This window comes from Lycium barbarum, chromosome 6 (genome assembly GCF_019175385.1).
Source record: "Lycium barbarum isolate Lr01 chromosome 6, ASM1917538v2, whole genome shotgun sequence".
NCBI lineage: Eukaryota > Viridiplantae > Streptophyta > Magnoliopsida > Solanales > Solanaceae > Lycium > Lycium barbarum.
The window spans coordinates 119,095,408-119,167,496 of record NC_083342.1 but is presented as its reverse complement, the minus strand read 5'-3'; the positions used below and the strand labels follow the sequence as shown (position 1 = coordinate 119,167,496).

Sequence of the window (72,089 nt, the reverse complement as noted above, 5' to 3'; positions counted from 1 at the left end):
TGAACCTCTTGCTCACAAATAGAAGCACGTGGATCAAGATGAGACAATGATGAATTATTCCACAAAATTTCTCCTTTTATTTCATTATTCTCTCCCCCTAATTTTGGGAAAATTGTCTCATCAAATTGACAATCTGCAAATCGAGCAGTGAACAAATCTCCGGTTAATGGTTCAAGGTAGCGAGTAATGGAGAGCGATTCAAACCCAACATATATTCCTAATCTTCTTTGGGGACCCATCTTTGTGCGATGTGGTGGTGCTACAGGCACATATACGGCACATCTAAAAATTCTTAGATGGGATATATTAGGTTCTTGACCCAAAATCAATTGCAACGGAGAAAATTTATGATAGTTTGTCGGTCTGAGACGAACGAGTGTTGCTGCATGCAAAATAGCGTGACCCCAGACAGTCGTGGGCAACCTCGTTTTCATGAGTAATGGTCTTGCAATCAACTGCAAACGTTTAATTAATGACTCTGCAAGGCCATTTTGAGTGTGAACATGAGCTACAAGATGTTCAACTCTTATCCCAATTGATAAACAATAGTCATTAAATGTTTGGGATGAAAACTCTGCAGCATTATCAAGGCGAATAGACTTTATCGGATTATCAGGAAATTGTGCCCGTAATCGAATTATTTGTGCCAATAATTTCGCAAACGCCAAGTTGCGAGATGATAGTAGGCACACATGAGACCATCTAGAAGAAGCATCTATTAGGACCATAAAATATCTAAATGACCCACTCGGGGGGTGAATTGGTCCACAAATATCCCCACGTATACGTTCCAAAAATTCAGGGGATTCAAACTCAACCTTTGTAGGTGATGGCCTAATAATTAACTTGCCTTGATAACAAGAAGGGCAAGAAAATTCATTGTTTAAAAGAATCTTCAGGTTCTTTAATGGATGCCCATTTGAATTTTCTATAATTCGTCTCATCATTATAGATCCAGGGTGTCCCAATCGATCATGCCAAAGTACAAACGTATTGGAGTCCATAAACTTCTGGTTTACGACAGAATGTGCCTCAATTACTCCAATTTTTGTCCAATATAAGCCAGAAGACAAAGCAGGAAACTTTTCTATAACAACTTTCTGGCCAGAGACATCCTTGGTGATACCAATATATTCGAGATTCATCTCATCCATTGTTATAATATGGTATCCATTTTGACGGATATCTTTAAAACTTAATAAGTTCCTTCTGGACTTAGGAGAGAACATGGCATCCTTTATAATGAGTTTTGTTCCCTTAGGCAAAATTATAGCGGCTCTTCTGGAGCCTTTAATCAAATTAGTACTACCAGAAATGGTATTAACATTTGCCTTACCCATAAGTAAATGAGAAAAATATTTCTTGTCCTTGAAGATCGTGTGTGTGGTAGCAAAATCAATCAAACATATGTCTTCATAATTGAATTTTAATCCAAACTTACTTTGAGAGTTATCCATATCTTCGAATGAAATGACACAAACAAAGCAAAATAAATACTAAGTATTAGAAATTCCAGTAAATTAAATACAAACCAAAGTTGTATAAACAAATGAAACTACATACCAATACAACGTTGCAATATAATAATCCAAGCCAATATATCATTTAGGATATTTACTTAACTTATTAGGTCAACAGACTAATTTAATAACACATTTCTGTGGATAACCAAAAATTTTTTATACCGAAAGAAGGACTCGAAATTAAAAATTATGATTAACAGAGTGGCTGTAAACAATCGCTATAAATAGTAATGTACCCATAATTTCCTTTTCTTTAGTTAGGAAAAATAAGCATTTACGAGAAAGCTGTATTATTATATGTATGAAGCTCTTTCATAGAAAGCTGTTTCATACTTTGCTAACCACTGTCCCATCTTGCTACACTATTATTTTTCTATCATGGTTGTTGCAATATTTATGGATTGTAGGGTTGGAAGTTCTCAATAAGTGATTGGATAATGCATGAAATTGGAAGTTGTCCGTAAGTGATGGGATATACATGAAGGTTTTTTTTTTTTTTAAGTGGACCTCACTGCAGTGCTCTTATTTTTGTGTTGCCACACTATTCTGACACAATAACTTACATTAAAATTGTTGCAGTTATAATGTTTAACCAAATTGGTTATAGAATTTGCACCTTCATTAATGATTTACTCGCGACAAATCAGATTAAAATTTTATTAATAACTAACTATAACAAACTGACTAAATTTAAAAAATAGTACTCATGTAAACAGCTACTGTCACATGGTCTTTTATTCATTAACTATTACGACTAGTAAAGATTAAAATAAACAACTCAATCATCTCTAACCACAGAACCATGACCAATCAAGTGATTTATCTTTCCTTCAGGGTGCTCAAAGAAATCTGCTACATCCAAGTGTGTGATGTCAATTTGATTTTCAGAGATAAAATTAGCTTCGAGATTTTTCTCTTTTCTTTTAATTGATGCCTGATAAAGCTCAACCAAGTGCTTTGCCGTACGACAGGTACGTGACCAGTGTCCACTTCCACCACATCGATAGCATTTGTTTTCTGAGCCACGTGCTTCTGACACTTCATGCCTATCATCCTTCTTTTTCCCCTTTTGGTGGTAATTTTTATTTGAAGAGTGATTAACACCAGGAAAATAATTTCTTCTTTGACCATTATAACGACCACGACCACGACTATTATCATGACCACGACCGGGGCCACGACCTTTTCCACGCCTGGAGTAGTGGGCATACACCTCATTCACTTCGGGTAGTGGTGTAGCGCCAGTAGGTCGATTCTCGTGATTTTTCATCAGCAAATCATTATTTTGTTCAGCCACAAGAAGATGAGCAATCAAATCACAATACTTTGTGAAACCTTTCTCTCGATATTGCTGCTGCAGGAGCACATTCGAGGCATGAAAAGTGGAGAACGTCTTTTCCAGATTATCAGAATCACTAATCTTTTCTCCACATAGTGTCAATATAGAAGTAATTCTGAACATCTCAGAGTTATACTTCATAACTGATTTGAAATCTTGTAACCTTAGATTTATCCATTCATGTTGTGCTTTTGGGAGGAAGACCATCTTCAGGTGGTCATACCTTTCTTTCAAGTTTTTCCATAAAACGAGTGAATTCTTAATAGTAAGATATTCAATTTTTAGGTCCTCATCAAGATGATGACGCAAGAATATCATAGCCTTGGCATTTTCTTGGTTGGATGCTTTATTATTTTCTTTAATGGTGTCTCCAAGACCCATAGCATCAAGATGGATTTCAGCATCTAGCACCCATGATAGGTAGTTCTTACCTGAAATATCAAGGGCAACGAACTCGAGTTTTGTAAGGTTAGCCATAAAATAGAGAGAATAAAAATATTACCTTAACCTTCAAGAATTCCTTGAGACGGTAGAGCTTCGTGCTGATAACGTGTTATAAAATAATATAAACACTAAAATAAGTAAGTAGTATGACTCACACACAGAGAGAGAAACGAAGAATACTTTGTTTTACTAATTTATATTCTACCATCCATCAAGCGAATGAATGAATATATATAGCCTCATACAATGATGGTCATGTGGGCTCACATGGCAACATCATCATGACTTTGTCATCAACACTATCTCCACTAATGTCCACTATCTCCACTAATGGACATCCACTATCATTTCATAACAGATTTTAATTACTTTTTCATTTTTCCCTTACTCTAATAAATGTGAAAAGAGATTAATGTCATAAAAAAATAAATAATATTAAATGAAGATCAAATAATTAATAAGGTAAATTAGTGAAATTATAATTCTAATTGACGTCTCTTTAAAAAATCGTGTAAAAAATAACATGACAAGTAAAATGAGTTAAACAAAAAATATTGACTAAAAATTAAAAAATAGAAGTTCTTCATGACCCCATATTAAACACCAACCAGTATTAAAAAAAACAAAAAGAAGAAAAAAAAGTGGAACCCACCACATCCAAACTCACGGGGAAAAAAAAGTGGACCCCATACTAACAAAATCAAGCAATATTAAAAAAAAAAAAGTGAATCCCATATTAAAAAAACAAACAATGTTAAAAAAAAGTGCTTAGAAAATCAAACAATTAAATCAATAATGATGGATTCATTGCCACATGCGTATCAACTCATTAGTGGGAGTAAATGAAATTATTGTACAACAACATACTTAAAATACTTATATATTAAAATAAGATAGAATTTAATTACTTTTTCATTTTTTCCTTACTCTAATAAATGTGAAAAGAGATTAATGTCATAAAACAAAAAATAATATTAAATGGAGATCAAATAATTAATAAGGTAAATTAGTGAAATTCTAATTCTAATTGACATTTCCTTAAAAAACCGTGTAAAAAATAACATGACAAGTAAAATGAGTTAAACAAAAAATATTTACTAAAAATTAAAAAATAGAAGTTCTTCATTTAAATGAAAAATCAAATTTCTACTTTATTTCATTTTAAACATGTAAAATTAATATAATAATTTGAATTAGAATTATCCAAATCAAAATTTGATTAAAAAATTATATGTATTACTTTACTACACAATTACTACTATATAGAAGAGCCGGTTTACAGAGGCAAGATCGTCCTACTTTTTTATTTAAGGGCAAAAAAATCCTTTGTGGTCCCACCCACTTTTTTATTTAAGGGCAAAAAAAATGACGTTTTATACTTTATATTACCAACTCTTCTAAAAAGTAGATAGAAATACTTTATTATATTTCTATTTTTCTACTATATAGAAGCATCGGTTTACCCATGCTTCGTCGTCAGTCACTCTTTAAAAAAAAAAAAAGGGTGGACCCCACCCTCTCCAAACTCATGGAAAAAAAAGTGGACCCCACCCTCTCCGAACTCATGAAAAAAAAAGTGGACCCCATATTAAAAAAAAAAAAAGGGCAACGTCAAAAAAAATAAAAATCATGCACCCCATATATTAAAAAATCAAACAATATTCATGTAATTCCCAAAGTATCCCCATCAAGTCAATAATAGTGGATTCATTGCCACATGCATATTAACCTATTAGTGGAAGCAAATGAAATTATTGCACAACAAGAAACATGGACCCCATATTATTACTTTTCTTCAAAATATTTAATTGTTGTATTTGTTATTCCGTCATGTCATTTATTTATTATGTTTACTAAAATAAATATACTTAATATATATATATATATATATATAAATAAGATACAATTTAATTACTTTTTTTATTTTTATTTTTACTCTAATAAATGTGAAAAGAAATTAATATAAAATGAATAATTCTAATTCACATTTCCTTAAAAAACCATGCAAAAGACAACATGACAAGTAAAATGAGCTAAACCGAGAATATTTACCAAAAATTAAAAAATAGCATTTCTTCGTTTAAATAGAAAATCAATTTCTACTTTGTTTCGTTTTAAACATGTAAAATTAATTTAATAATTTGAATTAGAATTATCCAAATCAAAAGTTGATAAAAAATAATAAGTACTTTACACCTTTAAATTAATCGAATTAAAATTGAAAGTATCAACTGATGCTTAAATATTACTATTATTTTATCTCAAAGAGAGGAAAATAGTTTTCTTTTAAATAAGTCTTCTCTTTTAAAAAATATTAATAATTTTTTGTAGCAAACACGAATATAATAAAATTTTAAATACGAAGCACAAACTATAATGTTATATTAATCATATTTTGAACATAGTGTATATATATATATACTATAATCTGAAGTGTTGAGTCCGTACGCAGCACGGGCATAGGCCATCTAGTTTAAGGAGAAGAAGTTATGAATGAATTTTAAAATGTAGAAAATGATGAATGATCATAACATACTATTTTTGTTCATGTATGATGATGACTTGCATGTCAGGTATATCTATTTTCTGAATTATTACAGTTTTGTCGTGCTGCTCATGATTCTTTCTGTCTAGAGTGATGGGTCCCCTTTGCTCGGTAGTTGAAGGTTTGCATCCCTGCATCAACAGCCAATAATATATCCGGTGTGATTCCACAAGTGGAATATGAAGAAAGTAGGGTGTATGTCAATCTTAATCTTATCTTTCTCAGAGCGAAGAAGAGAGACTGTTTTTGATAGACTTGGCTCAAGCAAAGCGTTTTGAAAAAAAAAAAAAAAAGGGGGGGGGGGGTTAATTTGGTCAATAATACTGCAGAAAGGAAAGTATTGACAATAAAAAAAGCAAAGATAACTAAAGTAAAAAAAAAAACAACCGTAATAATACAAATGAAGAATAAGCTAATATTTCCTTTGTCCCAATTTATATAACACCATTTTCTTTTTAGTTTATCCAAATAGAATGCCATCTTTCTATATTTAGAACAATTTAACTTATGAGATGATTCACAACCACATAAATATTTAAGACTTGAGGTGGACCACAAATAAAAGTCTTCATTTTTTTCTTAAACTCCGTGCCTGGTCAAATAGTGCCACATAAATTAGAACGGAGGGAGTAATAAATTAATACAGTCCTTTTTAATCCATTTAAAAAAGAATGTCTCTTTCCTTTTTTGGAAACTTTTTAATTTCAACTTTCCACTTGATAAGTTAAAGACCACAAGATGAAATAACATTTGGTATATTTTGCACGTATCAAGACCACAAGATTCAAAAGTCTTCTTAGTTTTACTTTCTTAAACTCAGTGCGGAGGAGGGAGCAAATAAGGTGCTCTAAGCTAGAACCATGCCCTTCCACAGAAAAGAAAGAAATTGATCGACTACCTACTAATCCTCTATCCTAGTCATCGACTTCATATTTTCCTATCTAAAATCACGTCCTCAGTGAGCTGAAGATGTATCATGTCATGTTTAATCACCTCTCCCCAATTCTTCCTTGATCTACCTCCACCTTTCCTTAGACCTACCACTATCAACTTCTCGCACCTTCTCACTAATTAAGGCATCTGTGCTCCTCCCATCCTCTTTACATGCCCACATCAGTGTAATCAAAATGATACAGTAGATTCTTCATACGGCATCAACTTTTACCGAATGAATATAGGACTTTGTAGGAGATCTAGTTGAATAAATATTACATGAAACTCAAAAAATCTTGAAATTAATTATTATAGAGAGTAGAGACACCTAAGTGTACTCTAATACAGGAAAGTTAAACAGGCTGACGGGTCGTAGAAAGCATACTCCTGTAGTTGGTACTTGGGTGGGATGTGATAGCTAGCATTGAAGGAAAACAGGTACTACTATTACATTTAATGCGAGGTTATTGCCATTTGCCAACCTCCTCTCAAGCTGTCACCTATATGTCTGAAAGCATAGTCAAAACAACATAGTATATGCTTTGATTACATTAAGAAATACCTAGCTACGCAAGTATTGGAGAATTTTAATTCACACCTTACGTAACTAACACAAGTTATGTGAGGGCATTTTATTTTTGACACATGTACGTACTATGTCAGTCCGATCCCACCTCTCAATTCAATACAACGGCTCCTTCACCCTCTCTTTCTTCTTCAAATTTCTTGTTGTTTTTCAACAAAACCACCCTGCTCCTCTAGACCCTCTAGTACCATTTATTGAAAAAAAAACTCATGAGCGATATCTCAACAGGGCCGGAGTATCCCTCTTGAATGGTGTAGAACCTATGTTGTCACTTTATAAATAACAGTCTCACTAATGAGATAGTAGACAACAAGTCAACAACAAAAGAAATTGGGCTCGCGTATACAACAGAGTTGGACTGCAAGCAAAATTGATTCATTCTTGCCCCCTGTGGCATGATTCAAATCAAACTAGTCAATACCATATTAACTTTGTCAAACTAGACAGTGCAGAACTTGATATTTTCTACATTAAACTAGCCATAATTTTTTTTTGGGAACTAGCTAGCCATTTGATATGGTACTTTGGATGAACAAAATAGAGTTTCTAATTTCTTCTAGTTCATCAAATGGAATATATATATGTTAATTTCTCTTTTAAATTTCTGTTGTTTTAGCTTTCAATTTATAAATGAAAGAGCTTGTTGAATAATGAAGGATACACCAAATTATCTTATTCACTATGTGGGTTAGCGGTGTACATGGACTGGGTTGGTTCGAATTTTTCAGGTACCAAACCAATCAATTGTGTCGAGTTTTTAAATTTACAAACCAAACCAAACCAAACCAAAACAATAAAAGCCGGGTTTTTCAACTTCGAGTTTTTCGGTTTTCTAGGGTTTTTGGGTTTTTCGCGGAAAAGTAGTCCTAGTATGATACAACTATCTAATTTAGGTGTTTCTTAAGAAAATAACACAAAATGTGAGATGAGTGATGACGTTGTACTAAAGTATTCAACAAAATAGATAATGAAATCGCTAAGCTATAATGAAAATGATCAAAATCTAAAGGTACTAAGACATGCTAAAATAAGTATTAATTACATGACTAAATATTATTAAAGAAAAACTAAATTAAATTATGTATTTTCATTGTCTAAACCAATGCAAAACTAAGAATAAATTTCAATATTATTGTTACTCCTAATGTTAGAATTAAATTTCTTTTGTTAGCTTTAATATTGATTTGGGCTTTATTTGAGTCACTAATATCTATGAGCTATAAAACTTAGGACAACTTACAGAAATGACTACACTTCATGAATTTCTGCTAATTACATTTCGTAGCTACAATAACATGTATTCAAATTCGGCTGTATTTCATTGTATTCAATTAGGATGTATTCAATTCTATTGTATTTATTCTTAGCTACTTTTACACTGTATTCAACTTATGGTATTTAAATTCGATTGTATTCAAACAACATAAATGCAAAAAAATACAGGGATATTCAACTGTATTCAAATCACTGTATTCTTTTGTATGCAAAAAAATATCCTTCAGGAAAAAATACATAAAGAAACAATCTAATTTACCCCAAAAAAATAATGAATACACTTAGATCTGAGATACAAGAAATAAAATGCACTCAGATCTGAGATACAAGAAATAAAATACACTCAGATCTGAGATACAACAAATAAATACACTTAGATATGAGAAAATACACTCAGATCTGAGAAAATTTCGATCGATTGGCCATGGATTATTGCCATAGAAGACGACGTCGAGTAAAAGATTTAGAATCAAAACTAGACACACTCGTAAGACCTTAACACACCCGATTGTTAAACGCACCGTAGTTCCAAATTGCAGCTAGAGACGGACAACCTCCACCAAGATCAAAAAGAATAATGTGATTTCTTGGATCCTTGAGTGTGTCGATTAATATTTGTTTTGCGTGATGCTGCAACATAAAGAAATACATAAACACTAAGACTTGATTCCCACCGCCGTCAACGGTGAACTCCGCCGCCGCAATCGACGCGCTGGAGCTAGGTGGAGGAAGGTAGAGACGGAGAGAAAAAGCATCGTATTGTTTTTCATTGAATTGGAACAGTTAGAATGAAAATGAAGGAGAAGGAGGAATTGTAAATACACTCAGATTTGATGCCAATTGTAAATAGCTATTCAAAGTTAGCAATGTATTGTAATTATTTTAAACTATAGCTACTAATAATAAATACTAAACTATAGCTACTAATAATAAATACCTTGTAAATGTTAGTTACACCATGTAAGAATCCGTAAAACTTATTGGACCAATTTAAAATATGAAGTCCAAACTTGAAATAATATGTGAAAAGACAAATACTATGAAAACATTTGAGAAATATTTAAAAATTACATTACAAATAAATATTTTTATGTATAAAATATCTCTAAAATCTGTATACATGTAATGTAAAGTTGGTTTGGTACGATTTGATTTTTTTTTAAGTTAAAACCAAACCAAATCAATTATGGTCAGGTTTTTATCCAATACCAAACCAAGTTAAACCAAACACTACTAAAAAAACTGGTTTTCCCGACCTCAAAAAACCGACCTCATGAGGTCGGTAAAGTCGTAATATTTTTTTTTAATTTTTTTTTAAAATAAACCGACCTCATGAGGTCGGTAATATTGTACCAAAATTTGAACAAATAATATACCGACCTCACTAAGTCGGAAATTTATTTCCTGATAAATATTATAACTTTATTTTTTAATTTAAAATAATACCGACCTTGTGAGGTCGGTATTATTTTAAATAAAAAATAAACTTATTAAATATACCGACCTCATGAGGTCGGTATTATTTTAATCACTGAACTAAAATGCACCCAGACCCAATTCGTTCCCATTTCTCTGCTTCTCTCCTCTCACTGTTCTCTCCCCCTCTCTCTCTAACCCTAGTATAACTCCGGCGACGTCACCATGTCTCACGCCCTTCTCTTCTTCCATTGCTCTCCACCTTCATTTTCCATCTTCTAGGTAAGCCCTAATTTCTCCTTTGATTCACTAATTTCCTTTTTCATTTTAATTCCCAAAGTTACTTCCCCTTTTTTGGTTAACTCTTACTAAAATGTTAAAGCCTTGGCTGGAATTGACCCAGTCTTTCCCTTATTTTAGTTGCCATTTCTGCTGAAGTTGTTTTGAGTTCCATGAATTTGCTATGGACTTGCAGGTGGTTTGTTAAACTCCTGATGTACTTGCAGTAGCTAGGGGTACTTTGGTTGCTTATTCATGTCTTTTAGTAGTTGTAATCTTTTTTCATGTTGTTTGACTAGTCCTGCTTAAAAGGGTGAACTTTGGTTGCATATTCTTGGCTTTTAGTAGCTGTAATCTTCTTTTTTGTGTTTTGTTTTTTTTGCTGTTTAATAAATGTTGTTAGTCTTAATTTTTTCTCTTTCTTGAACTTCTGTCATACTTTTGCATATTCACTGGAGAGAAGAAAAATCAGAAGGTTTTGAGTTTCTTTTGTCAATGTCAGATGTAAAGTTAGTTGAATCTAACCCTTTCCTCAAAAAACTGAAGTATAAATAGCTTCCATTTCTCCTACTAACTAACTACATACAGTTTGCTATTGCTGCATTTCAACTGAATTGCTGCTAGGCAAACAGATGACATGTTCTTGTCCATGATTCCATTGAAATCAAAAACATGGATTCTGCAGTATCTTTCATTCATTTCTTTGAGTTATTGTTTGCATGAGAGCTTTATATATATATGCCTGTGTATTTGTCTCATTCTTATGAACTCCATCACTTCTGGGCTATTTCTGAAAATTTAAGTGTGTCTGCTTTGTTTTCTACTTGTACTGCTTCTACCTGTTCAAATTATAGGTTTCACACTATTGCATTCTGCCTAGAGTTTTGCCATCCCATTGTTCTATTTTGTGTTGTGCCTTCCTATTCAAGTCATAGGCTTTATATTTACCTTTTATTGCTGTTAACATGGCAAACCCCTCCCCATGACTTCCTTTGTTCTTTCTTGGAAGTTTGATTCCCTGTGTGAATGTTATGCTGACTGCTTGTGCTTAAGGACCTGGTACATGTTAAAGTATAGTTAAGTAGCCTTATGTGAAAGAGAAGGAGAGTTTAACTATGTGTATTGCTATGCTGACTGCTAGTGCTTAAGGACCTGGTACATGTTAAAGTATAGTTAAGTAGTCTTATGTGAAAGAGAAGGAGATTTTAACTAAAGGATAAGGCTTGAGTCCTATCATAAAAGCTGAAACATTAAGGGCATCAGAACCATTTCAATCCTTTTTCTCTCAAATTTAACTGAAAAGCATAGTTTTCTGGCTGTCTTTGTTCCCTATCAATCTGAGTTAAAGTATACATAAGCTATCTGCTTGTGAATATATCTTCTCTGTCTGTCAAAAATGTAAGCAGTTAAGCTGTTCATTTGATCATTCATACTAAGCACACTAATATCTCACCTGATGCTCAAAAGTGCAGCAATGATTATGAAGATACAATGTGCAGGGATACTATAGAGTTTATGTTAAACAGATCTAGAGTAGCAGTACTATTTTTAATTCATGAAAGTTCTTATATTTTACATGATGTAATGGTTTGGATTAGTTTGGTTTAACAATAAAAAACTATTGGCCATCTGCTCAGTAGCATTAATACAATAGATTTTACATCAGACAACTGTAATTTTATGGCAACAAGTTCTACAGATGGTAGTGCATGCATTTGGGATTTGAGAAAAGTTAGTGCACATAAACCAAAATCTTTGCAAACCGTCTTCCACAAAAAAGCAGTACACTCGGTATTTACGTTATGCCATTCTTATAGATTATATTGTGGATAGTTGAGAAAATTAAGAGCTTAGTATTCTATGTATCTTAAATTTTTAACCGCGTTACTTGATTACTTTTATTATCAGCTCTGCAGCAGAAGTTGTCATGGCTAATTCTTTTCTTTTTATTTCGGTTAGTGCACTATTGATAATAAAGTTGATTTGTTGAGTGGCGATAATTATGAAGATACATCTATGATCTCCCATTATAATCACAGAAACTCATGGATCTTCTCATTCAGGTAAGGCTTGCCCCTTAATACCAAATTATAACATTTTAGTTTATGTTATAAATTTCATTACCATCTCTGCTAAGCCTTTAATGTAGTGATGTTCTTTTTATTTTTAGAGTACAGAAGCTATTGTTCATAGTTATTCTACTTTCTCTTTTTTATTGATCTGAAGTTAAGATCATTTGTGATAAGCTATATAAGTTCTTTTCCTTTGAGCATCAAGTTTATGGGACAGAATTCACTACAAGCTTATTCCTCCTTTTTGAGATAATACCTTGAGCAGATGCTTACTTATAGCTTGTTCCATTTTGTGTTGGTTAGATACGCAGTTGTGCGCATATTATCAGATGTTAATATGGATATTATTTACATTTGACTTCTCACTTATGCATACTTAGTTAAAACAGACTAACAACATTATTTCCTACATATGTTCACTTGGGGAAGCAGAGGAATATGGGTTGGGATGATTCCTACATCTACAATGGCAATATGCAAAGAGGAGTTGATGTAATCTCAGCAGCTGACAAGAAAATTGATTTTACCTAACGAAGTGAACGCATGACTGCTATTCCATGCCGTTTTGACGCAGATCACAACAGAGTTTGAATGCTTAGCTTGCAGGGGCAACAAGCGGTGGGCAGGTATATATCTGGACATCATCTTAAGTTGGTACCTACAGATCCTAGTAAACTTGTGATCGTGGAACCAGAGCTGCATTTTCCCATCTGGCTAATGTACAACAATGCTTTGGAACAATTATCCTTAACAATTCCACAACATCTCAGCTCTAGTCACAGATCTTCTTCTTTCTTTAAGCAACCTTGATTTTCTTATACTCCTAAACTTTTTCTTTAAAAAACTTTTTTAGGTGCTTGAAAAACTCTATGTAGCATCCACTAGTGGCAGAGTAACAACACAATTTGTCGGGGTAAGCAGTTTGCATTTATATTTCTTTGGAATACATTTTTCTGTTTTTTTCTTATGGAATATAATAATGATGGACCAAGTGGAAGAAAAGTAATTCAGGACCCTCCTCATGTCACAACTTGTACTTCATAGGAACAGTTTGCATACTTAGTGGATCTATAGGCAAATGTGTTTTTTGATATTAATTTTATTCCCTGTTGATGGTTAGAGAGTTTTCCATATCTTCTACTAGATAATAGTGACGCAATATTTTTCTCTGTGTCCAGAAATCTCATATTATGATCTTAGTTCCATACACTTGGTCATATGGCCTTGTATGTTACTGAGTAGTTACTTGTTTTTGCCATTAAAAAACTCCATACACTTGGTCATATGGCCTTATATGTTACTGAGTAGTTACTTGTTTTTGCCATTAAAAGGTAAGAGAGTATATAACATGTGAAAGCAGATAATTTATGCTAGTATTAAGCTGTAGAAAGAAACTGAATTTTTTACTGGCTGCATTTTCGGCATCTGATCATATACGAGACAATCTGGTCTGATTTTAAGATGTGAGTTAAGACCTTAACCGAAACAATGTCACCATCATGTGAGGCACTTTGGTTCTTGGCAGAGTCTGGGCTAACATGATTTATCATTACTTTGTTTATGATGATGTGTGCATTATTAAGAGATTGATTACTTTGTATATGCAATCACTGCTGCAAAATGCCTTCTCACCTCTAGAAAGAACACAGTACAAAATTACAAAAGGGAAAAAATGTGAGTAATGTTTAAGGTTCTAAAATGTAACTCTGTAGGATAAAATATGAAGGTTTAAGTGTTTAACATCAAAGATAACTCGAAGATTTAGTCTCTTAAAATGTTACTGCCATTTTAAAGAATCCTATACAGAATACAGAACCCTCCAGAATTTCTCAAATGCTACTGGAAACTTGGAAAGAGTACTAGAGTAGACTGTGATAAAAAGTGTCAAACAACAATTAAATCATGAAGAACAAAAAAAAAAAGAAGCAAAAAGCTCACTCTCATGACCAGATTAATAAACTTACAAACAGATCATATGTACTATGTAGTTCGTTGATTTTAGTTAAATAGGTGAATTATTTAAATAAATTTTGAAGCTGTCCCTTTTCTATTAATTTATATTTGCGATACTTACATATATTATTGTGTAAATGGCAGGTGAAAAGAGGGGTAAGAAAACAAAGAAGGCTAACGAGACAGCGGTTCCCCGGAGACCACCAGAAAACCTTGCGATTGATGATGGGACTCACGTGTCAAACACACAAAGGCATGTTTGAATGTTAATGTTATGGTGGATTTGTGGATTTGCGAGGGGTAAAGTAGTCTAATGTTGTAGACTAACTTAGTGTAGACTAGTTTAATGTTTTGTGGATGTTTACCAATGTTGAAGTAGTTTAATGTTGTTTTGATGTTTGCGAAGGTTGAAGTAGCTTAATTAATGTCTCTTGTGAATGTTTGATTGACGTTTTTATTCAACTCTGAAGTAGTTTCGAATTGAATTTGATGTTTTGGTGATTGTAATATATGTGTTGTAATAGTAGCTTATTGTTTTATGTATTTATAGTAGTTTGGTGTATTGTTGGCAGCTATTTGGGCTCGTTTTAGTTGAAAGTAAAATTATTTTCATCTTGACAGGGAGGCAGCTGGAATAACAGGTAGGTGCTACAATTTTTTTTGCAGCACACCAGAAAACCTTGCGATTGATGATGGGACTCACGTGTCAAACACACAAAGGCATGTTTGAATGTTAATGTTATGGTGGATTTGTGGATTAGCGAGGGGTAAAGTAGTCTAATGTTGTAGACTAACTTAGTGTATACTAGTTTAATGTTTTGTGGATGTTTACCAATGTTGAAGTAGTTTAATGTTGTTTTGATGTTTGCGAAGGTTGAAGTAGCTTAATTAATGTCTCTTGTGAATGTTTGATTGACGTTTTTATTCAACTCTGAAGTAGTTTCGAATTGAATTTGATGTTTTGGTGGTTGTAATATATGTGTTGTAATAGTAGCTTATTGTTTTATGTATTTATAGTAGTTTGGTGTATTGTTGGCAGCTATTTGGGCTCGTTTTAGTTGAAAGTAAAATTATTTTCATCTTGACAGGGAGGCAGCTGGAATAACAGGTAGGTGCTACAATGTTTTTTGCAGCATACCGACCTCATGAGGTCGGTTTTCTGGAAAATTTTCCCAGAAATTGCAAATTACCGACCTCATGAGGTCGGTATTCTGCAAAATTATTCAACATGTGGCTAATTACCGACCTCATGAGGTCGGTTTTCTGGAAAATTTTCCCAGAAATTGCAAATTACCGACCTCATGAGGTCGGTTTTTTGCAAAATATATCATATATATTCATATAAATTACCGACCTCACGAGGTCGGTAAACTCATATGATTATATAATTAATATAATTTACCGACCTAATGTGGTCGGTATTTTAATTAATTAATACCCGGCTAAAAAATTTTACCGACCTCATGAGGTCGGTATTTTAATTAATTAATGCCCGGCTAAAAAACTTTACCGACCTCATGAGGTCGGTAATAATTCCAACCCACTATTTTCCGACTTGAATTTGAGGTCAGTTTTGAGGTCGGTTTCTGGCCAAAACCGACCTTATGTGGTCGGAAATAGCCATTTTTTGAGGTCGGGAAAACTAGTTTTTTTAGTAGTGAAATCAATAGTTAGGTTTTTTTCTCAATTTGTTTCGGATTGTCGGTTTAATGCGGTTTGTCGGTTTTCTTTGTACACCTCTACTTATGTGGCTGAAAACACCCCTCGAGCTTTATTTTATTCTCCATATTTTCCAAACACCATTCTTCAATGTTCCTCTGGTCCTCTTTATCTTTGAAATGCATTCTGCTCTACAGTACTAATTATTTGTAGATTAGCTTTTAAAATATTTCCTCTCGTCTTGCTTGTTTACAAATGGATAAACAAGGAATTCAGTGAAGAAAGGAGAAAGAAAAAGAGGATAAAAGAAGTTATCGTAATGAATTAATTATAGGTAGGATCCACCGATACACGAGTCTCATTATTTTTTTCAGGGATACAACAACAACAACAAAAACATACCTAGTGAAATCCCACAATGTGAGGTCTGGGGAGGGTAAAGTGTACGCAGACCATACCCCTATCTCGAAAGACAGGGAGGCCATTTCCGAAAGACCCTCGGCTCAAGAGAAATCACAATGAGAAAGGTTAGATAAGCACAAGCGGTTCAAAGCAGAATGCAAATGAAACTAAAGAAAGCGAATATGTCAAAATAAAGCAGTCTGAAAAAAAAAGGGAACAGTAGTTACCATAGATAAATAAGATAATCGAATTACAAGAAACCACATATAGTAGCAAGAAACACAGGGCAATAGACTATAGATCGAAACAACGACTACCTACTAGCCTTCTACCCTAATCTGAGTCCTGCAAAACCTCCTATCTAGGGTCATGTCCTCGGTAAGCTGGACCTGCGCCATGTCCTGTCTCAGCACCTCTCCCCAATACTTTTTCGGCCTACCCCGACCTCTTCTGAAATCATCCATAGCTAACCTCTCACATCTCCGCACTGGAGCATCTGTGCCTCTCCTCCTCACATGCCCAAACCATCTCAGCCTCGCTTCCCTCATCTTGTCCTCCACTGATGCTACTCCAACCTTATCCCGGATATCTTCATTCCTAATCCTATCTCGCCTGTTGTGCCCACACATCCATCGCAACATTCTCATTTTCGCAACTTTCATCTTTTGGACGTGAGAGCTCTTGACTGCCCAACACTCTGCCCCGTACAACAAGGTTGGTCTCACAACCACTTTGTAGAACCTGCCTTTAGGTTTTAGTGGCACCTTCTTATCACACAACACTCCTGAAGCAAACCTCCATTTCATCCACCCTGCGCCAATACGATGTAAGACATCATCATCAATATCCCCATTTTCTTGTATAATAGACCCGAGATATTTGAAACTTCTTTTCTTTGGGATGACCTGGGTACCAAGCCTCACTTCTACGCCAGACTCATGTGTCACGTCACTGAACTTGCACTCCATGTACTCTGTCTTGGTCCTACTCAACTTCAACCCTTTAGACTCCAGAGTTTGTCTCCAAACCTCCAGCTTAGCGTTCACTCCGCTACGTGTCTCGTCGATCAAGACTATGTCATCCGCAAATAACATACACCATGGCACCTCACCTTGAATTCTCCGCGTCAGACAATCCATCACTAGAGCAAATAAAAATGGGCTAAGAGCTGATCCTTGGTGCAACCCCATCTCCACTGGAAAGTACTCCGAGTCTCCTCCCACTGTCCTTACCCTGGTCTTGACTCCCTCATACATGTCCTTGAACACCCTAGTGTATGCTACAGGTACACCTATGGCCTCCAAGAATCTCCATAAAACCTCTCTTGGCACTTTGTCGTAAGCCTTTTCTAGGTCGATGAAAACCATGTGCAGGTCCTTCTTCCTCTCCCTATACTGCTCCACCTGTCTCCTCACAAGATGGATGGCTTTTGTAGTCGAGCGCCCCAGCATGAATCCGAACTGGTTCTCTGAAATGGGCACGCCTCTTCTCACCCTCATCTTCACCACCCTTTCCCACACCTTCATTGTGTGGCTTAGCAGCTTGATCCCTTTATAGTTGTTGCAACTTTGAATATCACCTTTGTTCTTATACAAAGGGACCATCATACTCCACCTCCATTCCTCAGGCATCTTCGCCGTCTTAAAAATAACATTAAATAATCCAGTCAACTACTCTAAACCTGCCCTGCCCGCACTCTTCCAAAACTCCCCAGGGATCTCGTCAGGACCGGTAGCTCTTCCCCTCCGCATCCCGCGAACAGCACCCTTAACCTCCTCCACCTTTATACTCCTACAATACCCAAAGTCGCGACGCCTCTCAGAGTACTCCAAATCTCCCAACACAATGTCTCTCTCACCTTCCTCGTTCAAGAGTTTATGGAAGTATGACTGCCATCTCCGTCTAATGAGAGCTTCCTCTACCAATACTTTGCCATCCTCTTCCTTGACGCACTTTACTCGATCCAAGTCCCGTGCCTTTCTCTCCCTCACCTTGGCTAGCCTGAACAACTTCTTATCCCCGCCTTTGTCCTCTACTTCTGCATATAGACGTTCGAAAGCTGCCGTTTTTGCCGCCGAAACTGCCAACTTCGCTTCCTTTCTCGCAATCTTATACCTTTTCCTATTCGTCCGTTTCTCCTCCTCATCTTTGCTGTCTACCAACCTCGCGTACGCCACTTTCTTTGCTTCCACCTTTCCCTGGACTTCTCCATTCCACCACCAGTCCCCACGTCGCCTACCACGGCGACCTCTCGAGACTCCCAGGATATCTCTAGCTGTTTCCCTAATGCAGCTCGCCATCCTATCCCACATACTGCTCGCGTCCCCTCTACTCTCCCAAGGCCCCATAGCCATCAACTTCTCCCCCATCTCCTGGGCACTCGACAAAGTCAGACTCCCTCACCTAATCCTTGGCAGGTCATCTGCGACCCTCTTCCTCTTCTTCCTCGTAATCCCCAAATTCATCACCAAAAGCTTATGTTGGGTCGTAACGTTCTCACCCGGAATGACCTTGCAGTCTTTACAAAGACCTTTATCCTCTTTTATAAGGAACAAAAAGTCTATCTATGTCGCAGCTGTCGAACTACGAAAGGTTACCAAGTGCTGCTCTCTCTTCGGGAAACGCGAGTTAGCTACTACCAATCCAAAGGCTTTAGCGAAATCCAGAAGTGAGACTCCTCCTCCATTCCTGACTCCGAGGCCGAAACCTCGATGCTCTTCATCATAACCCCCCGAGGTTGAGCCGATGTGTCCATTGAAATCTCCTCCCATGAATAACTTCTTGGTGGGCGGTATACCTCCCACCACTTCATCCAAATCCTCCCAGAAGCTCCTCTTCTCCTCCCCGTCCAAGCCCGCTTGTGGTGCGTAAGCACTAATAATGTTCAAGGTAAACCCTTCCACAACTAACTTAACCGCCATCATCCGGTCATTGACCCTCCTAACCTCTACGGCCTGGTCCCTTAGCTCACTATCTACTAAAATGCTTACCCCATTCCTATACATTGACTTACCCGAGAACCATAACTTATACCCGTCCACATCCTTAGCTTTAGATCCTACCCATTTGGTCTCCTGGATGCAAGCTATATTAATCTTCCTCTCCTTAAGAATATTAACTAGCTCTATGGATTTCCCCGTCAAAGTCCCAATGTTCCAGGACCCTACTCTCAACCTAGACGCTCTCTGACCCCACTTACCCCCTCTAACCCTAGCCTCCGTCCCCGACCGAGAACATGAACCTAGTATACCATCACTCACTATAGCCACTAAGGGAAATAAAAGCAAATCAAAGATTTATCTAAAACAAACAAGAATCAATACTAAAGCACAGTTATCAAGAGACTATATGCAAGTCAAGTTACTATGACAAGAAAGATAGCACTCTAAGCTAAAGGAATAAAGGCAAGAATTTAAAGTCAAGAGTCAAGAATGTGTAGCAGGCAAGATTTAACAAGGTTAAAAGACACATGAATTAATATGAGCCACCAGAGGTACCAACTCCAGGTGAAAACAATTTCAAAACAAAAAAAAAACCTGTTCGCCGCCGGAGCACTGTTCACTGCCGGAGCACTGTTCACCGCCGGAAACCCACTGGCGGAGGTTTCCAAATGCAGAAACGAGAAGACAAGAGGCAAAAAACAAAGAAAAGAAAGGAAAAGAGAAGAGAAGAGAAGAGAGAAGGAGAGAAAAAGAAGAGGGCCTGGCCGGAAAAGTATACCCGCCGACGGTGGTTCGTTGCCAGGAAGGAGGGGGGTGGGGTGGGGTGGGGAGTTGTTGTTACCGTTGAGAGAGGGAAGAGAGAGAGAGAGAGGGGGAAGAGAGAGAGAGTCAAACATGCTATAAATTAGTTTACTTTATAGCCGAGCCCAGTAATATAGTTTACTTTTGGTTGACTTTACAAACTTTAGCTATAAATTATTTAAGCGGCAAGTTAAAACAATCCCTCTAGGACTGTTAGCTAATCACGGACTTTTCATGCATTATCTCCAAGTATCAATTCCTAAAATTTCTCCAACAGCTGCATCATTTCATTGTCTTCAAAACATTTGTTCCAAACGTTGAAAAAACTTCGGTGAAAGAAGCCATTTTTTTTAACCACATCTTCACCAAAAATTTAGAAAATTTATATGCATATAATAAATGTATAAATCAATGTATAATTAATATATAATGTATAAAACAATGTATAATCAATACATAATTTTTTTTTTACCACATCTTCACCAAAAATGCAGAAAATTTATATGCATATAATAAATGTATAAAACAATGTATAATCAGTCCATAACGTACACACACCGATTATACACATATTATATAATGATTATACATGTATTACACAATGTATAAATGACTTCACCAACAATTACATGTATAAAATCAGTGTATAATCAGTATATAATGCATACATACTAAATATATAATATATATATATTTATTATACAATGATTATACACAAATTACACAATGTATAAATGACTTATTTTCTCTGTCTCTTATCTTCTATGAAAATATACATATTATACAATGATTATATAACGAATAATAGTGAAGGAAGAACGACGAATCTAGCTAGACAAAATCACCAATCTTCCATTGTTTCTTCATCTTCGTACGATTAAAATCAGTAAGACAGAAAATATGAAAACACTATTGAAGGTTATGGGCAATGATACAAATTTTCAAAGTGAAAGAGAGATTGTAGGGAATGGGTGAACTGTGAAGTAAGAAGTGCGTTTTAGTGGAAGAGAGAGAAATATGGTATATGCTTAATGAAAAATAAATCCCTAAATTAAAGGAAGAAAAGGCTGTTTGAGAGAGAGAAAACGTAGGTTTAGATTTGGCTAAAAAACGTTAGTCAAGTACTTAGAAAAGTTAAAGTCTGATGGTTTTGAAAAAGTAGGGTTATTTTTAGTTTATTGTCAATATGGGTTGTTAATCTAGTTAATTTCTGTTTTTTTCAGGTGAAAATAATACTAGTATATTGCCATGGTTTATGAGAAAAATAAGACAACTTGCCAACTAAGAATACAAGGAGGATCATAAATTCTTCTAGGAACAACTAAGAGGGGGTAGTGATAACAAAGAACCGAGTTCTATACTTTGTGTGAGAGTATTTCCTATTATGTATTCGTGGAAGCCTTCTCCGAAAATCATGTGTATTTGCTCAAAGTATTGAACAAATAATATTATATCACAATTAGGTAGTGTTAGAATTTATGGTGCATTGAGACGAATATAGAGATTGCAAAGTTGTGGCATGGGACTCAGTTTACTATCTTTGCGATATTTGAAGACTCACACACAAGGAGAAATTATCTTGTGTGATTTGGTGATGGTAAATACTCGGATGATATTTGTGAGATACAGTTAATCTTCAGATAAACCCCTGGATTAATGGGTCATGAAGAACATAGTTAGGGGGGCTTGGTGAAGGGCCATATCTATGCATGCAACTTAATTTGAGTTGAAAATATTTGGGTGTGCGAATAAAGTCCTAGTATACATTAATAGTTAAAATTAAATAAAAGGAAGCAACATATAAATGTGTAAGGATACTTTTAATGGTGTCGGGTCTTAGGAAAAAAAAAAGTTCAATTGATTTTGTCATCCTTATTTAAATTATAAGTGCCATAAGAATCCATTTCCTCGAAAAATCCTATATGCTTAGCTTAGCTTAGAATGGACGTTATCACACCATACTATAGTGTGGGTGGGTGGCTTAGCCCAACATTATTGACTGTGTCTGCTGCATTCTATAGTTAGGCCTGAAACTAGCTTTACAATATCGAACTCACTCAATTACAGATCGAAACTGATGCCAAAGAGGTATTAGCTTTACTTAGGCAAAACAATCCACATTGTGCTAATACATTGATGATACGTAGGTCAATATTCCAGTGGCATGGTGATTCTTTAATCCACCACTTGTATAGGGAGTAAAATTAGGTTGCAGATAGCTTAGCAAAGCATGGTGCTACCATGCCCACTTGCATAAACTTCTCTCTTTGTGACGCACCACCCCTTTTTATCTTGAAGATGCAAGTAGGGCTGCTTAATTATCGATTGGTTCGATTCAGTAAGTTTTTATGTTATCGGTTTGTAACCATGATATAATGATAAACTGAAGCAATAATATTTGTGTTATTGGCTATCAGTTAACCAGTTAACGGTCCTTAACGGTTCAGTTAACGGTCCTTAACGGTTCAGATATCGGTTTAACCGATAAGAAATGTATTATAGGGCTAACGACCAACCGAAAATAACAACAACATACCTAGTGTCCGCAAGTGGTTTGGAGAGGGTAGAGTGTATGCAGATCTTACCCCTACCTTGTGAAGATAGAGAGACTGTTTCTGAGAGACTCTAGGCTCAAGTGAGAGACTTTAGGCTCAAGTGACACATAACAACCAACTTGTTCCTCTAGATATTTTTTCTTTCTCCTCTTGTTTCCATTTGTTAATATGCATTTTCTTCAACAATGGTGATCTTTAAGATGTTTAACTGTCACAATTCTTCCTCATTAGCATGTGTTACCACAACAAACAACTAATGTAAAACTATAACTTTTTAGCATATTCAACCTGGACTTAGCTCCAACATTTTCCTTGATATCATTTTCAATTTGAGATTATATCATGGTACATAACAAGGTTGATTTCATTTGCCTTTTACCGGAGAGATAACAATGCAGCCATTCATTGGATAGGAACACGGACAGATTTATGTGGTATTTTTGGAGCACGTGAACTCATTATTTTGACCGCAAAACTAGATATTTTATGTACATATTTTTTAAAATTGATCTAATATTAACTGCTGACACTCATGATACAAAAAGGCTTAACGGTGCACTTGCTTATAAGCTTAGTATTTCTAGAAAATACTTTCCTATTTCTCTGCTTAAGGAATAGAAATAGGAAATTCGGAATAGGATTTCTAATTCTACGGCTACTTTTATACGTATATTACTATTAAGGATAAAAAAAGGTAAATTTAACGGTACCTTATAATTAGGTTAATGATTAAACTACTAAATAAACTCAAACCGATGGGCCAAAATTTGCACACTCCTAGACGCACATATCAAGGATTTCACTGGAACTGCTAAATCTAGACCAATCAATGACTGTTCTTTAACAAGTGCCCATTACCATCTCTGTATCTTCATTGGCAATAGCAATTACTTCATCTACCGCTAGTCCTGTTGCCACTTTAATTTTGGTTGTAATGAACTCCCTGAGGCTACTGTAGCTTGTTTACCCTTAAAATGGATAACAATTAGATTTATACGCGATGCAAAAGATATGTGATTTAATTTAATACGAATTACGATAAACAATAAATAATAATATAAATGCAAGTAAGAAACAATCAAATCACAGTAAAGCAGCAATTGGCCTTAGGGAACGACCGATCAATTGGCTCGGGTCCAGAGGACCGGGCTCGTACTACAGTGATTGAGTAATAAACAATGACAGAACACTTTAGAAAAATGGATGAACACTTAGAATCAAATTGTATAGCTCTGTATGTTGTGCGTGTGAAGAACCAGTCAAAAATAAAGGGGGGCCTCCTCTTTATATAGTAGAGGAGTCCTAACCCTAGTACAAGTCTAAATAAGGTACATAATCTTTAATAAATGACGAGCGAGATCGGTGCTGAAATATCTAGCTAATGGCGGATATTTCGGACCCTCACTTATCATGATGAACCGCCTTCCCATCCTATCTCGGTATCTGGCTCCAATCGAACTCGACAACTCGGGACCAGATGTGGTCGGTCTGGCTACATTCCAACACTCGACTTTGACCACGATTAGGACTCCTCCGATCCACAATAATCATCATGAACTTAATTAGGGATATCTTGTCCTCGGTTTTACCCGTATACAGATAGCCCCCCCTCCCCCCCAAATTTTTCGGAGGGAAGCAATAACTTCGGGAAATGGGTTCGGATAAAACCTAGTTGGCCGTAGCCGCCTTGGAAAAGACGTTCCCATAAAATCCTTACACTCTCCCCGATGCCAGTTCACAATTACTTTAGCCGCCTAATTATTCTTGTGAACCCGCCCTTTGTCAGAGTCCTTAAATCTTTCAAAAACCTTGTGTACTCCCCATTATATAAGGCCCGTATACTTCCTTCTTGCCCTTAAACCCTAAACCTCATCTTTTCAAAAAACTTTTGCTCGCAAGTTCCACATTCTCTTCTGAGTTTAGAGCTTTTCTTAAACCATCATTCTTCATCACTTGGCACTACGTTTTTAATCTTGAGCATGACTTCTCTACCGTTGCCAACCCAAAGTGCAGACCATTCTTCATCACCATCACATTCACCGCCCTTGTCAGCGATGGAAGCGACCGACTTCGAGAAGGAGTTAGAATTTCTTGGTGCGGACATTCTCCTTGCCAGTTTCAAATATACAAACGATTGCAAGATATCTTCACATCTCGATTCTGTGTAGAAATAGAATCCTTTATCGACGATGCTACCATCCCCGCGGTTGGAAATGATTACAGCCTCGGTATGGATGTCGACGTCCGCCCTGTTGAGACTGGGGTAAGGATCAATCATCATGTTGTTGGTTATTCGATGACCTATACCTGCCCCTTTGCCATCGGGTTTCCTCTTTCCATTCCTTAAATGATTGAGGACTTCAGTCGTCGATACCGCGTTTGTATCGGCCAAATTGCTCCACATATTTGGAGGCTCGTGTACCGTCTAGAAATTTTAGCCAACATAGTTGGGGTTTCTTTTACCCTCGACCATTTGATACATATATATGTCCCCCGGGTAATCCGAGGGGGCATAGTCCATCTGCTTCCTCGTGGAACTCGAGGTCTCATAGATTCGGAAGATGACTATGACCGGGGATGGCTATATCGATACATAATGATTCGTACATTCCAACTCCACCGTCCCCTATCCGTATATTTCCCGAAGATATGGAATTCGAACCCGAATCCGGTCGAGCCTGAGCTCGTAATCACTATTTTTGAATGGGTAGTTGCTCTTTAGGAGCTTCTCCTGATGTGGGCCGTTCTTGGAGGAGTATGGCACCTAAGGGGTGGAAAGGTAGGAACCATGGTAATTTTCAATCTGTTTGTAGGATTCCTTAGTTTTTCCATTTCATATCCTAACCTTGATTCTTTGGTTTTCAAGGCTCCCAATGAAAAGGTCCTCGAAAGGAAAAAACATTGTTGAAGAGGATGCCGAAGATGCCATTGGGGGAAGAAAGACTGCGTCTGCGTCGGTGAGAACGTCTGATCGGCGAGTTTCTAGAAGCACCTCGACTGTTCCTTCAGGGATAGGCTCTCGGGTCAGAACGCACCATATCATGGAGACTCGATGGAAAATACCTCATGATGGGCCACCCCCGATGATCGTTCTTGATGAGGGTGATCTACCTAAACCAAACGACCCTAGTTCGACCGCTCCTAAGGATAATCCCGAGATCATTTAGCTGATGCTTAATATTGTATTAGTACCATATGGTGTAGGCCAAATTTCTCAACCTTCAATTCACTATACCGAGTTTGGATTCCCTTCTGTTCTAGTTTAGGACCATAAGTTAGGTCTTTTTGTTTTGCAGAACTGATGTAACCGAGAAAATCAGAAATTCGTTATATGAAGAAAATTAATAGAACTCATAGATCGGCCTTTTACCAGTTTTTATTGAATGCACTTTGCCTTTGCCCTCCGTTTGAACTTTACCTTTGTTCATGTTTTGTTACGTCGAGCTCGAAGATGCCTTAGTCTGTAAGTTTTAAAATAACGCGGGAAAAGTTGAATGCCACGTCAATGGCCCCCATATTTGCCTACTCTGTTGCTTTTCATTCTATCTCGGTGCTCTTAGTCTATTCGGGCTATGCTCGGTCAAGATCGACACTTGGTAAACTCGATCGCCTCCAGTCTCGGTTTAACCAATATCGATATTTTACCTGTATTATATTGAAGTCTCGACTATGGCACCCTTGGTTGGAACCCGTTCAATCTCGTATACCGACTCTAATCATTACTTAACATAACGGGAAGCTGTGAGCGGATTTGACCTCGCTCTCACCCATGTACAGTCGATAGCTTGAAACGACGGGAAGTGGAAGTAGATCCGGTTCCTTCTCCTGTAAGTTTCATGTGAGCGGATAAGATCAAGCATCCCATCAGTGATGTCGCTCTGACATTAGCCATGTGTCATAACCCGGTTAGGTGAGGCGTCGGTTACGGAATGTCAACCGTCTCGGCCTCTCCCTATAAAAGTCAAGCTTTCCCTTTCATTTTTTACTTTCAGAATTTCATTTTCCAAAGTTACCATCGTGTCTTTGAATACGCATACCTTCATATATTTACACATTTAAACTTCCAACACTTCATACCTTCAACAAATCTACCCAAACCTTCAAACCTTCATACCAAACCTTGAAACCTCGCTATTTTCAGAACAATGACTAAGTCTTCGAAGGCCAAAACTGGTGAGTCTTCCTCGACCCCAAAATCGGAATCAAAATTGTCAGATTATGTCCTATCTGACTACGTTACAACCAAAAATTTTAAGGTCGAGAGCCTTCTTAGCAAGGGGATCGAGGTGCTGAAATATCGGATTATATATGCACAATTCCCTTGAATAAACTCGAACAGGTCAAGAAGGACTGTGGTTGGGAAGACAAAAAGGTCATTATTCTCGAGCATGCTGAAGCCATCACAACCCATGTGTGTGTGAGAGGGGGGGATCTTAGCGTTTACACATACCCCTTCACATTTGGTCCACTCGATTTGGTGATCGTGGACTTTTGCAAGAGGTATGAGATCTGTCTCGGTCAGATCCACCCCTCATTTTGGAGGATTGTTACACTCCTCCGTTATTTTGCGAATAACGTGAATGAATATTTCACGATCAATCACCTCCTCTGGTTGTATAGGCCCCGAGTATTTCGGGGTGGTATGATTAAGCTCACACGATGAGCAAGGAAAGCTCCCTTCTCTAGACTTGATGAGGATAGGGACTGAGGCTGGCAGGGAAGATTCGTTCGGGTAAGGACCGAGGATCTCATCCCTGCCAATAGGATGCCGTTTCCCGAGAAGTGGAACCCCAACCGTACGTGAAACATATTTTTAGACAGCCAAGTGTCACCTCTAATGTTCCATCTGTGATAAATTTATATTTGTTTATATGTTTGCAGCAATTCCCCTAACCCTTAACGCGGTCGCTAACTTGGAGAAATGGATCGAAATTTTTTACAGTCAGCTTATTTACGCCGAACGTAACTAGCGTTTATTATCCAAGGGTAGATGGGAAGCCGAGAATCTTGGTGAGTCTCTGACCAAGGTGCTGTTCTACCTCATTTTATATTATGCCATAATCATTTAATTATTTCGTTCTTTCTATTTTGCAGGCCTTTCAAAATCCACCAAGGTATGAAGGCAGGATGAGGAAGAGGCTTCGGGAGATGAAGCCGATGTTGCGGCCATCGGTGAGGGGAAATTGTCATGCCCCGAGCTATGGCTTGGGTGCAACACGACACTCGGGCCTTGCTTGCATGTGTCCGAGCGAACCTCATGGCTTGCTTGTCAACATGGGCATCAAAATAACATAATCTATATGATGCAATTTAAATGAATCATGAAAATATAATTGCGGAATAAAGTCTTGAAGTAATCTCATGGCATGACATATCATGAAAACGTAATAGTCTGCAAACATAAAAGCACAATTGAATCTGTGTACTAACATCTGTCTATGAAACCTCTAAAACATATCTGAATACTAACTGCCAGGACATGGCCCTGTACTACCATAAACTGAATACTAGTGCAGACTCTATGTTGAACCCCGAGAGAAGTGGGGCTCACCAATAAGCTGATAACTGAGGTGATCCTACTACGCAAGTGTATGCTCCTGAAAATCGGTATCTACACCGTGAAGTGCAGGCCCCCGAGAAAAAAAGGGACGTTAGTACATGGTGAATAGTACTAGTATGTAAAACCTGCTGAAATGAAGAACATGGCACAATATAGGTATAGGACATGAACTGAAACTGAATATAACCTAAACATGAGCATGAGTAAAGTTTGAAAACAGTAAACCAATGAAAATACATGTATATATAACTGCTTGTAACATGGAGAATGCTATAGTATAACCGACAACATGATCTGGTACTTGCGTCCTACCAGCAGAACACTCACACCTTGCCAAGGATATGAGATTTAAATAATAATAAGCATGTAAGGATCCAAACTGCATAATGAAGGTGTTGCCTCCTTACTGACAATCCTTATCCTATGGTGGCTACGTAGTTTCAGGCTTTACTGAGCCTTCTCGGTTAACTAAGCAAATCCCAAAACATATGAATTATCATGATAGCTTGTGAGATCATGATTTCATGAGATACTTGTCATAGTCTTGCAAACATGTTCTTGATTCATAAATAATAATAATAATAATAATAATAATAATAATAATGATAATCATAAATACTTATATAATTAACTTGAAAACATGCTTGTAACTTGCTAGATAAAATCATGAAGCTTCATATAAACATAATGAGAACACATGAGGAAGAATTCATGATTCATGGATTAAACTAGGGTTCCTAATAACCGTAATGGAAGATTAGGAATACAATAACGAATATAGATACAAAATTCATGTTCATAAATATATAAATACGGGCAACCAATTTGTTGGGTTTAATGCCCTAGGATTTGAACTTCATCGATATCAAGAAACGGAGCGTGGGGGAAGAACGTAGAGATTCCCACACATGGATAGAAGTTCTACATACCTTAATCGCTCTAAAACTTGAATTAAAGACTTGAATTTTGAAGAAGAACTCCAAAAGCTAGAATCTTGATCTTTATGTGAGTTTTATTGAAAATCCTAGGTTAGGAATGGTGAATTCTTGATTAGTAATCATGGGTACATGTTAGAATTAACTTGGAATGACTTAGAATGGCTTACCTTAGAGTATCTTGAGTTTGGGAGAGAAGAATTTCGTCCTTAGGATTTGGGAGAATGAAAAATGGGAACAAAATAAGACCATACCCATTCTAAACGAGTTTTCTGCCAAAAACGGGCAATGTACGTCCTAGGATGTATGGTCCGTACTTGAAAGTACGTCCAATACTCCTTGGGTGTACATTGGGTGAAATTTTCAGTTAAGATTCAGCTCTTCCACCTTTCAGTAAAATGGCTATGACTCTTTGTACGGATGTCCGTTTGATCTCCACAATATACCGTTGGAAAGTTATTTCAATTATATACAACTTTCAAGAAGGAAGTCTTCTCAAATTACTAACTTACATTCTCGAAAACTGGCCATGAATGAAGATTCAGCTCTGCCACCTTCAGTAAAATGGCCATAACTCTTTGTACGGATGTCCGTTTGATCTCCACAATATACCGTTGGAAAGGTATTTCAGTCATATACAACTTTAAACAAGGAAGTTTTCTCAAATTATTAACGAACATTCTCGAAAACTGGAAATGAATGAAGATTGTCTCAGATTTAGACAGATTTAGAAGGCCTTAAGGATTTCACTTTTTGGTTTGACTTCAAAACGACTATCTATTGCCCGAAATCATCCCGAAGGGATTCATATAACTAACATGTCATTATAATACCAATATTACCCATTAGGACCTAATTCGAACTTACGGAATGTTACCGATATGGTTTAGTATGAGAGTATGAGGTGTTACAATATCTCCCCCTTGGGATCATTCGTCCTCGAATGATGGGTCGTAGTTAAGATTGGGACTAGACTTGGCTTGAATACATGAACATGAAGGAACATAACATGAAACATGGGACATGAAATGACGTGATTACATAGAGGTATGAATACTGAAACATGAGACATTAGCGTTGGATACATAACATGAGCGTGAAACTTGAGACATGACATGACATGGGGTATGAAAGTTACCTTGAGAGTTCTCTGCTTGCTCTTCAAAAAAAAAATGGGTACTTGGATTTCATATCCTCCTCGGCTTCCCATGTAGCTTCCTCAACTTTCTGACTTCTCCATAACACTTTCACTGAGGCCACTTCCTTAGTTCTCAACTTGCGAACCTGATGATCAAGAATGGCTACGGGGATCTATTTATAGGTCAAACCATCCTTAACTGTTATAGTATCAGCAGGAACAACCAACGACGGGTCTTCTATACACTTTCTCAACATGGACACATGAAACACTGGATGTACATCAACCAAATCTTGTGGAAACTCAAGTTCATAAGCTGCTAGACCGGCCTTTCACAGATCTCTTCATGGGTGAGACTTTAAGGAACACCCAATCATCAACTTGAAATTCTAAGTCTCTTCGCCTCACGTCTGTGTAAGACTTCTGGTGACTCTGAGCCGTTTTCAAACGCTCTTGAATTAACTTGACTTTCTCCATAGCTTGATAAACCAAATATGGCCCTAATAATTCTGCTTCACCAACTTCAAACCAACCAATCGGTGACCTACACCTTCGCCCATACAGAGCTTTAAATGGTGCCATCCCAATGCTAGCATGATAACTGTTATTATAAGAAAACTCAATAAGAGGTAAGTGATCATCCCAATTACCTTTAAAATCTAGGACAAATGCTCTCAACATATCCTCAAGAGTCTGAATAGTACGCTCTGCCTAGCCATCTGTCTGCGGATGAAAAGCCGTACTAAGGTTCACCTTGGTACCCAATCATTTCTGAAAGGATTTCCAGAAGTTCGCTATGAACTGAGCACCACGATCTGAAATAATGGACACTGGGGTCCCATGTAATCTGACAATTTCATTAACATACAACTTGGCGTAATCTTCTGCTGAATCTGTGGTTTTGATTGGCAAGAAGTGCGCCGACTTAGTAAGCCGGTCAACGATCACCCAAATAGAGTCATGTTTCCTAGCTGAACGATGTAGACCTGATACAAAATCCATATTGATCATTTCTCATTTCCAAATAGGAATATTAATATTCTGAGCCAAGCCACCAGGCCTCTGGTGTTCGGCCTTCACTTGCTGACAATTCAGACACTTAGCTACAAAATCTGCCACATTCTTCTTCATATCGTTCCACCAATAATCTCCTCAAGATCATGATACACCTTAGTGGAACCTGGGTGAATGGAATACATAGAGTTGTGAGCTTCTGACATGATTCGCTCTCTAAGCCCATCTACATCTGGAACACACAATCTGCCTCAGTATCTCAAGGTACCATCATCTCCCCTCTGTTTTAAAGTCGTCGTCTTATGCTTATGAATCCCTTCTTTTAGCTGCAACAAATAGGGATCATTAAACTGTTTTTCCTTGACTTCAACGACTAAAGAGGAAAGAGCTCTATTGTGAACAACCACACCACCATCCTCGGAGTCCAAAAGTCAAACTCCAAGACTGGCCAAACTGTGAACTTCCTTTGTCATAACTCTCTTGTTTGCGTCAACGTGGGCTAAACTTCCCATGGAACGCCGACTAAGAGCATCGGCTACAACATTCGCTTTCCCTGAATGATAGAGAATATCCACATCATAATCCTTAAGCAATTCGAGCCATCTTCTTTGCCTAAGATTCAGCTCCCTTTGCTTGAAGATATACTGTAGGCTCTTATGATCTGTGAAAATATCAACATGTACTCCATAAAAATAATGACGCCATTTCTTAAGGGCAAAAACTACAGCTGCCAACTCTAGGTCATGAGTCAGATAATTCTTTTCGTGAACCTTGAGCTGACGAGATGCATAAGCTACAACCTTACCATGCTGCATTAAGACACATCCGAGACCAACTCCCAAAGCATCACAATAAGCCACGAACCCTTTAGTTCCTTCTGGCAGCGTCAAAACTGGATCAGAAGTCAGTCTCGTTTTCAATTCCTCGAAACTGCGCTCACAAGTATCTGACCACTGAAATTTAATTTCCTTTTTCATCAACTCGGTCAATGGTGCTGAAATACAAGAAAACCTCTCTACGAAACGTCGGTAATATCCTGCTAGACCCAAGAAACTGCGGATATCTGAACTGATGTGGGTCTAGGCCAATTCTTAACGGCCTCAATCTTCTGAGAGTCAACCTGAACACCCTCACTAGAAATCACATGGCCTCAATCTTCGTGGAAAAGGGTATTTATTCTTGATCGTGACTTTATTGAGCTGGCGATAGTTAATGCACATATGCAAAGAACCATCTTTCTTGTGAACAAAAAGGACTAGGGCACCCCATGGAGATACACTAGGTCGTATAAAACCCTTGTGTAGAAGATCTTTGAGTTGAGCCTTAAGCTCTCGTAATTCAGCTGGAGCCATCCTATATGGTGGAATAGATATAGGTTTCGTAACTAGAAGTAGATCAATTGAGAAATCAATTTCCCTATCAGGAGGAATTACGGGAAGGTCCTCGATAAAGACTTCTGGAAACTCGTTAACAACAGAGATTGACTGAGGAGTTGGGGTCTGGGAAGCTGAATGCCTAACCCGAATGAGATAATAGATTTAACCCTTAGACACCATTTTTCTTGCCTTGAGGTAAGAAATAAACCCACTCTTAGGACTTACTGAATCACCCTTCTGCTCTAAGACTGGCTCATTAGGCAACTTAAAATTTACAGCTTTGGTTCTACAATCAACTGATGCATAACATGAATATAACCAGTCTATGCCCATGATTATATCAAAATCTACCATTTCTAACTCACATAGGTCAGCTGGAACAACATGGTGATAGACTTTGACTGAACAGCCCCTATAGATACGTCGGGCTATGACTGACTCACCAACTTGAGTAGACACTTCAAAAGGTTCTTTTAGCTTTTCGGGTTCAATACCAAATTTCTTAGCAATATAAGGGGTGACATAGAATAGGGTGGATCCAGGGTCCATGAGAGCATAAACATCGAAACTGAAAACGGTGAGTATACCTGTGACAACATCAGTACAAGCATCGATATCCTGACACCCGGTCAAAGCATATAAACGGTTTGGGCCACCGCTTGTGTTGCCGGATCTAGCTGGTGCACGTCCTGCCTGAGTCTGGTTATTATGAGGAACTGAAGAATTTACTAACTGAGTCCTCTTACCTCCTGTGCCCTGTCTAACTGAAGGGCAATCTCGGTGAACATGGCTCGGCTGGCCGCACCCATAGCAAACATTTGATCCAGAGCGGCACTCCCTAGGGTGCCTCTTCCCACACTTAGCACAAATCGGATTGGTAAAGTTACTTTGAGTCACACTGGCCTGTGACTGGGAGCCTGATGACCCGAAATTCTGCTGACGTTTATCTTTCCTGAACTTGGAAACTGGAGCACTTGCTGTGGACGGAGCAGGTCCGGCTGACCTGTTCTTAAAAAACTTTCTGTTTCCATTACCGCTGAACTGTCCGGTAGACTTGACCCTCTTGTTGAATTCCTTGTCTTTCTCTTTCTGCAAGGCTTCCTCCTCCTTCAGCCTTGTCTCGTTACCTTGTACGAAAGCAACCATCTTGGAGATAGTCATCCCCCCATTCTGTGCAACAATATTGGCCCCATCATACAAATGGGAATCAAGACCCCCAACAAACCTCCTCACTCTTGGCATCATGTCCGGTACCATATTTGGAGCATGCTTGGACAGACTGATAATTCTAAATAGTAGTCCTGAACTGACCTGCTGATACGCTCAAATTACACCTATTAATGGTATAACGCGGACGTTGTCTAATATAGTAACCCAACAAGGTTGGGGTCGAATCCCACAGGGAATATGGTGTGAAAAGGTTACTAAAGTCGAAGGATGCTAAGTTCTAGGTCTAATGTCTTAATCCGATGATTTTGGTAAAAGTTGGTTTTTCTATAACTAATTGCTATCTACTTGCTTTGGTGGAAATTTATGGTAAAAGAAACTAAGGTTGTGTCCCCGCTAGATAGGGTGTATGATCATGTGTATTGATCTTGATATACTTATAATGAATCATTATATGAATGCACTTAATCTCTATGTGAATCTCTACTATTTCCCAATAAATAAAGATTATGTCTTTCTATGATTTTCCCAAATATAAGAAAGTAACCATGAAGAACGATTAATCATGCCAAGTAAATTCTTCTTATTCCTAAGTGAATTTATTAAACAAAGTTTAAAGCTTTGAGTCCTTGTTAGTTATTCTTACCAACTCTAATTATTTTCCCAAATAAATCAAGGTTTATGGCTTTAATCAATGTTTGCAATCATTAATTATGAATGAAGAATGAAGAATAACTAAACCCTAATAATCCATTATGTGTATATCAATCACAAACCCAATCACAAAACACTCATCATTGGGTTCACAACCCTAGTAAGGGAATTTAGCTACTCATGACAAAGAACAAGAAATAAGAAATTGAAGAATTCATAATTGCTTACTTTTGAAGAAAAGAGGAATTGATAATACTTGAATTGATGTTTGAACTTTAAAAAACTAGAGAGTATTTAATGTTCTAAGTCAAGAGACAAAAATATAATAACTAATCACTATTAAAAACCCTACAATGACTATTTATAGGTTTTGAAAACATGAAAGTTACAGATTTGCACTTTGGTCCCGTCAACACGAAATACGGTCCGTAAAGTGAAATACGAACCGTAAATCAGTTTACGACCAAGTCATCCTTCAGCTGTGAGCAACTTCCACCTTTTGAAATACAGACCGTAAAGTGGTTTACGGCCCGTAAACTGCCCGGTCGTCTTTCAACTTCCAAAACTCAGACTTTATGCCAAATGCTCGAATGGTTAAATACGTGTTGAAATACGGACCGTAAACTGAGTTTGTAAATCACCATGTTCTCAGCCTGCCTTTCTGGTTCTGTTATTCTTTAATACGACCATGGAATACGGCCCGTATTGTAGAATACGAACCGTAAACTGAGTTTTACGACCACTGCTGAACTTCCAACTGTTTTCATTCCAAGTCTGCTCCATTTCCTGAAAAACACTAAAAACCACGTAAAATCACATAGAATTGCTTAAAAACAAGTAAAACAACCCCAAGAATGGATTGGATCGAAACGACTTCTTATAGCAGAAAAGCATCGATTTGTGGCGTAAAATCACGCCACATCACCTGCCATTCTGTTTAAGCTTCAGGAATTGCTCAGCCTTAGCTTCTCTGACTTCTATTGGCATAAAGTGGTCCATGAATGCACTTGTGAATTCATATCATGTAGCATCAGGTGCATCCTCACCTCGGGACAATTCCCAAGATTCATACCAGGTGTTAGCAATGCTCTGCAGCTGATGAGCTCTAAAAGTAGCTTCTTTGATTTTCGTAACTGTCATAATCCTAAAGATTTTCTGAATGACATCAATGTAGTCCTGAGGGTCCTCGTCTTTCTTTGTCCCCGTAAAGATTGGGGGATTCATTTTGAGAAAATCCTTAGTATTAGAAGACTCTCCAATTCCCTGAGCTTGACCCAGATTCTTGACGTTGGGCTTGAGCTGCTACCAGTTGCGTGAGTATGTTGATAGCCTTCCTAACATCCCCATCCGAATAACTAGGAGGTGTAACTGTAGGAGCGGTTGGGGCAGCTGTCTGAGTTAGAACGGTCTCTTCGCGAGTTGCTTCTGCAGTAGCCTCCTGGCTGGTGGCTGTGGCCTTCCTGGTGTATTTCATTTTTGCAGGCATTTTCTGAAAATACGTACACGCACGAATTAGAAAGGCATCCTGAAAATACTGCTCTAACTGCACGATCTAGAGTATGAAGGAAGTGAGGCAATCCTAAATGTCTTGGTGATCAACTATTTATATGTATGGGGCCCTCACACATATAAAAGTGACCCCACTGGACACAGTTTCATAGACTCCTTAAAGACACTTGAACCTAGGCTCTAATACTAAGCTTTGTCACGCCCCGAGCCATGGCCTGGGGGCAACACGACACTCGGGCCTTTCTTGTATGTGTCCGAGCGAACCTCATGGCTTGCTTTTCAAAACGGGCATCAAAATAACATAATCTATATAATGCAATTTAAATGAATCATGAAAACATAATTGCGGAATAAAGTCTTGAAGTAATCTCATGGCATGACATGTCATGAAAACGTAATAGTCTGCAAACATAAAAGCACAATTGACTCCGTGTACTAGCATCTGTCTATGAAACCTCTAAAACATATCTGAATACTAACTGCCAGGACATGGCCCTGGACTACCATAAACTGAATACTAGTGCAGACTCCATGTTGAACCCCGAGAGAAGTGTGGCTCACCAATAAGCTGATAACTGAGGTGATCCTACTGCGCAGATGTATGCTCCTGAAAATCGGTATCTGCACCGTGAAGTGCAGGCCCTGGAGCAAAACGGGACGTTAGTACATGGTGAATAGTAGTAGTATGTAAAACCTGTTGAAATGAAGAACATGACACAATATAAGTATAGGACATGAACTGAAACTGAATATAACCTGAACATGAGCATGAGTAAAGTTTGAAAACAGTAAACCAATGGAAATACATGTATATATAACTGCTTATAACGTGGGGAATGCTATAGTACAACCGACAACATGATCTGGTACTTGCGTCCTACCAGCAGAACACTCACACCTTGCCAGGGATATGAGATTTAAATAATAATAAGCATGTAGGGATCCAAATTGCATAATGAAAGTGTTGCCTCCTTGCTGAAAACCCTTATCCTATGGTGGCTACGTAGTTTCAGGATTTACTGGGCCTTCTCGGTTAACTAAGCAAATCCCAAAACATGTGAATTATCATGATAGCTTGTGAGATCATGGTTTCATGAGATACTTATCATAGTCTTGCAAACATATTATTATTATTATTATTATTATTATTATTAATAATAATAATAATAATAATAATAATAATAATACTTATATAATTAACTTGAAAACATGCTTGTAACTTGCTAGATAAAATCATGAAGCTTCATATAAACATAATGAAGAATTCATGATTCATGGATTAAGCTAGGGTTCCTAATAACCGTAATGGAAGATTAGGAATACAATAACAAATATAGATATAAAATTCATGTTCATAAATACATAAATACGGGCTACCAATTTGTTGGGTTTAATGCCCTATGATTTGAACTTCATGGATATCAAGATACGACCGTGGGGCAAGAACGTAGAGATTCCCACACATGGATAGAAGTTCTACATACCTTAATCACTCCAAAACTTGAATTAAAGACTTGAATTTTGAAGAAGAACTCCAAAAGCTAGAATCTTAATCTTTATGTGGGTTTTTTTGAAAACCCTAGGTTAGGAATGATGAATTCTTGATTAGTAATCATGGGTACATGTTAGAATTAACTTGGAATGACTTAGAATGGCTTACCTTAGAGTATCTTGAGTTTGGGAGAGAAGAATTTCGTCCTTAGGGTTTGAGAGAATTAAAAATGGGAACAAAATAAGACCATACCCATTCTAAACGAGTTTTCTGCCAAAAATGGGCAATGTACATCCTAGGATGCACGGCCCGTACTTGAAAGTACCTCCAATACTTCTTGGGCGTACATTGGGTAAAATTTCCAGTGAAGATTCAGCTCTGCCACCCTTCAGTAAAATGGCTATAACTCTTTGTACAGATGTCCTCTTGATCTCTACAATATACCGTTGGAAATGTATTTTAATTATATACAACTTTCAAGAAGGAAGTATTCTCAAATTACTAACTCACATTCTCGAAAACTGGCCATGAATGAAGATTCAGCTCTGCCACCTTCAGTAAACTATCAGTAAAATGGCCATAACTCTTTGTATGGATGTCTGTTTGATTTCTGCAATATACCATTAGAAAGGTATTTCAATTATCTACAACTTTCAACAAGGAAGTTTTCTCAAATTACTAACGTACATTCTCAAAAACTGGCAATGAACGAAGATTGTCTCAGATTTTGACAAATTTAGAAGGCCTTAAGAATTTCACTTTTTGGTTTGACTTCAAAACGACTATCTATCGCCTGAAATCATCCCGAAGGGATTCATATAACTAACATGTCATTATAATACCAATATTACCCATTAGGACTTAACTCGAACTTACAGGATGTTACCGACATGGTTTAGTATGAGAGTACGAGGTGTTACAGAAATCTTCTAAGCCCCCTACCCTTTCACAATCCGGGGTCAAGGCCACAGAGGAAGAGAGGATTGAGAAGAAAAGGCGGCCCTCCGAGTCTTCTGGTGCTCCTTCCGAGGGCAGAAAGAAGCCGAAGTTCATCCTTAATGAGGCTTCAAAAGGAGATACTGGAGCCCGGGTTTAGGACCCCGAGGTCATTGACCAACTCAAGAATCACTCCGATGTTGAGGGCGTCGTGTTAGTCAGGCACCAGCCTTCTGAGGAAAACACCAATCAAGAACTGAAAAGCTCGACAGAAACCTTTCCACCATTGGTGGAAAGTACAAACCAAGAGCTGTCAGGATAAAAAAATAGTGCCCCCAAATTGGTGGGTTTGGAAACCATCAAGTCCGGAGCGAGGGTCCTCGAAGAGGCTGTCACCGAGCCTTCATTCATTCAAGGAATGGAGAAGAAGATAGCCGCAATTGCCAGATCGAGGGCGATGCCTACTGCCTCGGGCTCGAAGGTACCTTGCATTCCACCTTTATATGGTATAGGTTCCGTCCTTCCCATACAAGCTGTGGCTTCAGCTGAGACCATTATTTGCATACAGGACTCGCCGCCTCGATCAATGGCCGCTCAATCCGAGAGCTCAAAAGCCAAAGGCAAAATGACTGAGGGATTTGTGATGTTGAAAGATGCTGCAGGTCATTTTCCTGAGAACGATGCTGCCATGGTCGAGGACGAATCAGGGTTCGGCCATCTACCCATTCTTGTAGCCAATAGATTTAAGGTTAACTCCGGTCCCCGATTGGAGAATTGTTTTTGGCCCCGAGTGTAAAAAGGCGAGTCTCGTTTATGGTACCAACCGATATGAACATGCTGTCCAGGCTGATCGAGATGGCCAGCTATCTGTTCCTTTTCATGACCGTGGAGGATCGAAAGAAGATGAGTGAGGTCAACGCCTCCTGCCTTTTTAACGAGGCCCAATAGACCTTAAACCGGGTACGTCTTGATCTTTCGTTTTTATACTTAACTTTATTTTCCTTTTTAATGAGGCCCAACATGCCTTAAATCGGGTACACGCTCTGTGCTTCATCATGAAAGCTTCCATCGATTGATGATGGAGGTGGATTGTCTTAATGCTCAGCTCGAGAAGCCAACTCGAGAGATGGAATCGCTCGAGAAGCTCTATGAGCAAAATCTGGAGTTTATCTCGAGCTTACCCGACCCCTCCACTCTTCAGTCCGAATTGAAGAAGGCCCGAAATGAGGCCATCGAGGTCAAACGGGAGCATGATCTCCTGGCAGAGAAGGTAAGCATTTTTGAAGTTCATAATAAGCGGTTAATAGCTGATGCTAACACATCCCCTTCTCAGACCCGGGAGTATGTGTCCCAGATCTATCAGCTTTGGTTTGAGCTCAATGAGATTAAGCCCGAGCTTGAGGCCTTCAAAAGCAAAATGGATGGCGTTGTCTCCGAGCAAGATGTTCTCAAGGAAGACTTGGTATGGGATAAGGATCAACTCCGTGTGATGACGGAGAAGGCTGATGATAGGTCGAAGTTAATTACTGAGCTTCGATTGAAACTTGCCTTGGCCGAGACGGAGTGAGACAATCTTGGCCGTGATAATGTCGATCTGTAGGCTAAATACAATGAAGCACTAGGCCAAATCTCGAGTTTTGATGGAATGTTAGCTCAGTACAAAGCCGGTTTAACCGTGGCCAAGAGAATGAGCGACAGCCGGGCTGAGTATATGCGGTGTCTATCCCGAAGGGAGACTTTATAAGAAATTCATGCTACCGGGGTGGATTTATCGGGACAGATCGAAGAGACCAAGAGGCTAGAGGCAGAGGCGAAGGCCAGGTACAATCCTGAGGGGTCGGATAGTGACCTCGAATCAGATGAGGGCGATGTCGAAGGCTCAGGTGAAGAGAAGGCTTAGGAGCCTTAGATTTCTTTTTACTTTTAAAACTCAAGGCCGTTATCTGAGCCTTTGTAAACCTTTGACATATATATAAGAACGCTTTTGCCCGGTTTATTCACCATTTTTTATTGCGTTATATTCTTTATGTTCTATGCTTACGGATTAGAATAATCATTGACTTGGTTTAGTACTTGTCCGATTTGCACTATTACCTTAGTACCGAATTTTAGAGATGATACCGAGGTTATTATTAACCGTTAACAAGTGAACAAACATGTGGCATGCAAAAGGCCTTATTTTTTGATTTGCGAACTTAGACGTCTCTGAGTCTCATTGTGTGATCGAGTTGGAATCTCAATAGCTTCGGACCTCATTTTGACCTTAGTCGATTAAACGAGCCGGGTTGTAGTTTTTGAGTTTTTAGACCGTAGTCTTTAACAATTTAGACCGTAGCCCTTTAGTTTGCACATTTTGGATACTTGGGGGTCCAATAGAATGTAATATGAATGCTAAGGAATAGTATTAGCCAAAACGACATTCCTTCAAAATTTCACGTTTATTGATAGAGCCGGAGATAAGATTACAATAGTTGCCATGGCAAGAACAAACTAGTTGGGCATGATTCAATCGACCGTTTGGCCCTTACAAAAAATCCTATCGTTCAAGCCTTGGCTTTAAATAGGTATCGATTTGCCCAGGGTATGATAGTCCCCTAGTCCTGGAGTCCGAAGTGTGAGGGTTCGAATACTATTGATCCGACGTGGGCAGTCCCCAGTCCCCGGTTCTTGACTCGTCTTCTTAATATTAGTAGCACGCTGTATGGCGCTGCCTCATTAAAAAACTTATCGGAAAACCCACCTCGGGACAAAACCGATCGAAGGAAAAAAGAGTGCGGCACATGCTTTCAGTCCTAAGTTTATGACTTCTCGACTTCCATTATGCTGCTTCCTATGTCCACTTCGATGTATGCCTGCATGGTTAGGCTCGAAAGAACAGAAAAGTAAAAGTTATTCATACCTTAGCAATAATACCGTTTTAGGTGCGCCACATTTCAGTTGTTTGGAAGTTGTTTTCCATTTTCAGTTTCGAGCTGATAGGAACCTTTCCCGGTAATATCGGTGACTCTGTATGGTCCTTCCCAATTCGGGCCCAATTTCCCTTTATTGGGATTTTTAGTGTGGAGTGTGACTTTCCTCAAGACTAAGTCCCCAATCTGAAATTGCCTAAGATTGGCCCTCCGGTTATAATATCTTTGCATCCTTTGCTTTTGAGCTGCTAACTGGACATAGGCAGCTTCCCTCTTTTCATCTTTTAGATTTAGACTAGTGGTCATTGCTTCGCGGTTCGATGCCTCTGTAGCATGCTGAATCTTAAGCTTGGTTCACCGACCTCGATGGGTATTAGTGCCTCGGTTTTGTATACTAGGGAGAACGGGGTTTCCTCGATACTCGATCTTACGGTTGTACGATATGCCCATAATACCTCGGGTAAAATCTCCTTCCACCTGTGCTTAGACCCGGTCAACCTTTTCTTTAAGTTCTGCAGTATGATTTTGTTTCTCGATTCAGCTTGACCATTCGCACTTGGATGATACGGGTCGATAAGATCTTTTTGATCTTGTGTTCTTCAAAGAACTTGCTGACTTTGCTGCCTATGAACTGCTTCCCGTTGTCACATGTAATTTCCGCGGGTATCCCGAACCGACAGATTATGTGGTCATTTATGAAGTCGATGACTTCCTTTTCTCTAACCTTCTCGAATGCCTGTTCTTCAACCCACTTAGAGAAATAGTCAGTCATAAGTAAAATAAAATATGTCTTTCCCGGAGCCCAGGGCAAAGGCCCTACTATGTCAATTCCCCATTTCATGAATGGCCATGGGAAAGGACCGGGTGAAGTTCCTCTCCCGGTTGATGTATCGATGGAGCGTGTCTTTGGCACTTGCATTTTTGGACGAAGGTTTTTGCATCCTTCTCCATCTCGTTCCAGTAGTAACCGGCCCTGATCAGCTTGCGAACCAGTGAATCGGCTCCCGAATGATTTTCACAAGTCCCCTCGTGAATTTCACAAGTCCCCAAACACCTTGCCAAGGGACCGTGAAACGACCTTCAGTACAATTGGCCGTCGACCAGGCAAAATCTAGCTGCTTTGGCTCGAAGGGCCCTTGATTCTTTGTGATCGGATGGCAGTTTCCCTGTTTCGAGATAGTCTATGTATTTATTTCTCCAATCCCAAATGAAGCTAATCGAATTTATCTCAGTGTGGCTGGTCTCGATGACTGAACTCATCAACTGCACCACTGCTCCAGAATTGAATCCTTCCGATTCTACCGATAAGCCCAAGTTTACCAGGGCGTTGGCCTCATTATTTTAATCCTGAGGCACGTGCTCCAGCATCCACTCTTTGAATCGATGTAGTATCACCTGTAGTTTTTCCAAGTATCTCCGCATCCGGTCGTTCTTGACTTTGAATGTGTCGTTTACTTGATTGACCACTAGGAGGGAATCACGCTTGGCCTCAATGATCTCATCTCCAAAGCCTTTGGCTGGTTCTAAACCTACAATCATAGCCTCATATTTAGCTTTGTTGTTAGTCAAATTAACAGATTTAATAGATTGCCTTATTACATCACCAGTGGGTGGTTTGAGAATGATCCCTAACCCGGACCCTTTCACATTGGAAGCACCGTCTGTAAATAAGGTCCAAACTCCCGAACTAGTCCCCGAGGTAAGGAGTAATTCTTTATCGACCTCGGAGATCATGGCCGGTGTAAAGTCGGCCACGAAGTTCGCTAGTATTTGGGATTTGATAGCAGTTCGGGATTTATATTCAATATCTTACCTGCTAATCTCAACAACCTATTTTGCTAACCTTCCTAAGAGTTTGGGTTGATGCATAACATTGCTTAAGGAGTATGACGTTACGACACATATGGGATGACACTGGAAGTAAGGTTTTAACTTCCTTGATGCACTCAATAAAGCAAGTGCTAACTTTTTTAAGTGTGGCTACCTGGTTTCAGCGTCACCTAAAGTTCTACTCATATAATAAACTGGGCATTGCGTACCTTCTTCTTCTCGAACCGGGATGCCACTTATCGCTATCTCGGATATCGCCATGTATAGGTATAACTGCTTATTTGCCTTTGGTGTGTGTTGCAAAGGTGGGCTCGATAAGTACCTCTTGAGTTCTGTTAAAGCCTTCTGACACTCGGGGGTCCAGGCGAAGTCGGTTTTTTTCTTCAGCAATGAGAAAAATCGATGACTTTTATTCGAGGATCTGGAGATGAAATGGGTTAATGCAGTTATCCGCCTGGTTAACCTTTGCACCCCTTTGATGTCGTCTATCACGGTGATGTCTTCTATTAACTTTATCTTGTTTGCGTTGATCTCGATCCCTCGATTCCATGCCATGAACCCGAGAAACTTACCCGAGCTGACACCGAAGGCACCTTTTTTCGGGTTCAGCTTCATGTTGTATTTCCTTAATATGTCGAAAGTTTTCTGCAAATACTTTAAATAGTCCTCTGCTCGAAGGGACATAACAACCATGTCATCTATATTAACTTCCATTGATTTTCCTATTTGGTGTTCGAACATGCGGTTGACTAGCCGCTGATAGGTGGCACCAACATTTTTTAAGCCGAAAGGCATTACATTATAACAATATGTGCCAAACCTAGTCACAAAATAAGTTTTTTCTCGATCCCCTGGGTCCATCTGTATTTGATTGTACCCGAAGTAGGCATCGAGGAAACTCAGTATCTCGTGGGCTGCCGTAGCATCGATCATACGATCGATGTCGGGCAAAGGAAATGAATCCTTCGGGCATGCCTTATTTAAATTTTTATAGTCTATGCACATTCTAAACTGGTTTCCCTTTTTAGGTACTACTACAACATTAGATAACCAATCCGGGTACTTAACTTCCCGAATGTATCCTATTTTAAGGAGTTTATATACCTCGTATTTGATGAACGCATGCTTGATCTCGAGCTATAGCCATCTTTTTTGTTTGACTGGAGGGAAACTTGGGTCCAGACTCAGCTTATGAGTTGTCACTTCCGGTGGGATACCTGTCATGTCTAATAGGACCAGGCAAAGCAATCTGAGTTATTTTTAAGAAACTCAATAAATTTTTTCCTGAGCTCGGAGATTAACCCCATGCCCAGGTATACCTTCCTGTCCTATAGATGAACGAACAATATGATTTTCTCAAGTTCCTCTACTGGTTACTTAGTGGCGTCTGAATCATCGGGTACCACGAAGGATCTTGGGATCCTAAGGCCGATTCTTCATTTGGTGCGTTCCTTTCTCGATCTTCCAAGGACACCGAGATTGGGGCCTGTGATTGCTATTTGGCATCTTCCCCGTTGTTCGAATTCCCGTCCTTCAACACCGGAACCTTAGCTGCAGAAATCGCTTCCTCGACCGCGAACATTGATTTTGCGGCTTGCTGCTTTCCATAAACGATTTTTGATCCTTTCTGGGGTCAGGAACTTTAATGCTTGGTGTAGAGTTGAGGGCACCGCTCTCATGTTGTGAATCCATGGTCTTCCAAATAATGCATTGTATCCCATGTCACCTTCTATCATGTAAAACTTGATATGTTGCATGGTTCCAGCTTGTTGACCGGTAAGGTGATTTCTCCCTTCATCGTTTCACAGGCCATGTTGAACCTGTTGAGAACTCGGATTGCTGGCACAATCTGGTCTAGTAGTCCCACCTGCTCGATGACTCTCCATCGGATGATATTAGCCAAGCTACCTGGATCAATCAACGCACGTTTAACTCTAAATTTATTAACAAGGACAGTTATTACCAGTGCATCATTGTGGGGCTGAACGATGCCTCCTATATCCTCGTCGCTGAACGAGATAGGACTCTCGGTGTCATAACTCCGTGTACGTTTTTCTATAGTGATGGAAACTTTGGTGCGCTTCATTATTGGCCCCTGAGGAATGTCCACTCCCCTAATAGTCATGTGGATTATATCTTGAGGCTCTTCCTGTCCAACTTGCTTGTTGGTATCCACGTTCTTGAAATGAGCTTTGGCCCGTTTACTTAGAAATTCTTGAAGGTAACCCAAATTAAACAGACGACAAATTCGGTTCGGTGACTATGGGTATGATGGTACTTGCAAATCCGACTTTTATCTCATTTTTTCGGATCGAACTGAATAGGCCTTGGGTGCCTCGTTTCTCCATTGCGGATGACAGCTGCCGCTATGGTCGCCACATCGACGCAAAAATTATACTCTGACAATCTTGGGGATTCCTTACTTCCCGATGGTCTGTCGGTCACATTCCTGTTCCTTAATCCTCGATTACTCGGGCTGCGATCATTCCTTCTGTCGTTTTTACCTAAGTCACTATTACGCCCATTGCCCCTTTGATCGGGTAGATAAGGCTGATACCTATCATGGGATGGTCTCGATTCTCGATCGATCGTTCTCCTCGACCAATCATTCCCTTTACTGGAACGCGATGACCCCGACGCAGTTCTTAAAATTTTATCATCCTCGACTCTGATCTTCGATTGATACCTATTGTGTACATCGACCTAAGCGATTGCTGGATATTCTACCAAATTTTGCTTCAATTCTAGAAAGGTGATCGATCTTCTTGGGTTGATCCCCTGAGTAAAAGCTTGAACGACCCAATCGTCTTGAACCGGTGGTAGGTCCATCTGTTCCATTTGAAATCGGGTAACAAACTCACGGAGGGTTTCATCATCTCGCTGTTTGACGTTGAACAAGTTCGACTTCCTCGTTTCAACCTTAATGGCTCCAGCATGAGCTTTGACAAAGACATCTGCAAGCATAGCAAACGAGTCAATTGAATGCTCGGGTAAATTATGATACCATATCATTGCTCCCTTTGACAGGATTTCCCCGAATTTCTTAAGTAGCACCGACTCCCTCTCGTCCTCTGCGAGGTCGTTGCCTTTAATGACACACGTGTACGCGGTCACGTGCTCGTTTAGGTCAGTGGTCCCATTATACATCGGGATGTTCGGCATGCGGAACCTTTTCGGGATTGGCTTTGGTGTAGCACTCGATGGGAAAGGCATTTGAACGAACTTCTTCAAGTCTGGTCCTTTCAATATCGGGGGCGCTCCAGGAATTTGATCGACCCTCGCGTTATAGTTCTCCACCTTCTTGTCATTCACCTCTATCTTCTTTTCCCCGGACTCTACTCGCTTCTTCAGTTCGTCGAGCATTCTTATCAGCTCGACATTTTGTCTGGGGTCGTTCCCGTTGTTCCCAGCAACGTGCCTTTCCTCCTTTGGAGGAGTTTCCTCTGTCTGTTGAGATTGAGCAGCATTGGGTGCTCGATTTTGATTTTGCAGTTGTGCTATAACCGCTTGCTGGGCCTGCAATTATGCCATAGCCATGTCCAGCTGGTTCCGGAGCTGTTGCAACGTGGCTCCATTATTCCCATCTAGTGGCATATCCCCTACTGATGACCCGATTTGATTAGAATCGACTGGGGGTACGTTGTTTTTGGGTTCCCCATTGTCGTTTTCCTCGTGGTGGCTCGGTTCAGCGTGAAAATTGACAGACTGAGAGTCTGACATGTTGGGTAGACCTGAAATCAAACTTCAAAGAACAAGTGTAAAGTATTGTGTGTTATCAAAACTCGTATTAAACCACCACTATTATCCTAGGCCCCACGGTGGGCGCCAAACTGTTTACCCTTAAAATGGATAACAATTAGATTCATACACGATGCAAAGGATATGCGGTTTAATTTAATACGAATTACGATGAACAATAAATAATAATATAAATGCAAGTAAGAAACAATCAAACCACACTAAAGCAATGATTGGCCTTGGGGAACGATCGATTAGTTGGCTCGAATCCAGAGGACCGGGCTCGTACTACAATGATTGAGTAATAAACAATGACAGAACACTTTAGAAAAATGGATGAACACTTAGAATCAAATTGTATAGCTCCGTGTGTTGTGCGTGTGAAGAACCAGCCAAAAATAAAGGGGGGCCTCCTCTTTATATAGTAGAGGAGTCCTAACCCTAGTACAAGTCTAAATAAGGTACATAATCTTTAATAACTGACGAGCGAGATCGGTGCCGAAATATCCGGCTGATGGCGGATATTTCGGACCCTCACTTATCATGATCAACCGCCTTCCCATCCTATCTCGGTATTTGTCTCCAATCGAACTCAACAGCCCGGGACTAGATGTCGTCGGTCCGGCTACGATCCAACGCTCGACTTTGACCCCGATTGGGACTCGTCCGATCCACAATGATCATCATGAACTTAATTTCCTTGTCGGGGAATCGGGGATATCTTGTCCTCAGTTTTACCTGTATACATAGCTTTAGGTGCAGTAAACTTAAACCCTATGGTGCACTCTAGGCACCAAATTCCCTCTACTTGTCCTTTAAATTAATACTCTCTATTTTAATTTATATATTCTATTTTTTTTAGTATGCTTAAAAAAATTACATTGTGTATTTAGTAGCTCTTTATAGTATTCCACATAGCATGTTTACACTATACAGAATTGCATGTTTTATACTACTACTGTTTATAAATGCACCATTTTCGTTATTTAATTTATTCCATTCTAAGAAAAGGAAGCCTATAGCCAACTTTTAAGGGAACAACTGATCAAGGTTGTGGTTTACTATTGGGATTTTAATCATGTCGCTGATATTTGGCTGCCAGATTTTGCCCAACAATCTATATCTATATATAATATAAAGCTAGACATAAACAAGGTGATGTGACACCTCTCTATGGCCTCCATTAGTATTTATCTTTTTTCTCTTTTTTTCTTTAATTTCTCTTCATAATTTACTAACTAAATGGATTAATAAACCTTTAAAAGTAAATATTCATTTTTAATAATTCCATTAACCGTTTGTATGAGTTCATGTAGAGCAATAAAGCCAAAGTAACTGTTTATCTAAGCCAACCCACGTTGCAATAATTATAAATTTTTATTTCCAACTTTTCATACTCATATTCTTATAAATTTCTTTAAATTGATGGTTCTTATGAATGATAAATAGCCTCGGTACATCTTAATCTATATATAATAAACATAAAGCTAGACATACACAAGGTGATGTGGCACATCTCTATGGCCTAAAATGCTATTTTTTTCCTCCTTTTTTCTCCTTTTTTGAATTTTAGTATTAAAGTGTTGTATATTAAAAAGAAAAAATAGTCACTCTTTTAATTCTATAAATTACACCTGTTAATTCTCTTAGACTTGGAAATACATTTATCTTTTTTTTTAATCTATTATAATAATTTTTTTTTTGTTAAAAACTAATTTCCTTCCAAAAGAAAGAAAGAAACGTTGCCATATCGTATAACTGAAACATTTGAACGGTTAGAACCTTTTAATAATATTGTAATTGTTACAACCTTTTAAATGATTGTCATAAATAAGTTGCAAACGTGCTGTTGTTTTCTTTTGAGAAAGGGAAAAGGGTCAAATATACCCCTCTACTTTATTTTATTAGTTAAATATACCCTTCATTAGTAAAAGTTAACAAAAATACCCTTGCCGTCTTTAAACTTCACACTTATGCCCCTATTTGGATGGAAATCCCCAAATCATCTCAATATTTGACCCTTTTCCCTTTGAGAAATGCTATTTAATTTAAGAAAATTCAAATTGACGGTTTTCCTACCCAAACGTCACATTAGTTTGCTCATCTATATTAGAAGCATCTTTATCGGAGGAACTCCTCCCCTCCAAAGTTACTATGGAGTGTAAAATTCTCTCCAAATTTATAGTTTTTATTTTACAATTTTTGTTCTTTCATTGTATTTTTTTTTTCTTGAGATTATACATGAGATATAGAAGTTTTTCATAAAGTTGAGTATTTTTCTCTTTGTATATTTTGAGATTATTTAGAGTGTGGGAGTTAATTTTGGGTACCCCTATTGGAGTAGAGTATCTTAATTTCTATTTTCTTTGGTAAAAGATGGGGGTTTTAAGGTGTATGATTTTTTGTTAAATAAATAGGATCTTGGATATAAATTCATTAGTCTACTACTATCAGTTTTCTTCCTTCCAAAAGAAATGAAATGCTTCCATCTAATCTAGCTAAGACTTATATACAGCTTGATGCATGTCATCCTTGTGGTGTTTTGTCGGTAACCCCTTATGTTTCCTTTTTGAGATTTTGAAGCATACAGTTCATTTTTACAATTCTTCTAATGCACCTTTTATTGTCCAAGCTCCTCTCCTCTTCTTTCTTGCACGTCTCTTATTTTTTTTCGGATAATTATCTTACTTCTTTATTGATCATGATATGTTAATCTATTTTGTTTTATGAATGGAAGAAAATGAAATAAGAGCGAGGAAGATAGCAAAGAGGAGAAAGAATAATTTTAAACCAGGGAGTAAAAATGGACCTTGTATGATTTTTCCCCCTACTTTATATATGGACTTACATGCAAAACCTATTGCTTTTCCTTTGCTCCTTTTATAGCCCTTTATTTTCCAAGGAGAATGGAGCTTTGGATAATTCTTATGTATTGTTAGTGTTGTATTGTATTATTTTGATGAATACAACGTTTGGATGAATTGTATTTTTTCATCGCTATATAATGTTAGACATCAACAATTTGAAGGATAAACGTACAAGAAAAATAGGTTATCGCGTAGAGCTATTATTAAAAAGTATGGTAAATGATAACACCAAATCGGTCATTACATAAAATGAGACTTTTATTCGTTAGGTAAAATTTAACAATATAATACAGTAAAATTCAGTAACGATCAAAATGAATATTGTATTTAAAGTAACAACACAATACAATACTAGGGGTGTTCATGGTTCGGTTTGGGTCGGTTATTGATTAAAACCATAACCAAACCAATTTAGTCGGTTTTTAAATGTCTAAAACCATAACCAAACCGAATAAAATAATAGCCACCGGTTTGGTTATTGTCGATTTTGTTCGGTTTGGTTCGATTTTTCGATTTATGACTAGCAGCCATGAGACTTATTTTTAAAACATTAAATAGTTGAAAAAGACATGTTTTTTTTTGTTCAAACGATAACTTTTATTTATAGTTTAAGGTGGAACATACATCATAGCAACATTTTCACTATTAGTGATAGTGTAATACTCAAGTTATCCAAAGTTGCTTTACTATTAAATATAGAGCTAAAAACTAACTTAGTAGTGGCTGCACCATTTTTGTCATCTTAATACACATACCTAGAAATAAAGTAGAACATAGAAGCTTTTAGTTGTTATTACAAACATACATATTAATTAAACATAAAGACTACCTAAAATTAAAATGAAAATATATGAAATAAAAAAACTTTGTGTAATGATCCCAAACTTTGGGGCAGTACTTGCATTTTGCCCTCAATTCTCCCATTTTATTAAAAAAACTTTGTGTAATGATCCCAAACTTCAGATGTTTTTCTATCATTATCCTCAAGGCTAGGGTCTCGACTACAAGGAGTTGTTCTTTTATGCTTTTTAGGAGGATTACCCACGGAAGAAGTATTAGGGCATTACCATGTGCTTGAGTTGCAGCAAATGCTGATGTTACTGAAGTATCTTCAATAGGAACCTCCAAATCTACAACCTCTGTCCTTTTCATATGAAAAATATTACCCCCTCCGTCCTAAAACGATTGTCCTCTTTTGACTTGGCATAAAGTTTAAGAAATAAAGGAAGACTTTTGAAATGTGTGGTCCAAAACAAGCCTTAGATATTTGTGTGGTTGTAAATCATCTCATAAAGTTAAATTATTTCTAAATATAGAAAGGGGCAATCTTTTTGGAACAGAGGGAGTAGAAGTTTAGGACCCATTTAGACAAGAAAAAAGAAAGGTATAAATTCGAAAAAAAGAAGAAGAAACAACCTAAAATCAAATGGCTCACAAAGAAAGGCTAAAAATTTAAGTTAAAGACATTAGACTTTAACGTGAGCTTCTGTTAGTAGGTTTACAATTAAAGAGTTAAAAGACTTAAAGACATGGGCTTAGACATATTCTTAAAAATATGGGCCTGAACATATTCTTAAAAACATGAGCCTTAAACAATCATGTGAAATAAGTAGATCAAAAGTCAAATTAATGATTAAAAGGTATAAAATATTTATAATTATTTATGAAAAACTAATATTATACAAATAAATAATTATAAAACTTATGTATATAATTTATCGGTTTGGGTTGGTTATTTATTCAGTTATTTTTTAATAGAACTATAACCAAATCAAATATTATCGGTTTTTAAAATTTAAAACCAAATCAAACCAAACCAAACCAAATGTCGATTTTTTTATTCAATTTGGTTAAATTTCCGGTTTGGTTTTGGTTTTAACCAAAACCGTGAACAGCTCTATACAATACAACGTAACCACCATCCAAACAATCTGTTAGAGTTTTGTTCTAAGATTATCTATCCAAGGCCATTCCTTTTCTATAAAGTTGTATTTTGAATCTATAAGAGAAATTTTGAAAATGAATGAACATATTTTTAAGGATTTTGTGCAATTTAGTATCGTTTGATGCTTTTGAGAAAAAACAATAAATAAAGAAATGAAATACGTGAAAAAAAAACACTAAAAATAATTAATTAGAGAAGTATGAGAGCTGGAAATAATAAGAATATGAAAAAATAAAGGTACTCCAAAATAGAGAGAGACTTACGGCAAAATGAATAGTTATTTGAGACGAATCTTTTACACTTTGGTTTAGACTTTAAACAAAGAGAAATGATATAAAAGTACCAAATTTAACACTACGATGAAGGGAAAAGTTACATACATTTATATAAAAATTTAAACATCAATTATTCTTCAATTTCATTTCATCGTTTACATAGTTTTTAACGAAGATAAGTCTTTATCTGTACCTATATTTTATTAATACAAAAATCAAATTAGAAAAATGCATGCAACTAATAGCAACTAATCTAATCCATTTAAATAGGAAAAGTAATAAAGCGTTTCAAATTTGTGAAATTTAAAATAAATCGTAATACTCCATAATTACAAAAAATAATTAACTTATAAATTTAGTGAGGTACTTTATTACCGCGGGAAGCGCCTGCCTATTCACTGGTTAAACACACTTGTAAAAATATGACCTGTGCAGCACAACTGTGTACTATTAATTAACTACAGGCAATAAGTGGGGATTTGGTGGTCTGCCATTACTGCTTTCTGCTACAATTCAGAAACATTAACCCCTCAGCTCCTCACAACCGCCCCATTTCCAATTGGTAGTTGAGAATCATAAATGTATACTCCATTTATCAATACTTTCCTAAAATGGTTGTTCAGGATCAAGAACGGCTATGCTTATCTGCCAGAAAGAGACTACTAAAATTTATTTGCCTATTACTCCCTCCGTCCCATATTAGTTGTCAACATTATTATAAATATTCGTTCCAAAATACTTGTTCATTTACAAAATCTAATTAAATTTTTCCTACTTTGCCCTTAACATTAATTGTTTTCTAAAGTAATCAATATTAATTAGAGTGCAATTAATTAGAGCGAGATGAGGGCAATTTAGTAAAAAATACACTTTTATTTATGAGTTCTTAAAGGGCGTGTAAAGAGGAAAGTAGACAAGTAATATGGAACGGGAGAGAGTGATCAGTCGACATTATTTGAAAATTTTGCAACAACTGAGTTTGCTAACGCAGTACAACTCTGTTTGTTTGAGTTGTTTTTGAAGAAAAGGCTACTATCTTTTTGAAAAATTTCAACCTTGCGATACATTAAGATTAAAGATGTACAACAAGGGCTACAAATTGATTTGCTGTAAAATACGTGCTGAATTGTGCAATTAATACACACGTGAGTGATATATATATATATATATATATATATATATATATATATATATTTTAAAACGCTACGAATATATCTGCAAGTTGCTGGAGCTTTTTTTCCGCATGTTGTTGGAGCATCAACTTTGTGGATTAGTGAAATTTTGTTTGAATGTATAGACATAATCTGCAAGTGAGGTTTGGACATAAACGCCCAACGGATTGAAGTGGGTGAAGGTTAAAAAAGGTCGGATGCTGCCGGTTACATTATTTTGTTGGAGTTAGATACATGGTTAATGTAAAGAAATTTTACATTTCATGTTGAATTTACCTATTATAGTAATAACCTCTTATTTTCAAGATTATGATTCCACTTACTATGTAGGCTAATGGTAGAGCTGGTACGCAGAAGCAATAAAATTGTAATGAGAAATCAAGAACAACGTAGGGAAAATGATATAACAAGCAATTAATAGGAAAAAGAATAAATTCAACAAGTACACTAGTATTTAACAGGCTATTTATTACTAATAGAAAGAGAAAAAGCTCATACCAGAAGTCATACATCAACAAATCCAAAGATATTTCAAATTAAAGAGATAGAAGAGATTAATCCCTAAACACGGATTAAATCTAACTAAAGGTAAACCTAACGATAAAAAGTAATCTTCAATTCATCAAAATCTCCCTCAACAATGGAAATAGAAGGCCATTTAAACTAGGGTTGGTATCTGGGCTAACAATGGCCCAAATATTCCTAAGCCAGTAAGGAAACTTAAGTAGAGCCAAATAGCAAAATTAGCGTAATTACAAAGTCAGCTACAATAGCTTTTAATTATAAGAAATATGCCTGCCAATCTTCTAGCTTGATCTTGGCCTTTCAAAACACTCCACTGCCATGAGGTTGAACTGAAGATGTCTTTTAATTAAGCTTGATCTTGAATCTCTCCTGAAGTATTCCCTTGACTTGACGATATCACCTAGGAAGATCTCTTTAACATATGTGCTATTCCGGATTGTATCAAGATATTCTTTGGATGATCTAATAATATAATTTTGTTTTACTAACAATGCATATAACTTAAACTCTATTTTTTAACCTTTACGCACTTCAATATTTTATGCTTAACACGTGTTTGTCTCCTCCTTTTTTTTTTCTCGATTTCTCACTCGATGTTTGATATTCGTATTAGGGTCAAGACTAAATTCAGATTTGCTTCAAAAAGTATCATATTAATTGTTAAAGCGCTCCCTAACAAAAGTTGCTTCATACCCAAAACTCGAGCTTAAGACGAAATTAAGAATAAACGGTTAATTACTTATTTAACACATTCTTGTCTCTTGGCAGTGTCAGGCGATCTAGACCACTTTTCGGCAACCTGGAGTGATTAATAAGTAATGAGCCAAGTTAACGTGGAGTAAGGAGTTTTTTTTTTTCTTTCAAGTTCAAGGAGAAAAATAAGTACAGTACACCATTTTTAATATGAATTTAAGTTATATGTATTTTAATAATGTCAAAAGATTTCTATACGATCAATATAATTTATAACATGTTATAATAGGTAACTTTAACATTTATGCTATTTTATCAATTAATGCTTATTAATAAATCAAAATTACCTGTAATTATCTTTTAAATGATCGACTTGAATGTATAAATATTTCTTCACGTTAGTACACAAAACTTAAACTCTTTTAATATACTCCCCCGTTTCATTTTATGTGCACACTTTTCTTTTAGCCCGTTATGAAAAGAATACACATTTCTAAATTCAGAAACAATGTAACTTTTAGCTTCTATTTTATCCTAAATTAGAAGTTCTTATAACAACACTAATATCGTAACATGTTTAAGCTTAAGTTTCATAAGTAAAATTGAAGGAGTACATAATATAAATAATATAATATACAAACACGCGAGTAGTTTTTTAGCAGTGTCGTAGAACCCGTTTGGTTACACATGCCTATGCCCATAGAGCTACATGTGATTATTGATCTTGGGGAGACATTGCAGGAAAGGGCATTAATTGGGCGGATATATTATATGGCTCTATAATAGACTTCTATTTAAAGAGAGGTCTTTAACTTTAAGAGAAGAGAGGAAGAACAAGCTTAGCTGGTCAAAACTCACAAGTACTTTAGTTTACCAGCTTTGCGAAGAAGAAGTACAAAAACATGGCCTCTAAACCTGGCATTCTCACTGAATGGCCATGGACATGGCTTGGCAACTTCAAGGTACTATTTTTTCCCGTTATTATATTTCTTGCACTCAAAATTAAACATCATGTAGTTATTAATATAGCTAAGATATTCTGCTAACTCTTTTTAAAATTGTTTGTTGGAATGAAGTACTTGGTTTTGGCACCATTTGTGGTTCATGGCACATACACATTCTTCATGAGCAAAGATGAAAGCCAGAGGGACATTGTATACATAATCATTTTCCCACTTCTGCTCTCGAGAATGATTCACAACCAGGTATGGATATCTCTATCCCGTTATGTTACTGCAAAGGGTACTAGCCGAATTGTTGATAAGAGCATCGAATTTGATCAAGTTGACAGAGAAAGGAACTGGTACGTACTTCTTATTACCTTTACGCACTACTAAAAAAAAAAATTAGAAATTAGCGACGGACAAATTTTATAGCTAAAGATTAAACCTAATCTTATTGAGCGATTAATTATCAAAAAATTAATGTAACTACGTTTTTTTTCCCCTTCTTTTTAGTGACGCCTCATTCTTCATCTAATCCACAGTAAATAGTACCACTTAATAGGGGAAGAACCAACATTTTTACCGAGAGGAGTCAAAAAATATACAAATAAGCTAAAAAGATTAACATATGATTTACTTATATAGATTTCTTTTTACCTATCTACAAGATATCTAGTACTCCCTCTGCCCCAGTGACATTCAGATCGAGAGTTAAGTTTCTCAATGACCTTGAATTCGGACATAGAACCTTCAACACTTTTAAAATAAAGTTTATATGTTTGAAAACTTCATAAGAAGTATGATAAGTCACAATAATTGTTATTAAAAAATATTTAAAAAACATATACAAAAATTAGATCAAAGATTTAATTCTCTAAATTCGAAAGGTGCCACATAAATTGTGACTGAGAATAATTTTCCAGCCAACTAACACTCGTTGAATAAGCGTGGCTCCCACCACTGCATGGTAATAAGTGGTAGCATAACACACCCTCGTTCTTCCTCTTATAATTCCAAGAGAAAGTAAATATTGATGTGATTGGTAGGATGAGAGTCATTTCTTCAAGATATTTGATTAACATAAAGAATTTCTATAAAAAAATTATTTTCTATGTAAAGAGGAAAATTGACTTCTTACTAAGCAAGGTTTTTTTGGGACGCGTAGTCGAACTCCTAGTGGTTATTAAGGCTAATTTTACAACGAATATTTACTACGCAATGTATAGATTTCCCAAGGCTAAAAAATATTGTAAAGGTTTTAACCCTATAATATTAGCCCTACTTTAAGGAATCCGGAATTTTGAACTCGGTAGGTGCAGATCTAAATTTTGTAATATATTATTACGTTGTTGGACTCTATCTAAATGGGACAACAAAAGATACATGGAAAGATTGACTTAAGGTTAGTTTTTTTTTTTTTGTTGGTTAGAAAGGGAAATTTCATTCATACTAACTTAAATTATTTTGTAGGGATGATCAGATCATATTTAATGGACTGTTATACTATATTGGATACCAATTTCTGGAACAGGCTCATCACATGCCATGGTGGAGGACTGATGGGATCATTATAATTGCCTTGCTTCATAGTGGTCCTGTTGAGTTTCTCTATTATTGGCTTCATAGAGCTCTGCATCACCATTTTCTCTACTCTCGTTATCATTCTCATCATCACTCCTCCATTGTTACTGAGCCCATCACTTGTAAGTTGTCTTCAAAATTGTTAATTTGTATCATTTTCTCTGGTAGTGAGGAGTGAGGACTTAACATTTTTTATTTTATTTTGGCAGCTGTTATTCATCCATTTGCTGAGCACATATCATATTTCGCGCTCTTTGCCATACCATTGATGACAACTGTACTCACTGGGACTGCCTCTATGGCTTCATTTGCTGCTTACGTTACCTATATTGATTTCATGAACAACATGGGCCACTGCAACTTTGAGCTCATTCCTAAGTGGATGTTCTCTATCTTTCCCCCTCTCAAGTACTTGATGTATACGCCCTCGTGAGTGTTCATGCCCTATACCTCAGTGAGCTTAATTTTATGCAAAATATTTACACAATTAAATCATCTGATAAAAATGATAACTAACCGAAATTGCGCTTTTTTTTTCCATCTAGAATAAAAGTGCATGTTAAAAGCCAAAAGGTTCAAAATACAGAGTTCCCACTTCTGAATCACAACATTTTCATCCATGCCTCATTAATCGATGGATATTAGGTGGGGGACCATAGTACATGTTTTTGTATCTTATAAATATAAACGTCAAAGATACTCTAGACAAAGTCTTAACCAATCAGCTTTTTTATTACTTCCAGAACAATAACTACAGCAATGTTTCATCAAATTTATGGAACCGCTTCGAATGTAATAACTGAAGTTTTGTGTATTTGTGAAGATTTTGTTTAATTTTTTGCCACTAAAATCAATGTTTGAATGTCACAGGTACCACTCACTACATCACACTCAATTCAGGACAAACTTTTCTCTCTTCATGCCAATGTATGACTATATCTATGATACATTGGACAAGTCCTCAGACACATTGTATGAAATGTCACTTGAAAGGGAAGCTGAAGTGCCTAATGCTGTGCATCTAACACATCTAACAACTCCAGAATCCATTTACCATCTTCGACTAGGATTTGCATCCTTGGCCTCGGAGCCTCACACCTCTAAGTGGTATTTTTGGGTAATGTGGCCCGTCACACTATGTTCCATAATGATTACTTGGATATATGGTCACACATTTGTTGTCGAGAGAAATTTGTTCAAGAATCTCAAATTACAAACTTGGGCTATCCCAAAGTATCGCGTACAAGTAAGTAATCAATATTATTCCAGATTCTTTTTACGTTTTTGACCCTTTGTTAAAGCTATTAATTAGCATGATTCTTGATTTTGTTGCAGTACTTTATGAAATGGCAAAGAGAGACTATTAACAACTTGATTGAGGAAGCCATCACGGAAGCAGATAAGAAAGGCATAAAAGTTTTGAGCCTTGGACTCTTAAATCAGGCAAGTCATAATATATGTAAAAGAAACTACTAATGCTCTGTCGTTAATTTACCTTTAAGAGTATGATGATCTCTTCTTAACATGTGATTTTGTGTCAGAAGTGTTGCAAAACTTCTGTTAGCTATCACAAACATTGATTATTAAGGACAAATATAATTATAATGAAATCTTCGCTGCACCCTATTGATACTTATCCCTTTATACAAATGTAACTTTCCAGGAAGAGCAGCTGAATAGTAATGGTGAACTTTACATAAGAAAGAATCCTCAGCTGAAAGTGAAGGTGGTAGATGGAAGTAGCTTAGCTGTTGCTGTGGTAATAAACTCCATTCCTAAAGGAACTTCTCAAGTTGTCCTTAGAGGCCGTTTGTCCAAAGTTGCTTACTCCATTGCCCTTGCCTTGTGCCAAGGAGGAATTCAGGTATATTTGACTATTAATCTCCTCCATCACTATCGGTTATTTTCCTTTACCTCATTCACTAGTGTCTTTTTTTATATATAGGTTGTCACATTAGGCGAAGAGGAGTACAAGAGACTTAAAGCAAAGCTTACCCCTGAGGCTGCAGCTCACTTGGTCCTGTCGAAGTCTTATGCTTCAAGGGTATGTACAAACAAATTACACCGAAATATACCGTCCTAAATCTTGATAATTAATAACAAACAAATGAAAAAAGTTATTGATTGAACATTACAATGCAGACATGGCTAGTAGGGGATGGATTGAGTGAAGACGAACAATTGAAAGCACCAAAAGGAACCTTATTCATTCCTTATTCACAATTCCCACCAAGGAAAGCTCGCAAGGATTGCTTCTACTTCAGCACACCAGCTATGATTACTCCTAAAAATCTTGAAAATGTAGACTCTTGTGAGGTAATTAGAAAAGATTATTTATTATCCTTAATTTCTCATTAATTTTTTTAGCGTGTTATCATAATATAAGAAATTCATGATTGAATCTATTATGATTCCAGAATTGGTTGCCAAGAAGAGTTATGAGTGCATGGAGAATAGCTGGGATTTTGCACGCCTTGGAAGGTTGGAACGAGCACGAGTGTGGTAACATGATGTTTGATATTGACAAAGTATGGAAAGCTAGTCTAGATCATGGATTTTGCCCATTAACCATGTCTTCTGCTACTGAATCAAAGAATTAGGAATAAAGATTTGTTTTTGTGATCATATCTTGGATTAGTGGTCAATGATATAAGCTATTTGCGTTACAGAGCTCTGTATGCATTATATAATATGAACCAATTTGGAGCATGAAGGATGACTTCTATAGTATAACAAACTTTATGTTAATCTCTTTTTCTTTTTTATTCCAGCTTCCCATTTCTTTCCTGTTAACGTTTGTCTAACACAAGGTAAGTTCTAGCAATGACTCTGCTGATTCTTAGGTGGAAATGCAGAGTGCTAACAATCATATCTTTCCTCGCGTGACAAATAGTGTATGCACTGAATAATCTGCTATTTCTCTCATTCCAAATCCATGAGAAGATGCACCATAGTGTAGCTTTTGAAATTGCTTTTTATGTTCTATGCTTATTGATTGTGATCTTCAGCTAGTGATTGTCTCATCCGCAGTTCAGAGTATTACCCAGTTACCTACATCAAACAAAGAAAGAGCTAGACTTAACCTGTCAACATTATCATTAAAGCCATTTATAAGTCTTACACCATTTATAAGTCTTACTGTCGCATCAACGATAAGCTAATGAAAATGGAAACTATGATTTTCAAGGCACATAACTAAAAGTTGGCATGGCAATGTCAATTCCCAATTGCCTGAAATCCTCAAATCTCAGCAATAAATGCAAGTCTCCATTGCTAAGCTTGGCAATCATATAAACACATCATACCTGTACAGGATGACTTATTAAGTAACTCAATTAATTCATAATCAAAAGATCAACTCTAATGGATGACAAGCAATAGACTTTATAATGAGTTGCAGCCTGTATAACTTCCTTAATTAAGCAAGTAACAACTGTCTTCCGTACAGTAACAATAGTACATAACAACAAATAAGGAACACTTTCAAGAAAAAGGATACAGAAGTAAGATAAAGCCAAAGCAATAGCAAGCACAGCTTCTTCCCATGAAAACTTGCCATAGTCTCCGAGAAGGGAAAACTAAATTTGAACAAGATAGAGCTCCACTGGAAGAGCTTTATATCTAAGTATTTAACTATTCTCCAGTTGATTCGTTGGAGGATTTTCAACCTGAACTACTTCTTGGCACTGCATTAAGTTCTTAATGTTGTCTTGACTATCTGTAATTTTGTATGGAAGCAGTGTTAACACAGATAAATTAACACAGCTAAAGTGAGAAGCAGAGCACCCTGAAATAAGCAATTGGGAGCAGATGAAATCCTGAATTTTTTGGCAGTGCTGAATTCCATATTACTTTTAAGTTTATGTCAGAAAATAGTTTCTCTTTTTCAGGAAGCTCACATCACTGTAAAAGTTAAAACAACTCAATGTTCAACCATTTGAGGCCAATTTATAAGAAGCCGTTTGGACATGATTTGAAATCACGAGATGAAATCATGTTTGGACATGCAATTTAGATTTTTTAAGTTGTATTTTTTCTTATAGACATAAAAACCCACAAGTACAGAAAACCATCAAAACTTTTTCAATGCTTATACAATCTTACCGAATGAGCAAGTTATAGTTCATAACAAAATTAATACGCTACTAGAAGAAATTTCTAAAAAATACAACATCAATTAATCAAATTTTAGTTCAATAAAACTGAAAATTGAACATGAGTTGTAGTATAACTACTTGTTGAAAGCTGTGCGTCCACCAAACAATATATGAGGGACCTGATTATCTACCAGTTCTCTCAGACAGTGCAGTAAGTAAATAACACAGGATTTTACCGTGGAAAACTCCTTGCTCAAGGGACTAAAAACCACGACCTACCATGTAGGATTTTACTTCACTACACTGAGCAACTTCAGATTACAACCTCTTGTAATCTAGAAATTTAACTCACATAAATCTTTCACCCTTACAGTACACCTATTGTAAGCTACAATTCTTGACTACTCTTAGCCAAGCACACAACCACGTTTGATTAACTCTAGCCAAACCAACTAATACACTTGACTAACTCTACCCAAGAGTGCCACTCAAAAGCTATAGACAACTTTTGAGAATTCTAAATACCTACAAACAACTTCTTAAAAGCGAAGAGTAGGTTTACAGTTTAAGGAACAAATGAACAAAGACTCACAACAACCTAAAGAACATAGATATAACTTGGTGTCTGGATCAGGTTCTTGAGCTTGTAAGTGGCTTTATTCTTGAGAGCACTTAAGAACTTATGGCGGTAAGGATTTGCACAAGATTGTTTAGGTTTTCAAGTGATACACAATATGTTGGAACAAGTTGTATATATATTGGGGAACATGTGGGTGAGATAAAGACCACTCATCCATGTTTGACTTGAAGCATGGGCCGCAGCATTGCTGTACAGTTGGCAGTGCAGCTTTACAGTTGTTGCTGCTGACTGTACGACGTACCGAGAGAGCAGATCGTGAACCAGGTCTTTCTCTAGTTTTTCAGTAGTTAGACAATCATCAAAACATAAAATATACTTTATTTTATCACTACTCTTTAGCATAATCCTCCCATATGATTGATAAGAGTAAATTTGTTATAAATATACTATCAACTTGTAGATCTTTTAGTATTTGATATAAATGGTTGGTAAACATGATTGGTAAACATATCTACCAAGTTATGAATCTTTTTTTACAAAATATAAACTTATGGGTAAGTTTGACATTTAAAAAAATTGAAATCATGATTGTGAATCCCAAATCATGCCTTTATGGATGATTTGGGATTTCATCTCATGCGATGAAATCATGAGATGAAATCGCATGTCCAAACGCTAATTTCATCTTATGAGATGAAATCGCATGTCCAAACGCCTACTAACTTTGCTTATCTACAAAGTAGAGTTGGTTCAACGGTCAGATAAGCTAGGAGTTAGAGCAAAATGGTCCTAGCTACTTGATGCAACTTCTAAGGATATAACTGACTTATCTAGCCGACCCCAACTAATTCGATATTGAGGTTGTTTAGTTGATTGATTGATTGATCTTAGTCGAATTGATTGATTGATCTTAGTCGAACTATAGTAGGTTTAGATTAGTTTTTGAACCTAGTCCTGTTTCTCAGAGGCCACTAATTAGGTCTAGTTCTTTCATAGGCATCCATTTTGTTCCATATTACTATCACTTAAAAGTCGAAGAATTTCATTAATCGTAATTTCACAACAACAAACTGTGAGAATTTAGTAGTATCTACGCCACATATTGCACATATCCTGAGTATGTAATTAGAGACTCTAATGGAAGATGGAAGGAAGGATTCTCAATGCAAATCAGATGCCAACCAGCACTGCATGCGGAAATACAAGCCCTTTTAAAGGGATTGGAACTAGCTTTTACAAAAAATATGTTTCCACTTATAGATTAGCAACCACACTTAATGAACAAAGCATATCCCCTCACTCAATTATATTAAATGAGTGCAGGTTCCTGCTAGATGCGATGGGGGTGCAAGAGATACAGCACAAATGCCGCGAAGCAAACACAGTAGCCCAAGAATTAGTCAAACATGCCCACAAATCAGGATCTGGGAGGCTCAACTCAGATGAAACTGCATTTTGGAACTATCCACCAACTTTTATCATGCTTCTTTAAACAAAGACAATTTAGGGGTTGCATCTTTTCGATCAGACCATGTGATATCATACATACTCGCCCCAGTCATCTTCAGGTATATTCAATGCTTTCCACTGCTTTGGAGGCATCAACAATGTTATTCGGGCACGGAGGCTGATAATCGTGCTCATCATCACATCCCATAGTAGAGTCACACTCATCGACAACCTTTTAGCCTTCACACTTCTTCCATTAGCACTTACTTTTACATAGTTAAGGCACCTATCACCACCACTATACCATCCGGCTGAAAGGGCAACAATCGGAGTATCGTGAGAGTGGTATTGGTTGCACATACTGATGATGCACCCCTGTCTCCGCCCTTTTGAAAAATCTTTAGCGTTAGTATTGCCTTTTGTGTTGCCAGTCACAGGAGGCGAACATTAGTAAGTCTTTGTACGTCTTGCCTTGTTTGCAACAATCTGAGTCATTTTCCAGGTTGCATTGTCCTGGAGGCGGCTTTATGCCTCTGATTTTGCCACTCGGCTGGCAAACCCGTAATCTTGCATCTAAGCTGTTAGTAAGAGTGCCAAAAACTAGCAACACCAGAAGCGATTTTCCCAAGCTAGAGTTCTTCATGGTTTTTTTGTCCCCTGTTGTTTTGTCTTGTTTTGTTCTCTAATGTTGATTGTGTTGAGATTGGGATGATCTAGCTGGTTAATATAGTGGTTTTGGTTGGAGAAAAATGCCACTTCAGGCATCAAAATTTCTTACTATAATTAAGTAGAATGTTGTGAAGTTTAGCATTCAAATGGTCTAGTGGAATACTATTTGTATTATATAGTTTCTTGGGCAAAGGTGAAAATATACCCCTTGGCTTTGCGATTTAGAGCAAATATATTCCTCGTTAAAAAAGTTGTGTATATATATCCCTGCCGTTACAAAATGGTGCAAATATATCTTTTTTGCTGATGGAATTTTTTGTAAAAATCATGTAGATTATATTTTAATTAAAAGAAATGCCAAATGGCTTTAGAAAAAAGTCTATCAATTTTTTTTGACACATAATTTTCTAAAGTCACATGATAATTTGGGTTGGGTTTTCATATAAAAAATGGGTACACTTATTTTTTTAAAGTAACGGGGATATTTTTTAAACAAATTATGCTCGACACGCCAGTAAAAAAAATTACTATATGGATTTAGAAAAATATGTCTACTAAAAAAAACGGCTAGACTTTTTTTAAAGCCACGTGGCATTTTGTAAATTAAAAAATAAGCTAAATGATTTTTTTTTGTTAAAAAACTCCATCAGCGAAAAGGGTATATTTGCACCATTTGTGTAACGGTAGGGAAATAATTGCATCATTTGTGTAACGACAGGGAAATATTTGCACCATTTTGTAACGACGATGGTATATGTACACCACTTTTTTAACGAGTAGTATATCTGATCTAAATCGCAAAGTTGAAGGGGTATTTTGCATCTTTGCCCTAGTTTCTTTTAGTTATAGGGCTATAGTATATTCGGACACATCTGATTGTAACTTCTTTTCTTTCCTCGATGGTGTGACCTTTGTTTTCTATATCTGGATGTCCAAATTTTTTCTTATAATCAAGTATACAATTATGTAGTTTTACAGTCAAATGGTTAATTGGAGTATGTGATTTAGTTTTGCCAGTTAAATGGGTATGGTAAACTCAGAGATATGTGATTGTAGTTTCCTTACTTTCAAAGAGCTGAAGCCAAAAGCAAAATTACAAAATCATGCCCAATTCATTAGATTGCTACGTACATATTATTACGTACAAGTTAAAATGTTGGGCTCTACATGGCCTGAGGTTAACATTTGTAATATTAATTTTTATAGGTAATAATAAATCGACATAATCATAACTGAAAATAGACTTCATAAAATTTTAGTTAAAGAACATTTACTTATAAATTTACTTTTGGAGAAGTTTATTGAATGAAGAAGAATTTGGTCATTGGATTATCTGAACATCTAACCACACATGGGAAGGAGGATATTGTGGGTGGGGAAACTATATGCGATATGCCTATTAACGAGAGAAATTATAGAATCGAGGAAAATATGGAAAAAAGACTTGCCAAAAACTAGGAACATGTTTACACGGAAAATTAGTACAGTTGAATTTGTGTACGTGATCAAGGACACGTGAATCAAGGTAACCAAAATTATAAAATAGTGAGTAATAATAAACAAGACAAGTGAAAGTAAAGCATAGCTATTTATGTTGTCTGGGCCGTGGAGAAGCTTTGAGCTAGAGTCTCCGGGCAGTGAATCACTATAACCTCAACGAATTAAGCAAGAAAGAGCGAATGCTAAGAATAATATGAATACTTTGTATTGTTGTCTAATGTTTCAGATGCTCCGTACAATGAAATAAAAAGCTCTATTTATACTTGAGCTATGAAGTACAAGTTCCATGAATCATGCCCCCTTAATTATCAATATTAATGCTACAATAAAAGGTAATTAAGAGGTGAAAAAGGCTAATAAAGGCCGGAAGAATCTTGGGGTCTTTTGTAACGGTTGTGCATTGGATGGCGTTTGACCGGTGAGTTGGCACGCTTGTCTGGACCCTTTGTAGTTTCTGTCTCAGGTATCATTTACCAAATTGCTTTCCCGAAACCCTTCGTTTGCTGACTCGGATCTGACCTGTCGCCATCGCCATGTGTCAACTTTTGATACATCCACTTGGTGTCTGCAAATTTTGCCCTAAACAGATAGTCCCCCCACTTTCTGGTTACTAACTGAGATGTGATCGGGAAGTGGAAGATTTTTTTCCTTCTTGCCGGAAATTCATGTAATCATCCTTGTGACTGCCTTATTAAAAACATTGCTAGAAAAAACCCAATTGGGATAAAACACCGGGCAAAGGAAAAAAAAGTGCAGGCCTTAGGGATTCAGAGTACAACTCCACCACTGATTTTTCTACCGTCAACGGCCGGTTGATGCTGAAAAGTACCATCACCGCAAAAAGCTTGATCTCGGGGTTTTAGTGTTCACCCGGAACTTTTAATAATTGAGTTCTGACTCTTAGGTTTTTAGTTGTACCAAAAACTTTTAAACTTCGAATCTTGACTTAGGTTTTTAGTTATACCTGAAATTATTTAATCTTAGAGTTTTGACTCTCGGATTTTTAGTTATACCTGAAACTTTTATAACCTCGCAACCTTGAAGGCCGGGGATATTAATGACCAAGAATTTAAATTTTCTTGTTCTGGAAAAGTTCGGAAGTATAACATGTCCGACTAACTTTATGATCGAAATAAAGCATCCGACTTTTTAGCTGTTTAATTGGATGACTTTATAAGAGAGGGCCCTTATGTTTCGTTGCTTATGAAGAGGATGTCTCCTATTCATTTGGGCATAATTGTTCGGATCCGTAATCCTTATTTTCTTTTAAGCGTGAGCAAATTTAAGAATGATTTCGTTTCATTCAGACGTATATGAGAATGCTTAGAAGGTGCAAGTGTTGCTTCATTCCATTCCTTGAACGTAGACAAGTGTTTACAACTTTGCATATACGACAGTTTACAGAAAATGAGCAAAAATACATTGCAAGAGAATTGTAGCTGGGCTGACACCTATTAGGTCTAGCCGGTTCCTGATTCTGGTTCCTTCTATTTTTTCGAGGCTAATCTGGTGGTCCCAATCCTTTTTTTTTTTAAATTCGGAGCCAGTTCGAGCTATCTTTGTTATCTTTAACGGACATGATGCCTTTGGGCACGATGCCCTTTTGTTTAGTGTCCCAGAGGCATCTTCAGATACTTCCGGTACTTATTGCGACAGTCCCAATGTTCAAGGACATTGCTGTTCTTTATCTAAGTCTTTTTCTGGCGACTCGTTCCTGAAACGCTCTTGCCTCCTGTCAGTCCATAGTCCCAACAGGTGTGGTTCAAATCGGTGTCTGGAATGCCTCTGAACAAATTTCATTTGACCTTGATTCCGGGCCGTGAAAGATGTCGATATATTTACCTGATCATCTTCTACGCGAATCTTTGAAGTATACCGATTGTGAACATCTTCCCACATTGTTGCTTGAAACTCTAGTAAATTTTCCTTGAGTTTCCGTGAAGCATCCGAACTCAGAGGGTTGAGACCTATAGTGAAAGCCTCTACTGCCCATTCATCCGGAACCACGGGCACCAATATCCTTTCCTTTTGGAATCGAGTGACAAAGTCACAGAGCAACTCGGTCTCCCCTTGCGTTACACGAAAGATGTCTGCCTTTCGCGTTTGCACCTTCCGGGCTCCAGCATGTGCTTTAATAAACATATTTGTGAGCATATCAAATGAATCAATAGAGTGTTCAGGCTAAAGAGAATAATAAATTAAAGCCTATTTAACTAATGTCTCGCCTAAAATCTTGATCTAGACCGATTCGATCTCATTCGATTTCAGGTCATTTCCTTTGACAGTCATGGTGTAGACCATTATGTGCTCCTGTGGATCTTTCATCTCGTCATATTTTGGGGATGTCCAGCATCTTAAATCTCTTCGGGATCAACTCCGAGACAGCCTCTGGTTTTAAGCTAACTGAACATATTTTTTTGCATCCGGACCCTCAAGGACTAGTGGAGCCCTCGGGATTCGATTCATACGGGCTTGAAGCTCCTTCGCGTTCTTTTCCACTTCCTTAGCACTTTTGTTCACCTTATCAGTGATGTCTTTCATAAATTGCAAGACTTGTGCCTGGAAGGGATCATCTGGGACGGACTCCCTCCCGGAAGTGTCTTCACTCCCAACTGTTCTACCCTCGATTCGGTCTTTACTGGGTATATAATTTCCGACAGCTGGTGTCGGATGAGTCCCTCCGGGTCTTCTGACTCCGAGGTTTGTATTGCCAAAAAGTGCTGAGATAGTTTGCCTCATGAATTTTATCTCTTCCATCATTGACCATTGTTGCTCCCTCACGGCCTGCATTGCTTCTTCGGGGGTTTCATCAGTAGGTGTTGTTTCTTCTGTAACCTGTTGTTTTAGACCATCTCCACAGATAGTTGCTCCATCGTTGTTTCCGGTAATGAGATGAGTTCGGTCATCAGTAGTGTTTGTCATATCAACAACATTTGAATCTAACAACAAGATCTAAAGAGAATTAGTATAAAAAAGCGGGTCATAATGATACCACCATTGTCTGGCCCCACGGTGGGCGACAAATTATTTACACAAAAAATTGGTATAGTTGAATTTGTGTACGTGATCAAGGACACGTGGATCAATGTAACCAAAATTATGAAATAGCAAGTAATAATTAACAAGCCAAGTGAAAGTAAAACATCGCTAGTTATGTTGCCTGGGCCTTGGAGAAGCTTTGAGCTAGAGTCTCCGGGCTAGGGGTGGGCATGGTACGGTATATACTGATTACCATACCGAAATTGAAAATTTTGATACCGCAGTTTTGGTACTATGGTATTTGGTACGGTATTTGGTATGCATTTTTGAAAAGTTTGGTATTTGGTACGGTATTCAGTATTGATAAAGAAAATACCGAAATACCGAATACCATATCGAAGTATTCCATATAGTTACATATACAATTCATATATATATATATATATATATATATATATATATATATATATATATATATATATATATATATATATTTATAATACTAACAAATATATAATTAGTATTAGTACAAACTAATTGTTTAGACGTGAGAATTGCTTGTAGTTTCTTTTAAATATTTTCACATGTGTAAGATATGTTAGTATGATATAATTGATTGAAATGCCATTTTTGTGTACTGAAGTATATATATCTTGATTGAAATGCCTTTTTTGTGTAATTGATTATGAAGGGCATTGCTTGTACTTTCTTTTGAATATTTTTACACGTGTAAGGTGTTAGTATAATATAATTGAGACGTTTCTTGAATAGCCGAAGTCTTAATTCTTTATTATATGTATATAGGTAAGTCGTAGTCGAACAAACTATGGTTACCGAATTACCGTACCGAAAAATACCGAAACCGAACTTAAAAATACCGAACTATACCGAATTAATTTGGTATGGTAATGGTATAGTATTTTTAAATACCGAAAACCGAAATTACTGAACTGAAGTTTCAAATACCGTATCATGCCGTACCATGCCCACCCCTACTCCGGGCGATGAATCACTATAACCTGAACGAATTAAGCAAGAAAGAACCAATGCTAAGAATAATATGAATACTTTGTATTGTTGTATAATATTTCAGACGCCCCTTACAATGAAATAAAAAGTTCTATTTATACTTGAGTTATGGGGTACAAGTTCCATGAATCATGCCCCTTTAATTACCAATATTAATGCTGCAATAAAAGGTAATTAAGAGATGATAGAGGCTAATAAAGGCTGGAAGAATCTTCGGGGTCTTTTGTAACGGTTGTGCATTGGATGACGTTTGACCGGTGAGTTGGCACGCTCCTCTGGACCCTTTGTAGTTTGTGTCTCCGGTAGCAGTTACCAAATTACTTCTCCGGAGCGTCGTATGCTTTCTCGGAACCCCTAGTTTGCTGACTCGAATGTGACCTGTCACCATCACCATGTGTCAACTTTTGATACATCCACTTGGTGTCTACAGATTTTGCCCAATACAGAACAACATACAGGCTAAAATCGTGAGAAGAAAGGCTAGTTGTTATGAAAAGAATTACTTATTCAATAGAATAAAAGAGATGCTCTAGTTTGAAAGTAAGATTTGAATGAACTAGCTATAGTTTTGGAAGAATAGTGTTAATGTATTTATTAGGTTAGAAAAAGAAATATTTACTATGGTTGATGATTTTTATAATGGGGCTCAATGTGATGTAAAGTCTTTTAATTACGTGGGTTGAGAAATATTCTGTAACACTACAAAATACCATTTCAATTAAAAAAAGAAGAAGTAAAAGTTCCCTTGGATTTTGTCTTGAGTGTTCGTCCGTGAAATAACTGGATGTTGTGATGCTGCTAAGAACAATTCATATGTATTAATGTGAAGTTTGTTGATGAAAAAGTGAATATGGGGTGAAGAGAATTAACTCTATATCTAGGTATTATGGCGAAGATTTGGTTTTGCGATGATGGATTTTTGAGAGGAAATGGATTTTGGTCATTATTGAATTCTAGAATTTTTTATTGAAGGAAGCATGTAGTCATAGACTGGGGAAGAAAGCGGAGAAGGCTTTACGTCAGAATTGTGTGGCATTTTTGGTCAATTTTTTAATTAAAATTTTCAAATTAGATTAAACTTGCTAATAACAGTAAAATTAGCTTTTTGTTTGGCCAATTATTATTGATAAAAACATAAATTTTATCAATTATTAGATCAATACATGTATTGATAAAAACGAAATACAACCGTAAAAAACTAAAAAGTAGTTACAAATGGTAAATATGAAAAGTAGCTATAATTTGTTAAAATCTTCCAAAATATGGTGGTTTATGTAAGTTTTATTATTATCCTCTAAGGAAATTTAGCCTAATAAATCGCATAAAAAGCCCAACTCGTGACTACTGCCATCCGTAGCACACTTTCATGTTTTAGTTCAATAAATTTGTATTTGTAGCCTAATTAGGTTACCAAAAAATATCTCAAAACAATGCCGACTCACAATGGCCCCCCGTCGAGATTTTTCTTCAATTTCTCCTAATTCTTTGTCCCAAATGTTTCAATCTTTCTTCTCAAATTTCTCTCATTACACTCGTCCAGTAAACACTTTGTTTTTTTGGAGTTTTGGTCGCTAGTGTTGACACCCAATTTTGTCCCGCCTGTCCCCTCGAAATACCCATTTTTCGCTTCTAATATTTTGGAAAATTAAAAAATATATGTTTATGTTTTATTATAATTATTAGCTTTATTTATACCGACATTTCATTATCCTGTCATTATCTTTACTGTCGTCACTACTACCGTTATTATCATTATTAATTATTATCATTATCATTATTATTATTAATTTATTATTATCATTATTATTATTATTATTAATTTATTATTATTATTATTATTATCATTATTATTACTACTAATTATTATTATTAGCATTATTATCACCGCTATTCGTTACTTTCATTTTATTATTAGTATTATTATAATTTTTACGTTTCAGCATTTTTTACCAATTTCTGCACACGTATCGCATTTTATTTCGCACAATTAAATGACAGCGTTTATTTATTGTTAAAATGATATTGCACGGCTATTATATCATCATATAATTTTATTACTCGAGTCCTAATAATTACACATTTTTGTATTAGGTAATATTTTGTCATACTCAGTATATTACTAATTAAAATGGGTCTTTTATTCAAATTTAGAAGCCAAGCCATTTCTTGCACTCAGTCCGTATTTCTGATTTATCGGATCCCAAATCAAACTCCAATCAACTCATAAATATTTTGGACCAGCCCATATTTTGATCCCAATTTTTTAGACCAGTCCATGTTTTAATTCACTAGCCCATTCTTTAATACCCAGTCCAAAATTGACCCAGTCCAAAAAAGATCGGGTCCGGCCCAATCCGTTTAAGGGAAACCCTTTAGGGTTTCCCCTCCATTTTTCCTTTGTTCCCTTTCCCTCTCCGCCGCGCACACCCTTCCCCTCTTCCTTTCTCCTTTTCTCCTCTCCTGCGAAAAACCCTAGCGCCGCTCTCTCCCTATTCCCCGCTGTCCCCCACTTCACGTTGTCCCCCGCTCCTCTCTCTCTCTTACGCTCCTGCCCTCTTTCTTTTATTCAACACAAAAACCTATAAATAAGGGAGGCTAGAATCTCTTTAGGAGGCAGTTCTTGAACTCCAAAACCCCCAAAAAAAGCAAGAAACAAGTTTTTTTTTTAGTGGCAAAATCACCTAAGCAATACTAGTTCATCAGCCGCCTCAAAATCTAAATAAAAAATCAGTTTCTGTAGCAAATCGTAGTCTCATTTTAATCGGGTCAAAATATTAGATCCCAATTTATATTCGTTTGCCT

The 72,089-nt window shown here is 37.0% G+C and overlaps 3 protein-coding genes and 1 pseudogene across 4 annotated transcripts; 1 reads left to right on the top strand and 3 right to left on the bottom strand.

Annotated features, from left to right (window-relative positions):
• Window positions 1-2,301: 2,301 nt before the first annotated feature.
• On the bottom strand, window positions 2,302-3,339 carry LOC132644514 (uncharacterized). The gene is made up of 2 exons (XM_060361103.1): window positions 2,915-3,339; window positions 2,302-2,443 (listed from the first exon to the last, which is right to left on the bottom strand). Exons 1-2 carry the CDS (start codon window positions 3,337-3,339, stop codon window positions 2,302-2,304), a joined length of 567 nt encoding a protein of 188 aa, XP_060217086.1.
• A 15,651-nt stretch (window positions 3,340-18,990) lies between these two features.
• On the bottom strand, window positions 18,991-19,347 carry LOC132644513 (uncharacterized). The gene has a single exon (XM_060361102.1). It carries the CDS (start codon window positions 19,345-19,347, stop codon window positions 18,991-18,993), a length of 357 nt encoding a protein of 118 aa, XP_060217085.1.
• Window positions 19,348-55,254: 35,907 nt separating this feature from the next.
• Window positions 55,255-59,749, top strand: LOC132645865 (very-long-chain aldehyde decarbonylase CER1-like). 2 transcript variants are annotated; one of them, XM_060363106.1, is made up of 10 exons: window positions 55,255-55,421; window positions 55,536-55,762; window positions 56,874-57,106; window positions 57,194-57,413; window positions 57,855-58,230; window positions 58,320-58,431; window positions 58,652-58,848; window positions 58,930-59,028; window positions 59,127-59,300; window positions 59,402-59,749. In XM_060363106.1, exons 1-10 carry the CDS (start codon window positions 55,362-55,364, stop codon window positions 59,582-59,584), a joined length of 1,881 nt encoding a protein of 626 aa, XP_060219089.1. In that variant the 5' UTR covers window positions 55,255-55,361; the 3' UTR covers window positions 59,585-59,749. The 2 variants fall into 2 exon arrangements, with proteins under 2 accessions (XP_060219089.1, XP_060219088.1); XM_060363105.1 differs by having other exon boundaries at window positions 55,256-55,421; window positions 58,320-58,427; window positions 58,648-58,848.
• Window positions 59,750-63,139: 3,390 nt separating this feature from the next.
• LOC132644510 (putative ripening-related protein 1) lies at window positions 63,140-63,810 on the bottom strand (annotated as a pseudogene).
• Between the last annotated feature and the right edge of the window lie 8,279 nt (window positions 63,811-72,089).

What these genes read in the sequence shown, in the direction of transcription:
- LOC132644514 (XM_060361103.1), bottom strand. Translation starts at nt 3,339, where the DNA reads ATGGCTAACCTTACAAAACTCGAGTTCGTTGCCCTTGATATTTCAGGT. An exon ending in TCTGATAATCTGGAAAAGAC is followed by an intron (nt 2,444 to 2,914) that starts GTTCTCCACTTT and finishes ATCAATTAAAAG; the next exon opens with AAAAGAGAAAAATCTCGAAG.
- LOC132645865 (XM_060363106.1), top strand. Translation starts at nt 55,362, where the DNA reads ATGGCCTCTAAACCTGGCATTCTCACTGAATGGCCATGGACATGGCTT. An exon ending in TGTTACTGAGCCCATCACTT is followed by an intron (nt 57,107 to 57,193) that starts GTAAGTTGTCTT and finishes TTATTTTGGCAG; the next exon opens with CTGTTATTCATCCATTTGCT. An exon ending in AAAATGTAGACTCTTGTGAG is followed by an intron (nt 59,301 to 59,401) that starts GTAATTAGAAAA and finishes TTATGATTCCAG; the next exon opens with AATTGGTTGCCAAGAAGAGT.
- LOC132644513 (XM_060361102.1), bottom strand. Translation starts at nt 19,347, where the DNA reads ATGGCGGTTAAGTTAGTTGTGGAAGGGTTTACCTTGAACATTATTAGT.